Here is a 72089-nt window from a genome sequence, read left to right as displayed (position 1 = left end):
AAAATGAATCCAAGTTTTAGGGGACGAGATTGAGATTTTGTCTCCTAAAATAATTATTTTAGGATGAAATTAAAATTTCGTCCTTAAAAGTAACATTATGGGACAAATGTAAAATCTCATTCCTAAAAATGAATCCTATGTTTTAAGGGACAAAATTAAAATTTTGTCTCTTAAAATAATCATTCCAGGACGGAATTAAAATTTCATCTCCTAAAATAATCATTTTAGAATGAAATTAAAATTTCGTCCCTAAAAGTAACATTCTAAATCGAAAATAAAATTTTGTCACTAAAATTATCATTTTGGGATGAAATTTAAATTGTTTCTAAAAATGAATTCTAAGTTTTAAGGGTCAAAATTAAAATTTTGTCTCCTAAAATATTTTTTCTGACTAAATTAAAATTTCATTGATAAAAATAACATTTTGGGATGAAATTAAAAATTTGTCTCTAAAAATAGAATTTTGGGACGAAATTAAAATAGTCTTTAAATTGAATATTTGTTGTAGTGCTTGTGGAGATTGTTGTTTAAGATTTTTCATTCCTTGCCACCAATTATGCTCTTTAAGGTATAATACATCTTAGTACTACATGGATATAAGGAATAGGTTAAGGCATAAGCCTCTTCTAAAATTTTCCTCTTTAACTCTTTATGATTTGGCACACAAATTTTGTTTTCCATCATTAGTATCTCGTAATCCTTTATCGTAAAATCAGCTCACAATCCACTACTAACTTCATTCTTCAACTTCATCAGATAAGGGTTTAAATGTTGCATTTTATAGATTCAATCAATTAAGAAGGGTTAAACTTGAAGGGTGGCTAATAACATTCGTAAATCACTCATAACCAACTTAGTCCTCATAATTCAGTCAATGGGGAATAAGGTTTCACCTTCATATAAACTACAACACCTAAAGACTTCGTACTAAGTGAATTTGCGACAATATTGACCTTGCTTGGATGGTAATCGATTGTGTAATCACAATCTTTAATAAGTTCAATCTATTTCCTTTGTTGAAGGTTCAACGCCTTATATGTGAATAAATATTTCAAGCTCTAATTATTTGTATAGATTTGATAAGTTACCTCGTATAACTAATGTCTCAAGATTTTTAATACACAAACCACAATTGCAAATTCTAAATCATGAGTTAGGTAGTTCATCTCATGCTTTTTAAGTTGTCTAGGCATAAGTTATCACCTTCCTATGTTTTATCAATACACAACTCAAACCTTGTTTGGATGCATCACTATATATCACAACCCTATCTGTACCCATGGGTAAGGCAAATATAAGGGTTGAAGTCAATCTAGTTTTCAACGCTTGAAATCTTCGCTCACATTCATCATCCCATTTAAACTTTACATCTTTCTGAGTTAGCCTAATTAACTGTGCTACTATTCTAGAAAATCCTTGAACAAATTTTTGATAATACCCAACAAGACCAATAACAATGACCATTAGAAAATTAGAATCCAAAAATACAAATAGTTTGCAACATTTCTTTTCCTTTTTCGTTAATACAATAATTCGACTATGTGACTTTTCCATTAGTATTGTACATATGAATGAGAATAATCTCATAACCTCTATGGACACGTGACTCAAAAATTGTCTTTGGCATCTTTCTTCAAATCTAAGTGTACTCATTTATTTGTCATGTTTAACAAATATATAAAATATAATGTACAATTTTCACAAAACAATTTTAATATATTATATGTATTTTTCAGGGAAGAAAAGACAAAAATATGTGATATTTGTCTATGCCATATCAAGACTCATTCTTTGCTTCTATACACAAATCAATACTGTTACTTCCATATGCAATCGAAAAAATTTAATTTAAATTATATATACATTAAATCAACAATATTTGATGATTGAACATCAGTTTCCAAACCATGTTTTGATACCACATGTAAATCATAGTAATTATATTCAAGAAGAAACAATTAAACATCAAACTATCCTACCCCTAAATCTTAAATTTTATATGTTTCACATTGTTTGAAGATAGAAACAACATACCTTGAGCCATATTATTTTGAAATGTACAAAACATAAAGGGAATTGATGAAGAATTTGAAGGTTGTTGATTTCTCTACTTAACCTCTTGTTTTGATGATGGATAAAAACACTTAAGTTTTTCTATATGTTAGACTATGTTGTTGTGTGTAAGGGTTAGAAAGTGGACCAAACTCTTATTTATAAGGTTAATTGTAACTTCCATAAAAAGTTACACCAATATAAAAGGTCACATTTTTTCATAATAAAAAATCAAATCCTTTTACTATAAGTCACATTTTTTCATATTAGCCAATAAAATTTAGATATTAAAAATCTTATTAAAATTTTATTATTTTATGAAATTAATTCAATTATATTTAATAAAATAATTTTTTAATGTGGTTTTAGCCATAAATCATACACTATACCTCGTCTAATATTGCCTCTGTGCAGATGTAAGAAAATTCTTAGAGAAAGAAAAGAAAGTCTTACGGCATTATGTCACTTACCCATATTCTTTATATGAATTATAATTTTGTGCTACTAAGTTGTCTATCAAGAATTTTTTAAAGAAATATCTGAATATAGAGTCACAAATGTAGTTTTATTTTATCACGAAAACTATTATTTTACTTTCTAAACTAAAAGTGATTGTCTACATAATAAATTATTTCTATAATAAGACAAACATTTTTTCCTTATTCCTTTGAAAAAAAAAAGGATTCACAATCCATTATAAGCATCTTGAATGTTCTTATACAAGAGGATAAATTAAGTGCTCAAACCCAACTGATCAAGATATTACTTTTTTTTTAATAAAGCAACCAAATTATAGAGAAAGAAATGAAATTATGATAAAATTCTATAGCCGAACCTGCATATATTACTTCATACTTCCTTTCTTCCTCAACATGTACCTAGGTGTTGCTTTGAATAATCTAGATGTTCTCGCGGTTTTCTCCCAAATGTTTATAAAATGGTGGCTATGTCTTTAAGTAGGTTGCAAAGTTTTCCTTAAACATCCTTAATGAAAGAAACTCTAATCTTTTTTTGTTAAAAAAATTCTTTCACTAAAAAAGTAGGATTTTAGTAAGAAAAAAATAACAAAAGGATATATATAATCGTTATAAGTACTATTTTCATGATTTTAACAATCAAATATTTATACTTTAGTTAAAACTAAACAAATTTAGACTTTTGATAATGAATTTTATAATTTTTAAATTTCTTAATAAAAACTTATAAGCTTCTCATTATTCGTCTTAACGGTGTGTGAAAAACCGTCCAAACTTAATCAAATCATTCGACAAAAATAGCTTAGTTTAGTTTGGGTTGACGAACAATTCAATTTGGTTGGGAAAATTTAAAAAAATGTTTTATAGTTTATGGTTAAGTGTGGGTGAAAATGAAATTGGACCAATTAATCTTAAGCCCGAATAAGACAAAACTCAAGATTGACTTGAAACTAAAAGAGCCAACTTGAGATCAATTAATCTTAAGCCCGAATAAGACACAACTCACATGTTTGAAGTTATTATCACTGAATATGAAACAAAAGCAATGGCTATTGTACATTCGGGCTGAAGGCATAACAACCCTAGCTTAGATCAAATTTCAAAGTAGAAGGGAGAAAATAGAATGCTGAAACTTTTATGAAGCAATCTCATACCATTGCTTTTATTTATTATTATTGCAAACGTAAACTCTCACATTTTTATTTATTACAATAAAAGTCATTGTGAGAAAGTACTAGATGAGACACAAGTCAACTAAATTATTTAGTATCTAGAAACTCTTAGTCTCGCAAATGTCTCATCGTTCAATATCCTCCTTCTCAGTTGAGGCAGTGCCTGCGCACGGGGTGGAAGACGATCTTATTGACAATCAGCCCACTCTTCCACTGGGAATTGTGTTCAAACATTGAGATTTCCAAATCCCCTGTCATATTGCAAGATGTAATGAACTCACCAACTCGGACCTCTGTCCATTTGTTTTTTGGCAACTTACTCAGATCCTCTTTGCGTTCAATAGTCTCATGGTAATTGGGAATGGCGAGTTTAAAGTTCACCGGATGATTTGCAAATCCATATTCTCCGTCCTTCATCATTAACACAAAGGAAACTTGGTAAACTATCCCTGGAGTGAGGTTTTCGGCAGGGAATTTCTTGCTCACGTCAAGCCAACAGACCTTCAATAATTCAGCCACCTCAACTTGAACACATGTACAACTGTTAAAATATAATTGATTTCATTAATTAATCTTCATTTAACTAAAATAAAGCAGATAGCCAATATTTATATATAAGATATATAAATACCCTTGTGTGTCTGGCTTGTAAGTCCAATTCCAGTAACGTGTATCGTCTCCCCAAGTGATTGACAGACCCCTTGCATGAATGTCGAAGGCGTTAGCACTTAAAAGCCTGTCAACCCAAAACTTCTGCAAAACATTAATTAATTGATTATTAGTACTGAAATTAAATGGTTAAAAAATATAATAATTATAATATTGAAGATGTAACTTGCCAGTTTGTTTTGGTTCAAGAAGATTCCAGCCTGGAGCTGTTCAATGAGATTGTCGGAGGAGGCGTCAATCTGGGAGCCTCCCTCTTTCAGAATGGCATGGAGGTTGTGTGGAAGCTGAACTTTAGCTGAAGCCATCTCCTGATCACTCTTCTATTCAAAATTTCTAGTAACTGTTACTGATGATGTTCGTTGGCCATGCAGACCTAGAATTTATAGGTTGAGATGATCAAATTAATTACCTTTTTTTTTCTGTTTTTTTGATGAGAATCTGATCGCTTTATTTTTTTCAAAAGGATAATTGAGATTCTCTTATCTCCTACCTCCAGATAACAAGGGCTATACACTGTCCAATATTGCCTCTCCATGTAAATTTCTAGAACATTATGTCACTTACCCAGAATATTTATATGAATTATAATTCTGTGCTACTAAGCTGTCAATCTGGAATTTTGGAATGAAATATCCGAATCCAGACTCACAAAAGTAGTTTTATTTTATCACCAAAACTATTATTTTATTGTCTATATCATAAATTATTCTATAATAAGACAAACATTATATCTTTATTCCTTCTGAAAGAAGGATTGACAATCCATTATGAGCATTTCGAATGTTCTTATCCAAGAGGATAAACTGAGTTCTCAAACCAAGCTGATTAAGATATTGGTTTTTTGTTAATAGAATTGATTAAATACAAAAACTAGAGGATAACAAAACTAGTAGAGTATTAAAACTTTTAGTTACTTGATTTGGGTTTGAGTTTTTGTCACACTTGTGTAACCCTAGAAGAATTACTTACCATCAACGAAATTGTAGGAATGGTTGAATTGCAAAAATTGAATATAAAATTAGAGGACTAACCCATCATAAAAACTTGCAACCTTCTTCATTTTAGGCTTATGTAACTTCAGTTGCTTTCTTAGCTTTTACACTAAGATCATACACGCATTTTGTTTGAATTTTTTTCTCTGATGATTTCCTTGCAAAGATTTAATTACAAGGTGCTAAGTTCATTGAATTAGATTAAATTGTTCAAACCATCCGGATCTAAAACTGGTTTTGATTCACTTGAAAACTATTTTTGTAATTAAATTACATTAAATTAGTTTAAACCGTTCAAACCATTAGATATAAAACCGGGTTTGACTTAGTTAATATAAAAAAATAATTTTTTTAAGTTAATTATGAAAATTTAAATCTAGAACCTTATTTATCACATTTGAATTTGCACAATATCAAACAAAACTTATTTTAATGTTAAATAAATCTAATTATATAATTACTGATAAATTATATAAAATATTTTAAATATTATTTTTAAACAATTAACTAGTCAATTGATTCAATCATCAGTTGAACTAAACCACTCCCTCTACCTAATTGATATCCGATTTGATTCTAAAGACACTGTCTTCTAGAAAGTTCAACTCCAAACTTACATATTTATTGATTATAATATTTTTTCACTAATTTTGTAAAAATATCTATACCAAATTCACCACATTAAGAAAGAAAAAAATATGACAATATGTCACTAACCCAGATTCTTTATATAAATTATAATTTTGTGCTATTAAGCCGTCCATTTGGAATTTCAGAATGAAATATCCAATTTCAAAGTCACAAAAGTCGTTTTATTTTATCACAAAAACTATTATTTTATTGTCCAGACCAAAAGTGATTGTCCATATCATAAATTATTCTATAATAAGATGAACATTATTTCATTTTCTTCCCAAAAAAAAAAAAGATTCACAATCCATTATACGCATCTTGAATGTTCTTATCCAAGAGAATAAATGTAAAATGTGGCTTAAATGTGTTAGAGGGTAATTTAGTCATTATGGAGTGTTATGTGGTCTATTTGGTAATTTGGAGCAAAGGGGCAATATAGTCTTTTTATTGGGTGTTTAACCTAATTATATATGTTTCTTATTAGGGGTTAGCATATATGGAGCAAAGGGGCAATATATGTTTCTTATTAGGGGTTAGCACATATGTATGTGTATTTGGCAAACTCTCTTATTCTTCTCCTGTTCTTTGAAATTAGGGCTATGTTCTTGTGATTTAGTATATTATAATTCTTGAATAAAGCATTCTTAATAAAACCTAATCTAAAACTAACAATAAATAATGAAGTTATTTTGAAAGATGTTAAATTGAATTGCACAATAAGCAAAGAGAAAATCAAAACAAGAAAGTAATCACATTGGACACATAAATTTACATGATTCAACAATGTGTCTACATCCACGAAGTAGTTGTTTGTATTTTTATGCAGAAGGAATGATCATTCCTTTTATGGAACACTCTTTCTACTCTTTAATCTTAGTCATTCTCAAGTGAATTGCCTGTTCGTCTTTTAGTGCTATTTCCTACGATTCAAATGTTATAGACATGTTTGAAATAATCATTGAAACAACTTGTTTTGCTAAAGAACAACTATAAACCTTATGGTATAACCTACAATAATTTTGTGAAATGTTTTTGTTATGATCTATTACAACGCTTGAAACACCTATTCTTAGCTTCAAACGATCTTGTTTTGTATTACATCATTTAGAAAGTTTGTTCCTTGATCATGGAATGTTTGTTATATTGTTTTGGGGTCTTTAAGTGAGAAATAATCTTAGAATATAAGTCACATTATTACGAATCTCCACCTTAAATCGTATACTAATACTTTTGAAGAAAAAGGTATTAACGATTAAACCTCTTCTCTTTTCTCTTTGAAAGTCCAAGTAACTCTTACTAATGATTTTTGTTGCTTGTGCAAGCCTAGAATTAACTTCAAAGTAAAGTTAAATTTGGAAAGTTTAAGAATGGAAGTGGGCACACTCGTCATTGGAGGAACACTTGCCTGTGTGTGTTTGAAGATAGACATAGGGAGATGTCATGGTAAACAAGGACTATGAATGGCATGAAGAAAAAGGGCACCTATGCTCTAGAAGTAACATACTGTCCTTATAGCACAGAAGTGACATGCCTCTGAAGGGATAACTGTGTCTCATGTACAAGGAAAAATACAAACCCGTGTATCCCTATATGGGATGCCTGTGTATAAGGGCAAAGTAAAGAAAGAAAAGCAAAACTAGGCTAGAAGTTTATAGGTCCTCTCAAGAGACAATATAAAGGTTTTATGTACGTAATAGTGCCCAAGAGATGAGATATGTTAGGGCATTAGTTTATGATGCGAATGAAAGCTAATACAAGCCCGAGGTGACTTGAGACTCAAGATGCATGCATGCTAGACGTGATAGGGTCATTATAAGGGGGCACAGTGACTACATACTCCGTACACCACTTGTAAGGCATGTCCATAGTAATACACTATACCTACAATAGGGTACTACCTTGTAGTAGAGTCTAATTATGATGATGTTTGACAATCTAACAGTGGTATAAGTGAGTGGACTACACATTGAGTGCTCACATGGTTAAGGTGTCAAATTCTTATATTCAATCTAGTGCGATCGACCTGGTATCCAATTGTAGGATTGTTTCTAGATTATAGTGTTTTCACTTAGAAATGATACTGGTCACATGAGTTAGGAATTTGGAAATAGTTCTTTAGTGATTGAATGAGACATAGTTTAATCGGACATTTATGATATATAACCTAAACATTCCCAAGTTTAGTATTAGTTACAAATATGAGATGTAGGACCCATAATCATCTTAACGAGAGTTTAACGATGACTCTAGATGACAAAATACTATAGGTCGAGCCAAAGGAATTTTGGAAATTATGAAAAAGTTAGTAGTAGAGTCTTCTATTTATCGTGTTTTATCACTCACTCCCCTACTTTTATGTGTGCAAGTACAAACGATCGTGATGATGTGAAACAAGTGGTGGTCAATGGGCATGGACAATTGAGGGCATTTTTATCATTTACATTGATGTTCAATTCATGTAATTGAGTTTTATTTTGATGTATCTTGCTACACATTATGTGATGTTATGGATAATGCTTTTATGATTTGGACATCCTTTGACATGTTTCCACTTGATGATAATAATATGAAGGTATTTTGGTAATTTTAAAATTTTATATGTGGTTTTAATCATGTTATTAAATGAATGCATACTCAAGTAATTTAGGTAGTAATGTCTTCCTCTAGAGGGTAGTTATTCTAGAAATAGGTGTTACAATAGATTATGCCAAGCCAAATTAAATATAATTTCTCTCTAGTGGGTAAGTTATATTTTATATTATTATCTCGAAGTTTTTCTATTGTACAATCTCTTAACAAATCCAACACATGCATTATTATATCTTATCAACAATACCACTATGGTACTCAACAAGCTCAAAATGGACAAACAAGCGGATATCAACTTGAGTCGGATCTCTAACTTGAGATTAACTTGTTTGAGCTAGTAATATGGTTAGATGCGAATTGAGCTTGTTTAGTTCGAGCTTGAGTTCAATTCGAATTAACCCAAAACAAGCCTAACAAAAATGAACTCGAGCCTGAACTCAAGCTTTATCTATCAGTGTAAACAAGTTTGAGCCCAAGCCTGAGCTATATAGTCAAGCGACTTGCGAGCCGGTTGAGCCACCAAAGTATGACTTTTCAGTTTTCTTCTTCAGTCTTCTCTTTAAAGTTTGAAATCGTCAAAGTGAAAAATTGAATGTTGTGCCACCAAATGTCATTAAAACTTCAAACTGAATTGTGTTGTTTGACTGTGAAGTTTGAAAACTGAATTAAAGTAAGTCTTTTTCCTTTGCTCCTTCACGCACGCGTTTTTAGAATCTGACTCTTCAGTCTTCTAACCTTCTCTTCTTTTTTCAGCTTTTGCAATCTCATTAGTCTCCATTTCTATGTGTCCATTCCGTGTTCCAGACTTAGGCGTTCAATGGCATTAGTTCCAGTCAATGAAAACATTCGGTATTTCAACGTGTTCCAATCATGTAGCTGTTGCAGACCAAAATAAAGGAGAATAAATAAATCCAAGGTTTTGAAATTCTATTCAAATAGACGACGTCATTTAGTTGTAATAAAATGTAAAGCATGTCAATATATAATAGTAGCTAATTGTACAGTTGGGGATAATTGGAAAATACAATCAAGTTGCTCTCTGTTTTCCTCTCTGCCTATTCTTGATTCTCTCTAATTCCTCTCTTCTTTCTTGATTGTGAATTTCTTCCTTCTGGTTTTGCCTTCTTCTTTTATCATCTCTTCTTCAATTAGTTCAGTCCACATCAGTAGCATCTCTGTGTTTGGCATTCAAGCACCTCTGTTTGTCAAGCATTCGTATCAATGACGATGAAACATGGGCATATCAAGTTTGTTGTTTGTTATTTTTTTACTTGAATTTGTTAATTATTTGTTGGAATTTATTGAACCCTAATTTTGAAATTAGGGTTTATAATTTGGGGGTTTTTGCCTCTTTACCTTCATGTGTTAATTTGACTCCGTAAAATGGAGTAATACCTGGATAGAGGTAGCTTTTCTTTGTTAATTTGGTTCTAACAAATAGGTACCGTTTCTTTGATGCTAGACGAGCCAAGCTCATGAGCAGCTCGCTTGCAGGTGAACTCGAACTCGAGAAGCTATTTTTTTTGGCTTGCTGAGCCTAAGCTCAGGCTTAGGCTCAAGCTCCCTCATTAATTAACCAAACCAAGTTTAAATTTGGTTAAGTTCGAGCTTGACTCGACTTAAATCTAGCCCTAACTAGTGCAATGTTATCATGATGAACAAAATCACTTATAGGATAAATAATGTCTACAAGCTAATCTCAAGTCAAGTTAGATCTAGAGCCAACTCAAGATTGGCTCATTCTAAACTGAGCCAACACCCATCAGACCTACCTTTATCTAATAGGATGGTATGTATTTTGTCATATGTGATAGCAAATTAACAGTCTATAGTTTTGACAAGCTAAGATTTTAAAAGAAAAATAAGAAAGTATAGCATCTATAAAGAGAGACACTGGATTTCTTCCATAGATTATTTACAGAAGTCTCATACATTATTTTATTTATAATATGAATAATTTATATATATAATAATAATGCCAATAAATCATTATTATATATGTAATATAAAATATTTTCTTTTCAAAAAGAATAATTAATATTCTTGAGGGGACAAAAACATTTATCTTGAATGTATGTATCGATATCATGTTACCAAAATAAAGATTTCTGATAAATTTAAACTAATATTACTCTTTGGAAAATATTGTCATCATATGTCATGTATACAAATTCTAATATTTACATATTATTACATAATACATAATACTCTTCAGGGGAAAAAAGAAATAAAAATCTTGAATACATGCATTGATATCATGTTAAATAAAAAAGGACTTGTTCTAAAATTTATTCTGGAGCTTGTGTAAGTCAGGACTAAGGTTATTTTTTCTATGACTGACTTGAATTGAATGTTTTTCTTTGAATGAGAATCTGAATATAATTAATTTTTTTGGACAAGAATAAAAAGGAAAATAGTTAACATCAATTATAATTTTTGTTTAAAAGACTGAATAATTAAAGTTTATGATTGAGTAGACATATAATATGATCCATAATTATAAATTTAAGATACTTAACTAGTTATGATTTGAGTAGACATATAATATTTACTTTTGAGTAATTAAACCTTTTAGGAAAGGATCTAATAATTTTCTAATCAGCTAAGTCCCTCTCTTTGAAACCCTAACATAATAGTTTTATCAATTAAAAACGATCATATAAGGGGTCCAAGGGGAGGATTACCGATTCAAAGGATACTAGGAATCAAAGAACAAACAGTGACAAAAATACAATGCCTCATTTTTTTTCTCATTAATTGAAAAATTACATATCATGTCTATTTATAGGGAGATAGAAAAACAAAACAGTATCACATTTAATCTTGTTAATGTTCAATTACAAGATCTTTATCAGGAATTACCAGTCAAACATGCAATTGCTCAATCGAAAACAGAGAAATAAAACAACACAAGAGCAATACACTTGGTTTGAGTTTCAATCTTGAAACCCTACATTCAAGACCGAGGATAATCATTTGGTCAATCCACTAATTAAGCAAATGGCATTTACAAATTACAAAATACACCCAGTAATCTAATCAAGGAATAATATTACCAATTCTACATAGACCGACGACAAATCAGAGAACAAATGACCTCACAAGACCAGAGACGATGACCTAACATCAAGAAAATCGACTGTTTTCTCTGACTCATAGTAACTCACGCAAGATACAGAGAAACTGAGAGAGACTAGAACAAAATGAGGGCTGGGTGATTTGCCTTTTGCTATAATGCTTTCTGGAATGAAGAAGAGTTAATATAATTGGGGATTAAACCTGCCAAATTACCTTCTTGCCTTTTCATGCTCTAAAGATTAATTCACCCTTGCTAACTCTACAGAATTACGCTAATGCCCTAAGTTCTAGTTTAAGCCATATAATAACAAACTCCACTTTGGCTTCAACTTGATGCTTAACTCATGACATTGACAATTACCCTATGCAAGATTCAATAAACACTAGACACTAACTTTGAGAAAGTTTAAGGCTAACTTAAACTGTCACAGGAAAAACCTTGGTTATAACATTAGTTGGATTATTTTCAATCAATATCTTCTCCACCTTAACCTACCCACTAGCCATTACATCTCCGAAAAAATGTAGCCTCACATCAATGTGCTTCGTTCTCTCATGAAAAACACTATGCTTGGACAAGTAGATAGCTCTTTGGAATCACTGTACAGAACTAGAACTGCACTTGTCAACCCAAGCTCACTGGTTATGTCTTTATGTCACAAAGACTCTTTTACCACCTCGATCATCGAAAGTGCCACAATATCTTGTAAATTGCTCTTCCAACTAGCCACATTTCCACCAAATGTAAACACATAATCCGTCAAAGATCTTCTATCTAAATCTACAGCGAACTCAAAATCACAATAACCTTTGTCAAGAAATTGGTTAGTGTTATCAAGACAATACTTCAAACCAGTATCTGTAGTACCTTTCAAGTATTTTAAAAGCCATTTAGTCATATTCCAGTGTTCTTCGCATGATTTACTCATGAATCTATTTACTAAACTAATGGCATATGCAATATCAAGTTTAGTACCGATCATAGCATACAAAAGACTGCCAATCACATTAGAGTAACGAATTCTTGTCATGAAATCATATTCAGTAGTAGTCAAATCATCAACAACAGATTTCAACTTAAAATGGTCACCTAAAGAAACATTAATAGGTTTAGCATCTAACATTTGATATTTTTCTAACACCTTTTTAATATAAGCAATTTGAGACAATACAAGAATATTCTTTTCTCTATTTCTAGAAATATCCATTGCCAATATTCTTTTCATAGAACCTAAGTCCTTCATTTCAAACTCAATATTAAACATGTTTTTCAAGTTATTCAACTCATTCATACCTTTAGAAATTATCAACATGTCATCCACATATATAAGCAAATAAACAAAGCAGTCATTATCTATTTCCATAAAATAAACACAATTACCATATGAACTTCTTGAGAAACCATTTGACAACACAAAATCATCAAACCTTTTATACCATTGCTAGAGGGCTTGTTTCAAACCATGAAGTGATTTATACAACAAACAAAATTTATTTTCATTACCTCTTTCAACAAATCCCTCAAGTTGTTCCATATAAATTTGTTTATCAAGATTTCCATGCAAGAAGGCGGTAGTAACATCAATTTGCTCTAATTCTAAATCAAACAAAGCAATAACAAACAACATCAATCTAATGGATCAAGCTAGTGGATGTGAATCCACCATGCGTGGGTTCAATCCCTATCGTTCGCCCATAAATAAATGGACCTTTTGTTATGGAGACACAAGAAAAACCTAGAAAGAATTTTTTTTGCAAGTCATCTCGAGGCTTTCAAACTCATCCACGCAATTGGTATCTGATTGAAAGAGACCTCTACCTACTTTGGTGAAACCCTTGGATAAGTAAGATTGCTTGGCGCCAATCACTGAATAGCAATCTTGAGACGTTTTAGCATTCTCAAAGGTAGAAGATTAACAGCCGATCCCCCATCTATCATGATTAGATGAATGCTTCACAATAGGTGAGAAACTTTCATGATAATTAATACCTTTAACCTATGAAAAACCTTTAGCAACAACCCAACTTTAAATCTAGCCTTTTCAACACTAGAAATTTCTGGTTTTCTTCTAAACACCTATTTACACCCTATGATTTTCTTGTTATTAGGCCTATTGACAAAAGTTCAGACATGATTTTTATGTAGAGAATTAATTTCAGATTCCATTATTTTTAACCAATCAGATTTATTCTTACTCTTACAAGCCTGTGCATAATTAATAGGTTTATTTTCAATAGTATCTCCTATCAAGAATGCATAAGAAATCATATCAACTTAAGCAACTCTAGCAAGAGGTTTTATATTTCTTCTAACTCTATCTCTAGCCAATTGATAATCACGCAAATCATGTTCATTATCAGACAAAACAAGGACCCTTTCTAACTCTGGTGGTGATTCCCGACCCAAATCATGAATTTCATACTTTGAAGTACAAATTGAATCCAAAGCAGGTCAAGTTCACCACCTAACAACTCAGATTGTCTAGAGTTAGGCTCAAGTATCTCCAACTTAATTTGTACTATGACTGCCACTAGAAACAAATAAATCTTTATAGAATTTCAATTCATTAAAAACAACATTTCTATTGATAACACATTAATGTGCATTAATCAACCAGACTTTATACCCTTTAAAACCCATAGGATATCTTAGAAAAACAACTCTAAAGGCTTTAGAATTCAGTTTTCCTTTATTTGTGTGAATATAGGCTAGACAACCAAACAGTTTCAAGTGATTCAATTGTGGAGGTCTCTTAGACCAAAGTTTTTCAACTGTCTTAAAGTTTAAGGTAACACAAAGAGATCTATTAATAAGGTAATAGACAATCTGCCCAAAATCTCTTGTTGAGGCCTGAATCAACAAACATACATCTCACTTTATCTAGGATAGTTCTATTTATCCTCTTAGTAAACTTATTTTGCTAAAGGGTGTTAGTGCAAGTCTTATGTCTTAAGATCCCAACCCTTTTATAGAAATCAAAAAATTGATTATTACAAAACTCTAAGCCATTATCAATCCTTAATACTTTAATCTTTTTATTAGTCTTATTCTCAACCAACAGTTTCCATTCTTTAAAACATTAAAAAAACCTCATCTTTTTGTTTTAAAAAATAAATCCACACTTTTCCAGAGAAATCATCAACAAAATTTAGAAAATAGTGAGAATTAGAGAGAAAGTTTGGTACTTGTGGTGATCCCTAAAGATCAGAATAAATGTAATTCAACATAGCCTTTCATTTGTCAATTGCAACATAAATCCTAACCTATGTGCTTTCCCTAGGACATAGTTCTCACAAAAATCTAAACTACAAATCTTCTTAAAGTCTATCAATTTTTGCTTACATAACTCTAACAAACCAGTCATGCTCATGCGTTCTAACCTTTTATGCCACAGTGCTGTCTCATCAAAATTATCAAATGCATTCATTGAATCCCCCACAATCATACCCTCTAGTATATATAACCTATGGACAAGTTTACCCTTCATTACCACTAGAGAACCTCTCAAAACCTTAAAGACCCATTTTCTAATTTAATGGAATACTTACTGGAATCTAATAAGCCCAAAGAAATTAAATTTCTTCTAAAATTAGGAACTAACCTAACATTATCAAGGACTTTAACAGAACCATCTAGCATTCTAGATTTAATGCTGCCTATCCCAGTCATATCACATGACTCGTCATTACCCATCAAAATTTTTCCTCCATTAATATGCCTAATGTTAACAAACAAGCCTAATCTAGGTGTCATGTGAAAAGTGCAACCAGAATCCATTACCCATTCATTTTTAGACACTCTCTCAATCAACAATAACACCTCTGCACTATCATAACCATCCAGAATATTAGCAATTTCATGGTTATTACAATTATTTTTTAGTGTGTGTCTTTTTCTTTTTAGGACAGTTTCTTCCAAAATGACCTTCTTTATGACAATGCTAACATGTTCGTTTAGATTTAGACTTTGACCTAGATGATTTCTTATCTTTTGAAAAATTTTCTCTTTTCAAATCTGCACCTATCCTAAAGCCCTTCATTGATCAATTTTCTTTCAAATTTCATTTCTAAATCTTTGATTTTAAGGCACCTAAGACATCATCTAAAGGCAAAGAATCTCTTCCATATTTAATAACAGCCTTAACATCATTAAAGGAATCAAGCAAAGAATTCAAGATTATTATAGCTTAGTTTTCATTAGAAATCTTTTCCTCAATATTAGCCAAACTAACAATAATTTTCTTGAATTCATCCAAATTATCATCTAGAGATTTATTTGGATCCATCTTAAAACCAAACAATTGTTCTTTAAAATATGTTTTGTTAGTCAAAGATTTAGTCACATATATAGACTTTAGTTTTAACCAAATTTTAGCGGCAATATTTTCATCATCTACTTGTCTAAGCACATTGTCAAAAAGATGCAAAATCAAGAGATTGTAGGCAATTTCCATTACCTCAGCCTTATCAGCATCTAACATGGAATCAGGAAGTGAGCTCTCTCCACCGAAAGCCTTTGCACACTTCTGATGGGCCAACACCATGTGCATTTTCTTTCTCCACACGCCAAAGTCTCCGTTTCCATCAAAACATTAAATGTCAATCTTGGTTTGATCCATTTTGAATATTTTCCAAATGATATTTTGTTTTCTTTTTCTTGCAAAAATTTAACAACAAAGAAAGCCATACATACTCAAGAACCAAAGATTCACTAAGGTAATCAAAGATTTACCAAGAACAGGGAGCCAATAATTCGATAAATGCTCTGATAGCACTTGTTAACGTTCAATTACAAGATCTTTATCACGAATTACCAGTCAAACATGCAATTACTCAATTAAAAACTAAGAAATAAAGCGGCACAACTAAGGGTGGATTTGGGTCAGGCCGAGCCTAAACACCCTTTAGCTTGAGTTTAATTTGGATAGAAAATAGTCTGATTTGAATTTGGCTTAAGTTCGTCGAGCCAAAATTAAATCCAGCTTGAGTTTGATTTGGATGAAAAATGGCTCAACTCGGTTTGATTCAAGTTTGACTTGATTTCGTAGCTTAAATCGATGGTTTGAATTTGTAGCTCGGTTCAGTTCAAATGTATGACTCAAATTTGTGGCTCAGGTTTGTGGTTTATTGACAAAACGATATTGTTTTACCCAAATAATATTTAAAATTGCATATTCAAGCTATAGATTCAAGCCGGATCGAGCCACGAATTCAAACTAAATCAAGTCACGAATTTGAATTACTGATTCGAGCTATGAAATCTAGCTAAACCGAATCGAACACCCCTTGGCTTGAGTTTGGCTTTAATTAAAAAATGAGATAAATCTTCTTACTCGAGTTCGGTCCGAATTTTAATAAAACAAATTTGAGCTGAACTAAATCAAGTTGAATCAACTTTCAAGATTGAGTCAGCTCGAATCATATTTGGGCCTAAACACGAGCAATATACTTAGTTTGGGTTTTAATTTTGAAACTGTACATCCAAAACAGAGGATAATCCTCTAGTCAGTCGATTAATTAAGCAAATAGTATTTACAAGATACAAAATACACCCAAGAACCGGGAACAGTCGACCTCACCAGACCATAGACGACAAGCTGAGACCGAGAAAACTGACTGTTTTTTCTAACGTACAGTAACTCATGCAAGACACAGAGAAGTCGAGAGAGAGAAGAGCAAAATAAGGGTTGGGTAATTTGCCTTCCGCAATAATGCGTTCTGGAATGAAGAAGATTTAATATAATTAAGGATTAAACCTGCCAAATTACCTTCCTGCCCTTTCATGCCCCAAAGACTATTTCACCCTTACTAACTTTGTAGAATTATGCTAATGCCCTTTATTCAAGTTTAAGCCATATAATAACAGACCTGTTACTACAACCATTGATGGCCTTTGGATCTGAGGCAGGAGCTCACAAGCTTCTTCTCGTTTTTCAGAGATAAGCAAGCCCAGGAGAGAGAAAAAATATTTGCCATTGAAAGAAGTCGAGAATGTTCCATTGTTGTAAAACATTACCACATGAAGACAGAAACTGCATCGCTCTTTGGATGAAATAAAAAAGGCTTTCCCATATAACCAAACTCACCGATTTGGGCTTCAAAAAGAAAACAAGCCAATTCCTAACATCCTCCTCAAACCAGACATGTAATGACTGGTTTGCAACAAAAAGCGGCCCAATTCCTCATTGTAAAGAAAAGATAAACAAAGACGGACTACAGTACTCAGCTTCTGAAAAGGTACTCAACAACATTCATCTTCAGTTAGACCTCTCCAAAAAAAAACATAATAATAATAATACAGACTGATAGGCACCTGATGGCAGCAACTTGTCAATCACCTCTCAACAGTCCCAGTTGCACTTCTTCCTGCAGAACCACTACAACACCAACTCCTCTCCACCACAACACAAGGCAACCAACGACCAACTCCTCTCCACCACACACAAGGCAACCAACGACCACAACTCAAGTTACAACAGCAAGTAAACCAAAAATAAAAGAATGAAAGATTCAGAGATAGAATAGAAATATGGAAATGTACTCATTTCATTCATAGACGTTGTAACTGTTGCATGAGATCAATATAACAAATTTACTATTTCTGGAATTGTGCTCCTGATACTCATGACAAAAATGCATAAACAGGCTAACAATTATGCTGCTGAACCACACAGACCACAGGAGCTATTTCTAATTCAGGAAACTCACACTCTCACTCCTTAAAAAAATGCTAAACACACAACAAATGTCAACCCTTTATGCAGAACTTTTGGGAGGTCCTGCTGTCTCCCCCTTTCCCACTTCTTTTTCTGAAAACTCAATGCCCTTCCTGTACTTGTCCCCTTTCATTTTGTACTCACTAACTGTCTCCAGGTTAAAGTCTGCTGTGTGGCACTCTTAATTTTTTCCTGTGGACCATCACTGTGAGAAGCTGCCATTTGCCCCAATTTGCTGTTGTCATCTGTCTTTCTTCCATCAACTCTTCTTTTCCTGTGGGAAATATATATATTAGTCCTAACATTTTCTCTCCCGTCAAGTGGCACTTTGTCCTCAAGGTTAAATTGGGGAAGAGGTTATGGAAAGATGTAAATAATTCCCAAGAGTTTTTGCATTCTGGAAGGTTTTCCTGGCCGACCAGGATCTGCAAATCACCCTGCTGTAAATAACGGTGCTGCAGGATTTGAGATGGTTGCATTTCAAGTTCTGCATTTTCTGATAAGCAAGCTGGCAGGGGCTGCGAAACCACTGTAGGCCCCACTCTCTTTTTCAGTTACCATACGTGAAATACAGGATGAATCTTTGCTGTTGTGAGCAATGCCAAGCGATATGCTACCGAGGCTATTTTTTCCAGAATTTCAAAAGGGCTCTAATATCTGGGGCTAAGCTTTTCATTAGTTGGTTCGCCAAGGATTTGAAGTGATATGGTTGCAATTTCAGAAATGTTAGGAGATAAACCCAAAAAGAAAGAAGAAGAAGAAGAAAAAGTTGCAAAGCACAATCAAACACACATCACAAAAGCATAAAATAAAAGAGACATGAGTTTTATGTGGTTCGGGAAATTCCCTATGTGCACGGAGTGCACCAACACTTCTTCCACTATCTAATTGATGATTACAAACTCAAGCCTCAACCTCTCTCACTCTCAATCACGAATCTCTCTCTCACCTTCCTAAATTTGCCAATCCAAGTCTAAAGCCCTTGGAGATCCCTTGATACATCACACACACCTTTATGAGATGTTTAGCATGTGTATTTATAGTATAGAAGTAATCCATAACTTATTTAGACTCAAAAACCTAAAAGAATATGGATTCAGAAAATCCATATAAACTTTACCACAGGACCTTGTTGAGGCGCGTGAGAGCCCGTTACAGCTCCGTTTGCGGCGATTTTTGAGGCATTGGATTCATATCGAAATAAGCTTTTCAATGATACCTAATTGAGTAAAACAGACTTTGTTTGACCTACTTACATGTCAAAGTTTGACACCGTTTTGAATCCAACTTCTTTGAGGAATCTAAATTCTTTCAGATGTCTAAATTCTATCAAGAATCCAAATTCTTTCAAGAGTCCAAATTCTTTCAGGAATCCAAATTCTTTCAGGCTTCATAATTCTAACAAACTCCCACTTGAAGACCGAAACATATGCAATCATCAACTCTTCTAACTAGTGAAAACGATGCACTCAACTTCCTTTGCTTTAACCTTGAAGACCAACTAAAGCTGAACACAACTCCAGTTTCTCAATAGTCATTGGCTTAGTTAACATGTCAGCTGGATTCTTACTCCCAATAATCTTCACAAGTGTCAACATACCTTTATCCAACAAAGTACGAATAAAGTGATATCTCAAACCTATATGCTTGGTCCTTGAATGAAATGTTGAATTATTGGCTAAGTGTATCGTACTTTGGCTATCACTATGCAACACATTCAACACTTGTTTAAATCCTAATTCTGCTAACAAACCTTGTAACCACATCAGTTATTTGCTTGCCTCTGTAACAACCACCTATTTTGCCTCAGTCATAGACAACGTCACAATCTTCTGTAACTGAGAAACCCGATTAATGGCTGTCACACCTAAAGTAAAAACATACCTTGTAGTGCTCCTTCTATGATATACCTCTCTAGCAAAGTTAGCATCAACATATCTTTGTAGCTTTAAATTACCCCTTTTGAAGCAAAAACATTTTTCTATTGTACCTTGTAGATACCTCAAAATCCATTTAACAACCTCCCAATGTTGCTTGCCTGGATTAGACATAAATCTACTAATTTCTCTTACTATATGAATAATATTTGGTCTCTTGCAAACCATAGCAAACATTAAGCTTCCAACTGTACATGTATATGGAACTTTATCCTTGTAAGCCTTTTCTTCATCTGTCTTTGGACATTGATCCTTGGAAAGTCTAAAGTGACTAGCCATAGGAATTTTGACTAGTTTAGCATCACTCATGCTAAAACGCTAAAGAACCTTGCAAATGTACTCTCCCTGAGACAATTGTAATATTTCTCTCTTTTTATCTCTGTTAATTCTCATTCCAAGAATCTGCTTTGTTACCCCCAAATCCTTTATCTCAAATTCACTAGACAGTTGCTTCTTTAACTTTTTTATTTCTTCCAAATCTGTTCCTGCTACTAGCATGTCATCAATATAGAGTAACAAGATAATGTAACCGACACCAACCTTCTTGAAGTAACAACAATGGTCAACATTGCATCTCAAGTAACCTTTCTTTTGCATAAAGCCATCAAATTTTTTATACCATTGACGAAGACCTTGCTTGAGGCCATACAAGCTTTTAGTCAACCTACATACCAGAGTTTATTTTCCTTTTTCTATGAAACCTTCTTATTGCATCATGTATTTGTCATCCTCAAGATCACCATGTAGAAAAGCAGTCTTTTCATCTAATTGCTCTAGATGTAAATCTTCTGCTACCATAATGCTCAAGACTGATCGAATTGTGCTCAACTTCACAACAGGGGAAAATATCTCTATGTAGTCAATGCCTTCTTTTTGTTGAAAACCTTTGACCACCAATCTAGCCTTGTACCTCTTGAAGCCATCATGTTCTTCCTTAATATTAAAGACCTATTTATTCTGGAGTGCCTTCTTACCTTCTAGTAACTATGTCAACTCCCATGTATGGTTCGAATTCAAAAACTTCATCTTATCCTTCATCGCTAGCTCTTACTTGCTAGAAGTATCTACTTGACATACCTCAGTATAGCATTTAGGCTCCCCAACATCAGTTAGTAAAAGATAGTTTAGGTCATATGGTAACTCTATCAACTCCCATGTATGGCTCGAATTTAGAGACTTCATCTCATCCTTCATTTACTTGACATGTCTCAACATAGCATTCAGGCTCCCCAACATCAGTCAGTAATAGATAGTTCAGGTCATACTTCCTATTTGGTATTCGACGTTTTTAGGATTTTCATAGTGCATTTATTGGATCTTTTGACTTATCAGGGTATAAATTTGTCTCTCTTTTCTAGTGGTTTTGAGTCTACACCTCTAGACATCGAACTTTAAGTAGTGATTGGTTCTTTTTCTATAGTCTCCTTGGATTTTGATTCTGTACCTAATTAGGATTCTTATAAATAGGCACATCATCATGATTAAAATAGTTAGGTTCGGATGCCCACCCACTAGAAGACTCTATAGATTTCCTATCTTTATACATAACTTTCTCGTTGAAGATAACGTCCCTACTTCTAATCAACTTCCTACTATTTTCATCCTAAAGCTTGTACCCAAATTCATCATCCCCATAGCCAATAAAAATACATTTAATAGATTTTGGGTCAAGTTTGTCTCTAGCATTATCACTAACATAAAACATATGCTACACAACCAAAAACTCTAGTATGAGAAAGTTTTACCTCCTGACCAGTCCAAATTTCTTCAGGTAGTTTGAAATCTAAGGGAGTTGATGGACTAGATTGATCAAATAAACTGTTGTATTGACTATTTCTGCCCAGAATTGTTTTGGCAAACCAACGTGTAGCCTCATGCTTCTGGCTCTATCAGTCAATGTTCGGTTCATACATTTTGTAACACTATTATGTTGTAGAGTACAAGCACAGTCCTCTCAGGACGAATCCTACTCTCAAAGCAGAACTTTTTGAACTTAGAATCTTTATACTCACCACTATTATTTGATCGCAACTTCTTGATCTTCAAACTAGTTTCATTCTTAACCATTGCCTTCCACTTCTGGAAGGCATCAAATACCTCAAATTTCTGCCTAAAAAAATAAACCCAAACCTTCTTTGAGTGATCATCTATGAAATTGACGAAGTTGTATTTTCCACCAAACTGGGAGAACTAACTCTAATTTCATTGCCTTCGAAGTTCTCCCAGTTTTCTTAAGGCTCACCCTTTTTTGCTTTCCAAAAACGTAACTTTCACTTATGTCTAGGTCAATCAATTTCAAATCCGGCAACTTGCTATTTGAATCCATAACTTGCAATCCCTTGGCACTTATATGCCCAAGCCTCTAATGCCATAGGTTTGGTTCATCTCCAGTTTCAATTGCAGTAAGTAAACCACATCCATCTACAGTTGTGTAAAGAGTTCCATTCTTCTTTCCTCTAGCAATAGTTATAACTCCCTTCGAAAGCTTCCAAACATCTCCTAAAAAGGTTGCCACAAAACCGTTTGTAGCCAGCTATCTAATTGAAATCAGATTTTTCTTAAAATTAGGTATATGTCTCATATTATCCAGATTTCAAATAGATTTATTCAGGCTGATATTCACCTTTCCTTTACCCACAATGTCGTATGCCTTTTCATCACCAAGATAAACCTTACCCACATTGCTTGCTACATATTCTTCAAATAATTCCTTTCTAGAGGTAGCATGAAATGATGCTCCTGAATTCATGTAACATCCCTCCTTAGAAATACTACCCACTGAAAGAGAAATGTTATGAATTAATATCTGGAGAGTCTATTTTTTTTCTTTTAAAATACTTTAAAATAAACGCATCACTAAAAGTGTTTAGAAAGTATTCCAAGAAAACTGAAAATCTAGAAGCGAACAAAAGATGTATATACTCATATGAAAACTCATCTGAAAGCGTATGAAAAAAGGGAGTAATCATATATAACTGTACAATCATCTTAAAAAGGCCAAAAGTCGACAAGAACATGCCACTGTATGCATGTAATATAAACCAGAGATAACATGCTCCAATCAAATCTATCTTCACTGACTTGACCCTACCTCGTAGCTATCTCAATCACCTGTACTTGCCATCAAGAAAGAAAAGGAAGTGAGAGATAAGAACACTCAGTAAAAGAAAAGAATTAAGTAAACTATCTCATTTCCTGTTCTAACTCACTCTCAGGACTCAATCTCACTCATAACCCCCATAAGAACTCGAGGGGATAATCTAATTAATGTTTTACCATTTGAGTCATACTTTGTCCCATCTGATGTCTATTTGATACTTTCTGAAAGTTGACTATAGGGATTTGACACTTTTCTAAGCTCGAGCTCTCTTCCTTTCTTGCACTACACCATTTCTGAATCTGAATTGAGCTCTACTAATGGTATTCTCTACTACGAGTAGACCCTACTGTGGGTTTATATCCTACTACGAATGTGTCCTACTACGAACGCACCCTATTACAGGCGATGTAGTATAAAGTGCCCCCTCATAGTTCATAGCAAGCATGCGTGCCTTATATCTTACTAATCTTACTTCCATCTAAATCTATTCATAACTCACTAGACCATACTCTTGGGACGACCCCTGAATCTTGAGCCCCCAAATTCTTTTTTCTTGCTTTTCTTTTTCTCTCCTTTTTTTCCTTTCCTTTCCTTTCCTTTCCTTTATTTCTTTCTTTCTTTCCTTTTTATCCTTTTCTTTCTTTCCCAGAATCTATGAAATGTTGTTCATTTGGTAGGGCAGCCTTCTTTTTCATACAATTTAACAGTCAAAACAGTCTCTAATTCATATAAACTATATATTGTTGAAAAGAGTATTCAAAAATATTTCCAACAAGCTATAATAGCACTCATAATTCATTAGATAAGACAGACAAAACGTGAGATGAAATCAGTGGTAAAAATTGTCTTCACTGTTTATTTAGTAAAGCAGTCCTTTTGGTTCATGCAATATTTAATAGTCCAAATGATCTCTAATTCAGACAAGTTATATATCATTGGAAAGCGGATTCAAAGAGCTTTCCAACAAGCTATAATAGCACTTATGATTCATTGGATAAGACAGCCAAAACGTGGGATGAAGTCAGTGGCAAAAAACTGCCTTCATTGTTTATTTAGTAAGACGGTTTTTTTGTTCAAGCACTTTAACAGTCCAAACAGTCTCTAATTCATAAAATCTATATATCATTAAAAGAGGATTCAAAGAGCTTTCCAATAAGCTATAATAGCACCCATGATTCATCAGATAAGGCAGCCAAAACGTGGGATGAAATCAATGGTAAAACTATAAATATTAACCAACTCTCTGCCAACAACAAAATCACACACATAGATATCCCAAATGGCAAAACAATATTCCTCAACTTCAAATCATCATTTATAACATAGATCCAAGGAACCGAAAGCCTAAAACATGCAGCATATCAAGGATGACACCTCTTACCTTGCTTCAAGCCAATTTTTGCAAGTTGGTTTCCCCTTCCTTGTCTTGCTTCCTTTATCACCAAAATCACCTTAAATCAATACCAAAACACACTAACATATTCATATAACATGTATCAAATATATATATAAACATAGGCAAAGGGGAAAGAAAGAGATATTTTGGTTACCAAGGCTTCCAAAGTGTTTCCTTGTTTCCTTTTCTTATTTTGTCTTCCAAAACCCTTTCAAGTTCTTCCTTTATCTTCACAAAACAAAAGCAATTAGCATGGAGAATGGTGGCTGCTGGAATGGACAGAAAGATGATGGAAAAGTCTTGAAGTTTTTTTTGTTTTGTGTATATATATATTATATATATATAAACACATATACATTTGAACATATATATTTAAAACTAGAAATGTCTCAAAGCAAGGCTAAAAGACATAAATGCCCTTGAAACGCACTTGAGGGTATTACAGTTCAATATCCATGACTTAGTATTAGCCTCCAAAGAGCAAATTAAAGTATCATCTGAGCTTTCTAAAACACAATTTGCACTAGTCTGACCATCATTTTCTTTCTTTAGAGCTTTACATCATTTTCTTTCTTACCATCTTGCAAATTGTTTTTATGGTTCTTGTATTTAGACCTACCACACTTTGAGTTGGATTTACTATGCTGCTTACCTCTAATGTTTCTTCTTCCTCTACTCTCCATATTTGAGGTTGAATTTGAATTAAAAAATCCATCTTCACACCTACAAATCTCTTTAGTCATGATCATATCCACAACTTCTAAAAACGTCAATTTTTCTTTCCTAAATGCATCGCTGATTAACTAGACTATACCCTTCCAATTTTTAGGTAACTGATCGAGGATGAGCAAGGCTTGTACTTTATCATCAAACTTGATCTTTATAGATGTTAGTTGATCTGTAATCTTATTAAACACATTCAGGTGCTCATTGAAGTTTTCATTTTCTGACATTCAGAGAGAAAAGAGTTTTTTTATTAGATATACCTTGTTTGCTACAAAAGGTTGTTCATAGAGATTTGATAAGGCTTTCATGAGAGATGTCGTCGTGTTTTGATTTTCCATATTAAAGGCTATTGATCTTGATAGACTTAATCGAATCGTGCCTAAGGCTTTACGATGTAACACTTTCGAATCTTCATCTTTCACGTCTGTTGGCTTTTCTTTGAGTGGCAAGTACAAATCCTTCTATTATAAGTAATCCTCCATCTGTATCTTTCAGAAACTGAAATTTAACCCTTCGAACTTCTTAACCGTATAATGGTCCTTCTTTGAACCTATGATCTTCTACCCAAACTAACAAAACCAACCACTAACAAACTAGACTCTGATACCAGTTGTTAGGAGATAAACCCAGAAAGAAAGAAGAAGAAGAAGAAAAAGTCACAAAGCACAATCAAACACACATCACAAAAGCATAAAATAAAAGAGACACAAGAGTTTTATGTGGTTCAAGAAATTCCTTACATCCACGGAGTGCACCAACACTTCTTTCACTATCAAATTGATGATTACAAACTCAAGCCTCAACCTCTCTTACTCTCAATCATGAATCTCTCTCTTATATATCTCTTTCACCTTTCTAAACTTATCAATCCAAGTTTAAAGCCCTTGAAGATCCCTTGATACATCACACACAACTTTATGAGATGTTTAACTTGTGTATTTATAGTATAAAAGTAATCCATAACTGACTTGGACTCAAAAACCAAAAAGAACATGGATTTAGAAAATCCGTGTAAACCTAACCATAGGGCCTTGTTAAGGCACGTAAGAGCACGTTACAGCTCTGTTTGTGGTAATTTTTGAGGCATTGGATTCTTATCGAAATAAGCTTTCCAAAAACTTCATTTGACCTACTTACATGTCAAAGTTTGACACTATTTTGAATCCAACTTCTTTCAGGAATCTAAATTCTTTCAGGTGTCTAAATTATTTTAGGAATTCAAATTCTTTCAAGAATCCAAATTATTTTAGGAGTCCAAATTTTTTCAGGAATCTAAAGTCTTTCAGGCTTCATAATTCTAACAAGAAATACATGATTGCCTATTGTTTACTATGTACTGTGCCTCCCTCCTTCCTTTGTTAGCTTGTTTCTTCATTTTATCCTGCATCCTACATAAGTTCTCCTTTAACTCATCCAACATCTCATTTCTTTCACGTATCATAACATCAACTGCTTCCAATTTTGACTCTTCTTCTACCTAACAAAGTAAAATTAAATGGTTTCACCCATATAAAGCTTTAAAGAGGGTTATCCTGATGGAACTGTTGAAGGTGGTATTGAACCAATATTCTTTCCACAATAGCCATTTTAGCCATTGTCATGGCTACCTAAAACAAAAACAATGCAAATAAGTCTCTAAGTTACGGTTCACCACTTTAATTTGGCCATCCATTTGTGGATGGTAGGCCAAACTAAATTGAAGAGAGGTGTCTGTTGCTCTGAAAATTTCAACCTAGAATTTACTCAAAAATAAGTTATCTCAATTTGAAACTATTGACCTTGGAAACCCATGTAACCTGACCATTTCTCGTATGAATTTTTTTGCCATATCTACTATCATGAAAAAGTGGCATAACACTAGGAAGTGTCCATATTTGGTAAGGTGATCAATTACCATAAGGATTGTATTAGCATTTTGTGTCTTTGGAAAGCCTATAATGAAGTCAAGAGAGATATGCTCCTACACCTAAGTGGGCACAGCTCATGGTTGAAGTAGTCTAGCTAGCAATATGGCTTCGTATTTCATGTGCTAGCAAATTTCACACTTAGCAACAAATCGTCTCACATAGGTCTTCATACCATTCCAATACAACACTATAGCTAATCACTTATATATTCGAAAAAAATCGGAGTGACCTCTATAAGAGGAAAAGTGAAACTCTATTAGAAAAATAGAAATGAGAGGAGAGCTTTTGGAGAGTACTAACCTGCCCTTGTACATCAATTTCCCCTCACGCAGATGGTAGCCTTCATGGGAGTCAAGACTGCACAACAAGTCTTGCATTATGCTTCAGAGTTATTCATTTTTGGCTATCTCTTTCTCAATTCCATATAATTCCATGGTTTGTGTAGTAGAGATTACCTTCAATTCTTCTTCAAAATTGGGATGTTATGACAATGCATCCATTGCTCTATTTTCCCCTTCTGGTTTATATTAGATTTCAAAATCAAATCCTAACATTTTCATCACCCATCAAGAATCATAGGCTACACTGATCTGTTTGGACCTTAAAATGCCTCTTGAGTAAGTAATAGTGCCATTGGAAGACCATTACAATGGCTATCAATTCTCTTTTATATACAGGTTTGCAACTGTTCTAGGGTGATAATGCCTTACTAATGAAGGCTATGGGTTTCCCTCCTTGTGTTAAAATTTATACCAATCCCATTTCAAATGCATCCATTTCGATTATGAATTCTTTCAAAAAATCAAGTAGTGCTAAGAACGACACCATTGACATTGCTTTTTTCAAATCCTCAAAAGTTTGGTTGGCTTCTTCATTCCACATAAAATTATCCTTTTTCAGTAGTCGAGTCTATGGCTCAACAATTTTTTTGTATCCCTAAATAAACCTTTTATAATATCTTGTGAGACTTAGGAATCCTTTTTGGTCTCGTATGTCTCTAGGTATGGGCTACTCTCTCATTGCTTGCACTTTCTTAGGATCTTCATTTACACCCTCTGTTGAAACAATGTACCCCAAATTGTCAATCATCCTCTGTCCAAATGTATATTTCTTCAAATTTACCACTACTTTGTGATCCTTTAATAGTTCAAGCACTACCCCTAGGTCCGTCTTATGGTCCCTAAATTGCTTGTTATATATTAAGATTTTGTTGAAGAAAACGAGCACAAAACGCATAAAAAACGATATGAATAACTCGTTCATTACCCCTTGAAAAGTCAACAATGCATTCAAAAGGCTGAAGGGCATTACTAGAGTTTGTAATTCTCATTATGTGTTTGAAAGGTTGTCTTCTTTATATCTTCATCTTAGACCTGAATTTGGTGGCAGCTGAATTTTAAATCTAGCTTGTTGAATACAATGACACTAACCAATTCATGTAATAACTTATAAATTGTTAGAATGGATCATTTATCAGGTACAATCACCTTGTTCAAAATGCGATAGTTTATGCAAAATCTCTAACCCCCATCTTTCATCCTCATTAAAAGCATCAGACTTAAAAATAGGCTAACACTGGTTTAATTAACTTGATAGAAAACATTTCTTGGATGATTTGTTCTATCTCATTTTTTTTAAAAATGAATGTAGCAGTAAGGTCTAATGTTAGGGACTTGGGCATTCAACAATAGTTTGATGGCGTGGTCTTGTTTCCTTCTCGATGGTTGACTTTTAGGCTCTTGAAAAAACCTTTGTATTCTTCCAATAATCCTTGCAACCATGGTTCCCAACTTAGTGTATCCTCATCCCCTATTTTTGTACTCAACCCATTACTCTTCTACCCTTTCCTTTATAGAATTCACTACTACTTTTAATGAAGTTTCCAGCCTAGGTAAAGATGTATCAACTCTCAGTTTCATGTGTTGTTCGTTCCACTCAAATTTCATTGTTTGGAACTTTCACTTCACCTTTAACTCTTCAAGCTTGCAAAGCTAATCAATGCCTAATATTATGTTGCCACTTTCTAATTCAAAAGGGAAAATATTTTAGACCAATTTCATCCCTTGACATTCGATTTCAACCCCATCACATCTTTTTATTCCTTTAACCTTATGTTCATCCCCCAACATGATTGCAAATTATGTTGGTGATACAGGTAACTTGAACTCCTTCACCAACTATTGGGATATGAAATTGTGGGTAGCCTCACTATAAAAAAAAAAATCACCATTCTTTGGCCTCTAATATTTTCAACAAACTTCATAGTTTTTAAACTATCTAAACCTACAATAGAACTACTATTCAGTATAAACTCAAGCTCTTTGTCTTCCATAGCTACTTCCTCCTCTCCCATAATTTCCACCTCATCCTCTTTCGATACAACCAATATGTGTGTTAGCAAAAACAACACCAATAACCCAAATAGAACTTTTTATCGTACCTAAAGTAAAGCCCTTTCTTTAGCTTTGATCAAAACTCTTCATTGAAAAGCCTTCAATAACCCCTTTTGCATAGTGATTGGTTGACAAAAGCTACTAAGCTATTACACCATTTGGTTGGATTGTCTTTTGCACTCATAGGTGGGAATAGTTTGGTCATATATGAATTTTAGGGATTAATTTGGGGTTGCCTCAGACTAGTTTGTTAGGTGGTTTGAGTGTTGGAAGTGGCTTAGTTGGCCTGGAGGTTAGGTTATGGGTTAGAGTTACTATGTTAGGTGTTATGTTAGGCATGAATAAGAGTAGGCCAAATGAGTGGGCTTGTCTGAGAGAAATAAGAGGTGAATAGGAATGGACCAGATAAGTGGGCTTGTCTGAGTGAAATAAGAGATTAGTGGGTTAATGGATTGGGCTTGGTTAATGGGTAAAGTTGGGTAACTCCCAAGTTAGGTGTTTATCATCTAGTTTTTCTCTTTAATTTCTTGCATGTGCCTCATTAGCTCTTTCAATGACTATAGCTAAAAAGGTTTCACCTCCACCGTCACTTTTCTTCTCAACCCATTCATAAAGGTAGACAACAACACCTCCTTGGAAGCATCCTCCAACGATGTCGAGAGAGACTCAAACAAACTCTAGTACTCCTTTACCAAACCCCTTGGCAACAAGTTTGGCTTTTAACTTTTGCAAGGTGCCATCAGCTTCTAATTTAATTTTAAAAACCCATTTATGATCTACCACATGCATACTATTAATTAGTCATGGGCTATAAAGTCCAAGTGTTATTTTTCAACAAGGCATATATTCCTATGTTATGGCTTGAACCCCTAAAGGATCTTGTAGGGAAGCCTTGATAGATTTTGGTTCTAAATGGATGTTAATAGATAGAACAAAGAAAATTCTAGGAGGTGGACACTTTGAGTAGGTTTTTTAGCTTAATCATGTGGGACTGCTTGTCTATTAATGTTCTAGGTTAAATAAAAGGTAGAGAAGATGAGGCATTAATTTATGCTTTGTCAATTACAGGTAATGCAACCTTTAAGTTAATAGTGGAGTGAAGTGTTAGTGTGGCAAGTTTAGTGATGAGATTGTTTACAATGTTAAAGTCGAGCATGGTGGATTAAGATAAATATCTATTCTTATCTCTAGAAATTAAAATTTTAAATTATTTTTTTCTTATAAAAAAATTACTCTCTATGATAAAACATTGAGCTCTCTTAGTCTAACCCATTTTTTAGTACATTGAGAAAATTTGTGAATGATTATTCTATAAGACAACATGGTTGATGCATGCATTGAAGAATAAATGTCCATGTCACTATAGTTTAGCTTCCATGATAATGAAGAACCTTTCCATCATTCTGAGAAAATAGAAGGGCACAATATTAAATAATGGTTTAGCTTGGCCTTGGTAAATGCAAGGGAAGGTTGTTAAGTGGTCTAACATGAGTTAGGAAAGGGGTTAGGTATCAACATATAAATATAAGGGAAAGTTCAAAACCCAATTTAATAACAAGAGTCCACCAAGGTGATTGGTAGATGTGAAGATTCAACTAGTAGATTGTTGAAGATTGTTGGACTATTTCCGACCATTATTTAATAACATATAAATATAGTTTATCTTACAACTTTTAATAATGTAACTAGATATTAATATATAAGAGGGGTTAAAGGACTATTTTCCACCTAAGTTTTAGTCCAATCTCAAAAGCATACCCGTAACAATTAAAAAACTCAAACACCCACCCATAGGCTAACTTTTGTTAAAATTTTCTGTTAAAGATAAGGGTAAAATTATTATTTTCTCACTAAACCTAAAAACCCTAAATATTTATATCATTTTTGCCTCATAGTTTGAAAAACTAACAATTTCCCCTTAGGATTAAGTTTTTAAAAGTTACAATTTCCCTTTAGGGTTTGAAAATCATTTTCGGCCAACTAATCTAGTGAATGATAATGGTTGAAATGACAACAGGGTGACGTATAGACAAGAAAGTGTCATCCATCGTACAGATGATGAAGGATGATGTTTCATCATCCACACATCTAGAAGAGTCGTCTAGGTCGACAATGAAGTGTTGTCCTTTGTTGTCTTGATAATGGACAATGCTTCGTCGTCCAAGTGTTGTCTTTATAAATTTAGCATAAATCTTTGTTTATGAAATATTAATATGATAAAAATTCTTTATAAACTTATCAATACACTTAAATGAGTGTGCCACAAGATATTTTGAGAGGACAAAATAGAATCATAGTAACCTTCTATTAAAATTTATATATAATAATTCTATTGAATTGTACATAGAAAGGGAAAGTGAGTGTGCCACAAAATATTTTAAGAGGACAAAATAATCTTTTTATCTTATAATTTTCTTCATTTATATTTAAAGTTTCTCTTGTATTGGGTTTTCCACATAAAAATTTAATTCCTATGTTGAGTATTTGTACACTTTAATGTTTGTTTTATTTGCTTTTCGGTACAAGTATCCATATATTCAAGAATTTTTCTTTTTTATCCTAAAGAATATTGTTCATTATTTATTAATATGTAAATATTCGAATTCACAGTCTCAACTTCTACATGTCTAGTTTAAATTTATCGGGAATCTTTCTTTTGATGACATGATATCCTTGCACATATTAAAGATAGATATTTCTGTCCTCTCAAAAATATTAATTATTCTTTCTTGGTACGTAAATATTTTATATTTTATATATGATAATGATAATTAGCAATATCATTACAAAAATTATTCATATTGATATCAACTTGACTTATTTTAAAAGCTCATGTTGCAGGTAAGGGTTCAACATTATTAATATTTGGTCCTACTAGAATATATTCTATATATTTCTTTTCTTATATTAGAATATATGCTGATATTTAGTTTCCTGTTAAATATTAATGTGTATTGATTGTATGTTAATTAAGACTGATTTTATTTCCTTTTATAAGATTTAACACGTATATATTCATGTACAATTCTTTCATTGTGATTTATACAAAAATTATTCTTTTCAACTCTTTGCATGGTATGAGAGCCCCCAACCTTTCAGTTTAAGAACGGTCATTTCCACCCTTGAAATTAGGGCTTCATTAGTTTTTTAATTGCAACCACCACCCATAATTTTGATAACTCACAATTTCAACCCCATAAGAGGATATTTTTCCAACCTATTATCTCTTTGGCGTTGCCCTCTTTTTCTCTGGCCTTCTGTACCGATGGGAGGATATTTCTCAGTTAAATAGTATCTTAGGCATTGTCCTCTTCTTTTTCTGCCATCTTCTTTTTCTTTTTTAATCATCTTTGTGGTCTTACCGCCTCTATAGGTGGTGTTGTGTGTGGAGTATCATTGTTGTTGGTTATCAACTTCCTGTTTTCAACTTTTGATCATTGTCGTCGGCCTTTGTGGACTCTTCCTTAGCGGTCTATTCTAGTCACATGCCTATCGTGGCTTCCAATCATTATCTTTGGCCTTCGTGGACTCTTCCTTAAGGGTTTATTCTAGTTACATGCTCGTCGTGAAGCATTAGTGTCACCTGAGAAATCTCATTTCCAACACTGCAATGAATGAGCCTATTTTCTGAAGCTAAGTTATGTCTTGTTCAAAGGATTTTTTTCTGACGACTAAAGACCATTGTCAGATCTCTAGCGATCCCCTGTGGTGGTTGATTTTCGCACCTATGAGTTGTGATTTCTTTATGCATTGTGATTTTTTTTTTTTGGGTTGATTATTTGGTGGATATTGAATTTTTTGTTTCATATATATTGGATTTTGTTTGCTTATTTATTGGATTTGGTGTATTTGGTTGCATCTTTACTGGATTGGGCTTACTTATTTGTGTTAGATTTGGTTTTTGCTGGATATTAGATTGGGATTGGATAATTATTTGGATTTTGGTGGATATCGGACTGGGCTTGGATTTTTTGTGATGGGTCATTGGTTGATTATTTTGTTACTAATTATTGGATTGGTTACACTTAGCCTCATAGATAGGACTTAGACTCACATGTATTGTTAGTTATTATTGGAGTTTTATTCTCATGGAAAAAATAGATATTTCAATCCTCATTAATACCATCTTTAATGGTATAAATTATGTTATTTAGGCTTAAGAAATGTTTGACTTTTTTAAAGACCGAAAACTATGACAATATGTTATTGATGATATATTTCAATCACCTAAAAGAAAAGACATGGAGACATCCAATTTTATTACATTGCTTGAATAATAGGATAACAAAAACTTTCAAATTATTCCCTGGTTTTGTAATACTTGTGTTCCAATAATCAAACTTTAATTTGGTTATCTTGAGATTGCTAAAGAAATATGGAATTTGCTTGTTAAACACTACTCCACCACCAATGCCATTTATCAATTTTAACTTTATGATAACCTCTATCACATGCATAAAAAAAACTAGGTCAATCCATCAATGAATTTCTCTTAGATTGTCTAAACCAAAATGGCGTAACCCTTATGATGTTGTACTCTATGTAAAGGAAAGAGATGAATTTCGAGTCTACTAGTTTACTATAGAATTGAATGATGAGTTTAAATTAGTGAGATCCACTTTGTTACATAAGGATGCCTTTCCAGATCTTGACATAGTGGTTGCAAAATTATGTGCTAAGGAAACGTGTCTTGCTACCTTAAAGTCTCGATAATCTTTATTGTGCACTTATATTGCTTTGGCTACTCCTACCTCATCTTCATCTCAACACAAAGTGTTTTGTCACTATTGTCATGAATTAGGGCATGTATTTTTTACTTCTTTAAGTTACAATCAAAGAAAGGCATTGGACGACATAATCATACCAATTATAAGTCCAGTAAGGCTTCAAATTCCAATGTCATTATTGTTGCCACTAAAGGTTCATCTTCTAGTAACTCTTTTACCATAAATAAGCTTCTTAGTAAGGTAAACTTTGATACTCTAAAACAAGTCTTAGTTAAATCTTTCATTGCTATCTCAACTTCTTCTGTCTTATCTGTCACCCCGAATACATCTTCATTGTGGTACTGTGACTTTGCCAATATATGATTGCCAATTTTTTTTTTTAAATCTAACAAGATTATGTCCTATTCTCTTTTATTTGTACTACTGATAACTTTGGTTTATCTATTTCTCACGTTGGTGATATCTCTACTCTTACTTTATTATTATCTAATGCCTTTCTTGTTCCTAAACTCTCACTAAATCTTATTTCTATTAAACAATTATGTGATCTTGGTCTTGAAGTACATTTCTCTTGTCATGGTTGTTCTATACAAAATCCATAGACAAGACAGATCTTTGGGACCAAGCATAAAGTTGGTTGTCTATTTGAGCTAACATCTATTTAACTACTTTCCCATATTACATCTAATGTCCCAAAGTATGTTGTTCTTGTGTCTTCTTCTACTTGGCATTCCTGTCTTGGTCATGTTTCTTCCTTTTAATTAAAATCTTTATGTTCTAGTGGAATTTAAGGGAACGTTAAAAATAATCATTTTGTTTGTGTTTCTTGTGAACTTGGCAAAAATCATGTTTTACCTTTCAATAATAGCACTTTTATTTCTTTTGCTATTTTTGATCTTGTACAAACTAATATTTGGGGACCTTCTTCCAAACCTACCATAGGAGGTGCTACTTATTTTGTGATTTTTGTTTATGACTTTTCTTGATTCATTTGGATATATATTATGAAAAATCACTCTCAACTGCTTGAATTTATACAACTTTTGTTACTCTTGTCAAAACTTAATTTTCTAGTGTCATTAAAATTCTATAAACCAAATAATGTTATGAAATATAGAGATGTTAAAATTTTTAATAGTTTGTTGCAATGTGGTCTTATTGTTCATAAGTTGTCCTCGTACATCCTAACAAAATGGTCGAGCAAAATGCAAACATGAACATATTTTGGATATTGTCTATGCTTTTTTATTCTCTGCATCATGTCTTGAACAATTTTGAGGCAAAACAACTTTTTCAGTTGTCTACACAATCAACTGCATTCCCACTACAGTGACAAATAACCAAAACCCTTATGAACAGTTGTATGGTAAAACTCCTTATTACAATATTCTTAGAGCTTTTAGTTCTACTTGTTTTGTTCTCCTGCAACCATATGAATGATCAAAACTAGAACCTAGTTCTAGATTATATTGCTTTTTGGGTTATGGTATTGAACATAAGGGGGATGAGTTTAGGTTTATACTATACCTTAAGTGGGAATAAGTCTTTTGGCCTTAATATAAATATACACCTAACTACAAAGGCATCATGCACCTCATCCCTTGTGTTGGATATGATGATCTGAATTCAAGTTAACAAACGTTCCAAATTACAAAACGAGTATTTCAATATCTTATAGGTATTCCATTGTGGTGAAGACATATGCCATCTAAAATATCAATTTTGGACAGAACAAGTAACAACTAGAACGATGACCATGATTTAGACTTTTGGAATGGTGGTTTCTTCTAGTATGGATGTTCCATCAAATCGAATTACCATGGTTGCAGTTATAAATATGTACTATTTACATATTTTTGTTTAGCCTAGAGACTTATTCCCACCCAAGGAATAGTGAAATCTTAACTCATACCCACAGCTTTCAAAAACATAAAAACCCACCCATCATCAAACTTCTGTTAGAATGAAGGGTAGAACTATTATTTTATTGATAATATTAAAAAAATTACAATTTTATCCAATTTCCCCCTTTAATTTTGAAAACTAATAATTTTTCAATAATTTTATATTTTTCAATTTTAAAAAGTGACTATTTACCCCCCAACTCTACGATTTCCTCTCTTTAAGTCTTTTTGCTATAACAACCGTCCACCCTAATTTTTTAAAAATTTTATGACACCCCTAATGGTTTGTAAATCCTATTTCGACGACGCAGCTCCTCCATATCAACCGTTTATTGCCTGAAGATGTTACAACAGAGATCCTGACTAATTTCAACTTTAAGAATTGGAGGTAAAATATATATATTGAGCTTGCATTACATATTGAAGATTCATCTTTTCAGGTTGATGAACTACCAAAGCTAGAGACAAAGCCGAATTGAATAAAAAGATATTTGTTTTGAGTGTGAGAAATCCAACAAGCTAAGGTTGTTTGCCATGAAAAGATTCGTTGTTGGTTACCTCAATAGAATAAAGAAATAATGACCATCTTTTATAGAATAATTTATGATATAGACAATCACTTTAAGTCATGAAATTAATTAAAAAACCAGTTTTTTTTTTTTATATAAAGTATAACTACTTTTGTGACTCTACATTCGGATATTTTATTCTCTCACTTCTGGTATATTTGATTTGGATATTCTTACAAAATTAGTGAATATTTATAAATAAATAAATATGTTAAATTTATTTTTGATGGACTTATGTTATGTACAAGCACAAACCCACCTTCACAAGAAATTAGTCCGCAATAATTTAATATCGCTACTTTAAAAAAAAAAAAATCAAAATCACGCGTTTGGTACATAAGGAAAGTAGAGACAAATACGTCTATTATCTCCCGAAAATTAGAAACCCTTATATTTTTCACAAAAGAATAAGATTTAAACACCTGCCAGAAGGATTATGAGTTGAGAATTTTCATCCATATATGTATATAGAGGCAATAATATTGGACGGACGGTGTATAGATGATGCTATCTAGAGAGGCGTAGGAGATAAGAGATGCTCAATTATCCTTTTGAATTATTAAAGCGAAACAAGATTCTCATGAAAAAGAAAAAATGTATTTAATTTGATCATCTCCTCCTATAAATTCTAGGTCTGCATGGCCAACCACCATCATCAGTAAGAGTTGCTTGAAATATTAAAGAGAAGAGTGATCAGGAGATGGCTACGGCTCAAGTTCAGCTCCCACACGACCTCCAGGCCGTTCTGAAAGGAGGAGACCCGCAGATTCACGCCTCCTTCGACTGTCTGAACGAACAGCGCAAGGGTAGAAAAGTAATACGAGCAAGGGAGCTCACAATCTTTCAGGGAGATGATCCAAGTTGCTGGAAATGGATTTTCATGCCAGACACTAAGTAATTATATATTATATATAAAAATATTGGTTTTCCACCCTATTTCTAGTTAAATTAAGAATAATTAATAAAATAAATTAAGTTTTTGCAGTGGTGCTCGGGTTGAGATGGCTGAATAATTGGAAATCGATGTTCTTGACGTGTGCAAGAAATGCCCTGTTCAACAGCTCACTCCATCGAAGTATCACCTTGTTTACTTTGTGTTAATGATGGAGGATACAGCATTTGGATTTGAAGGTCATCCAGTGACCTTTAAGCTGCTCGTTCCCGGCCAAAAGCCTACTGAACGCAAACAGGATTTGAGTAAGTTGCCAAGAAAAACATGGGCAGTGGTCCCAGTTGGTACGTTCTATGGAGATCCCGGAATGGCTGGGGAATTGAAAATCTCTATGTCTGAACACGGTGACCAGTCGAAGGGTGGGCTGATTGTCAATAAGCTCGTCATTCTGCCACTGGAGGAGTAGTGAGAATGACGATAATCAACGCTGAGACGCTTGTGAAACTAGAAGTTTCTAACTAGATACTAAATAAAATTGTCTCGTGTTAATCCTACTTGTAGCTTCTCTTCTATTGTAATAAATAAAATGTGAGAGATAATAAAACTAAGTTTAATAAAATCAAGATAATGCAACTTCGTCTCATGGATGCTGAAAAAAGCAGGAATTTTACTCAACTTAGGAAGAAAAGAAGCCAAAATTTTTATTTCAATAAGCTGCATAATCTTCATTTCCAGTTTAATTACTTGCCTAGACAAATACATAGCTTAAAGCCTCTATATATGTGGTTACAAATGCCTTCCTTCCAATACATGAACCCAATCCTAAACTTTTATTTAATTATTTAATTATTCAGTTTTATTAAACCAAACATATAATTCAAGATTTATATATAAATGCTCCAGAATGAATTTTAGCATAAATCTTTATTTATGTAACATGAAATCTATGCATATATTCAAGATTTTTTCCATTCTTTTTTTAAATCCTGAAGCATATTATTTGTTGTTTAATAGTAAGTAAATATTTGACTTTGCATGCAAGATAACCATGATCAACAACGTTATTTCCCAAATCACCAGGAACTCACAGCCTCAACTTCTGTGTGCTTCAGTTTAAATTTATCAAGAATTTTTCTTTTGGTGACATGATATGCATGCATATATTCCAGATAGATGTTTTTGTGCCCTCAAGATTAACATTAATAATTCTTTCTCGAAAAGTAACTATTTTATGTTCTGGTGACATGAGTTGTATTTTGTTCGACAGGAAGATTGGTCCAGTTTCATTCTCACGCAAATTGATTCGTGAATCATAAAGTATTTTTTAACTTTTGAAACCGAACTTAACTGTTCCTCGACCCAAACTAAACCAAAGCCCTATTTTCGAATATTTGACTTGGTTTGGACCTTTTTTACATACCCTAAGACCAATAATAATGAGTTTGTAAGTCTTTAGTAAGAAATTAAAAAAATTCATCATTACAAGTATTTATTTATTTAGTTTTCATAAGAGTTTAAATAATTGATTGTTAAAATTATGAAAACAATGTTTATAATGGTAAGATATATATCCCTTCTCCTCGCTAAACCTTGTATTTTGAATTTTTTAAACCGAAAAGATTAAAGGACATTTAAGGAATACTTCAAGACCTACTTAAAGACTTGGCAACTCTTTATAAACATTGGGAAAATTTGCAACTGGACATTCAAAGGAGGACCCAAGTACCTGTCAAGCACCCATTCAAGACTAGTAGTTGTGACTTACAGGACATCATGACTTCTAAAGTGATTCGATAGGCACACGACTCGGGCATGCGGCACATTAAATACTCAATACCTAACACTATCTAGCGTATTGCCAAATCTTGGTCATCCACGTGAAATTTATATATGAAAAAAAGAAGAGTTTTCACAAACGTTATTTACACCTCTGAAACTGAAGGACAATTGTTATGCAATCGATAGTCCTCCTCGAAAATATGACCCTAAACAATGACCAGGGGATAGTGATTAAGCAATACCACAAGTTATAGGTCACAGGACTAGGTTTTAAGAAAAATAATTTACCTTTCAGAAGCCTCAAAACAGGGTACAATTAAAGACCACTCTGGCCACAACTTTAGCAACAATACTCGAATTGGTGTAGTAGTTCATAATATTGAAGAATCAACCTCCTGAAAAATCAGCTGCGATCATCTTGACAGTGCACCATTGTAATACTCTTTAATTAGTTTAGTAACAGTCTTGTGAACATAGGCATACTGATCATCAACCTAAATTACATTCAAAATCCTATATCTTTTTTTTTTTCTTTTTGATTTTTCCATTTACTTAGATAAACACTATAGCAAACCATCCTTAGTTTTTTGTTGTTTCAATCACTACTACAGATAAGGTTGGTTTCAAGCCGAATTGACCTCAAGCTTGGCTCGATTTACATGAAACTGAGCTCAAGCTCAAATCAACTTTTTAAATTAGCTCGTTACTAAAACGACATCGTTTTAATGCATATTATTCAAAACGATGTCGTTTTGTATCAAATTTTATAAGCTCGTGAACTTGATGAGTCAAATACTCTAAAGCTTAAGCTCGAAAATATTAAAATTTTATACTTGAGTTTGAGCTTGTTTAAGCTCGAATCCAGCCGTCACTGCAGAAGCTTATTTTGTGAAATGCTCAAAGTTGCACACATTGATTAGTGCGGAAATCACATCAACAAGTGTAGTTAGAGATAAAAATTTGATATTCTATCTTTAAATAAAATTAAATATGATTGGTGTAATTTCCCATGAACAAGAATTAATAAGTTGATCCCATCAATTAGGGTCTAATTTATTCTTACATAACATAAAAACCCCATAATTTTATTCTAAACTAAAAGCCAAGTGAAAGAGTTCCTTTAACATATCTCAAAATGGTTACATGCTTGCCATTGAAGTTGAGTTGCTAGCCAAAGTCAAATAAAGTCAAAGTTATTGTTATTATTACTATTTCTTGGTTCAGCTGAGAAAATGAAGAATTGTATTTCCGATATGTGTATTACTAGAAGGTTTTAGGCTTTTGTACAACGACTAGATTTATACTATACCTTAAGTGGGAATAAGTCTTTGGGCCTTAATATAAAGATACACCTAACTACAAAGGCATCATGCACCTTATCCCTTGTGTTGGACATGATGATCCGAATTCAAGTTAACAAACGTTCCAAATTACAGAAAGAGCATTTCGATATCTGGTAGGTGTGCCATTGTGGTGAAGACATATGTCATCTAAAATATCAATTTTGGACAGAATAAGTAACAACTAGAAGGACGACCATGATTTAGACTTTTGGAATGGTGGTTTCTTCTAGTATGGATGTTCCAACAAACTGAATGACCATGGTTGCAGTTATAAATATGTACAATTCACATATTTTTGTTTGGCCTAGAGACTTATTCCCACCCAAGGAATAGTGAAATCTTAACTCATACCCATAACTTTAAAAAACTTAAACACCCATCCATCACCAAACTTCTGTTAAAATGCAGAGTATAACTATTATTTTTTGATAATTTAAAAAAAAAAATTATAATTTTATCTCATTTCCTCCTTTAATTTTAATAACTAACAATTTTTCAATAATTTTATATTTTTCAATTTTAAAAAGCGATTATTTACCCCCCAACTCTACGATTTCCTCTCTTTAAGTCTTTTTGCTATAACAACTGTCCACCCTAATTTTTTTAAAAATTTTATTTCACCCCTAATGGTCTGTAAATCCTATTTCAACGATGCAGCTCCTCCATATCAACTGTCTATTGCCTGAAGATGTTACAACAGAGATCCTCACTAATTTAAACTTTAAGAATTGGAGGTTAAATATACATATTGAGCTTGCATTACATATTGAAGATTCGTCTTTTCAGGTTGATGAACTGCCAAAGCTAGTGATAAAGCTGAATTGAATAAAAAGATATTTGTTTTGAGTGTGAGAAATCCGACAAGCTAAGGTTGTTTTCCATGAAAAGATTCATTGTTGGTTACCTGAATAGAATAAAGAAATAATGTCCACCTTTTATAGAATAATTTATGATATAGGCAATCACTTTAAGTCTAGAAATTTAAAAAAAACAGTTTTTTTTTTTTTTTTTTTATAAAGTATAACTACTTTTGTGACTCTACATTCGGATATTTTATTCCAAATAGACAGCTCAATAGCATAGAATTATAATTTGTAGAAAGAATCTGGATTAGTGACATAATGGCATAATAATAACTTTCTTTTCTTCTCTCACTTCTGGTGTATTTGATTTGGATACTCTTACAAAATTAGTGAATATTTATAAATCAATAAATATGTTAAATTTATTTTTGATGGACTTATGTTATGTACAAGCACAAATCCATCCTTCACAAGAAATTAATCCGCAATAATTTAATATCGCTACTTCAAAAAAAAAAAAATCACGCGTTTGGTACACAAGGAAAGTAGAGACAAATACGGCTATTATCTCCCGAGAATTAGAAACCCTTATATTTTTCACAAAAGAATAAGATTTATGCATCTGCCAGAAGGATTACGAGTTGAGAATTTTCATCCATATATGTATATAGAGGCAATAAGATTTATGCACCATTGTAATACTCTTTAATTAGTTTAGTAACAGTCTTGTGAACATAGGCATACTGATCATCAACCTAAATTACATTCAAAATCCTATATCTTTTTTTTTTTCTTTTTGCTTTTTCCATTTACTTAGATAAACACTATAGCAAACCATCCTTAATTTTTTCTTGTTTCAATCACTACTACGGATAGGGTTAGATTCAAGCCGAATCGAGCTCAAGGTCGGCTTGATTTACATGAAACTGAGCTCAAGCTCAAATCAACTTTTTAATTTAGCTCGTTACTAAAAGGACATCGTTTTAATGCATATTATTTAAAACGATGTCGTTTTATATCAAATTTTATAAGCTCTTGAACTTGATGAGTCAAATACCCTAAAACTTGAGTTTGAAAATATTTAACTTTTAGAATTGAGCTCAAGCTTGTTTGAGCTTGAATTCAGCCCTCACTGCAGAAGCTTATTTTGTGAAATGCTCAAAGTTGCAGACATTGATTAGTGCGTAAATCACATCAACAATTAAATTAATAAAATAAATTATGTTTTTGCAGTGGTGCTCGGATTGAGGTGGCTGAATCACTCCAAATCGATGTTCTTGACGCCTCCAAGAAATACCCTGTTCAACAGCTCACTCCACCGAAGTATCACCTTTTTTACTTTCTGTTAATGATGGAGGATCTTTATTTATGCGACATGAAATCTATGCATATATTCTAGAGTTTTCCACCTTTTTTTTTTTTAATCCGGAAGAATATTTTTTATTGTTTAATAATAAGTAAATATTTGACTTTCCATACACGATAACCATGATCAACAACGTTATTTCCCAAATGAGCAGGAACTCACAGTCTCAACTTCTGTTTGCTTCAGTTTAAATTTATCAAGAATTTTTCTTTTGGTGACATGATATGCATGCATATATTCTAGATAGATGTTTTTGTGCGCTCAAGATTAACATTAATAATTCTTTCTCGAAAAGTAACTATTTAGTGTTTTGGTGACATGAGTTGTATTTTGATCGGCATGAAGATTGGTCTAGTTTCATTCTCACCCAAATTTATTCGTGTATCATAAAATATTTTTCAATTTTTCAAACCGAATTTAACTGTTTTATAACCCAAACTAAACCAAAGCGCTTTTTTCGAATGTTTGACCTGGTTTGGAGCTTTTTTACACACCCTAAAATCAAAATAACGAGTTTGTAAGTCTTTTGTAAGAAATTAAAAAAATTCATCATTACAAGTATATATTTATTTAGTTTTAGCAAGAGTATAAATAATTGATCGTTAAAATTATAATAACAATATTTATAGTGACAAGATATTTATCCCTTCTCCTCACTAAACCCTGTATTTTGAATTTTTTGAACTAAGAAGATTAAAGGACATTTAAGGAATACTTCATGACCTACATAAAGCTTGGCAACTCTTTATAAACATTTGGGAAAAGATGTGACTGGACATTCAAGGGACGACCCAAGTACCTGTCAAGCACCCATTCAAGACTAATAGATGTGACTCACAAGACATCTGACTTCTAAAATGATTCCATTGGCATACGACTCGGGCATGCGGCACATTAAATACTCAATACCTAACACCATCTAGCTTATTGCAAAATCTTGATCTTCCACGTGAAATTTATAAATGCAAAAGAGAAGAGTTTTTGCAAACGTTATTTACACCTCTAAAACTAAAGGGCAATTGTTATGCAGTCAATAGTCCTCCCCAAGGTCAACTCCAAAATATGACCTGAAACAATGACCAGCGGATAGTGGCTAAGCAATACCCCAAGTCGCAGGTCAGAGGACCAGGTCTTAAGAAAAATAATTCACCTTTCAGAAGTCTCAAAACAGGATACCATTAAAGACCACTCATACCACAACTTTACTAATAATATTCAAATTGGTGTAGTAGTTCATAATCTTAAAGAATCAACCTCCTGAAAAATCAGCTACGATCATCTTGACATAGCACCATTGTAATACTCTTTAATTAGTTTAGTAACAATCTTGTGAACATAGGCATACTGATCATCAACCTAAATTACGTGCAAAATCCTATATCTTTTTTTTCCCTTTTGCTTTTTCCATTTACTTAGACAAACACTATAGCAAACCATCCTTAGTTTTTTCTTGTTTCAATCACTACTATAGATAGGGTTGGATTCAAGCCGAATCGAGCTCAAGCTCGGCTCGATTTACATGAAACTGAGCTCAAGCTCAAATCAACTTTTTAATTTAGCTCGTTACTAAAAGGACATCGTTTTAATGCATATTATTTAAAACGATGTCGTTTTATATCAAATTTTATAAACTCTTGAACTTGATGAGTCAAATACCCTAAAGCTTGAGTTCGGAAATATTTAACTTTTGGACTTGAGCTCGAGCTTGTTTGAGCGCGAATCCAGCCCTCACTGCAGAAGCTTATTTTGTGAAATGCTCAAAGTTGCAGACATTGATTAGTGCGTAAATCACATCAACAATTAAATTAATAAAATAAATTATGTTTTTGCTGTGGTGCTCGGGTTGAGGTGGCTGAATCACTCCAAATCGATGTTGTTGACGCCTGCAAGAAATACCCTGTTCAACAGCTCACTCCACCGAAGTATCACCTTTTTTACTTTCTGTTAATGATGGAGGATCTTTATTTATGCAACATGAAATCTATGCATATATTCTAGATTTTTTCCACTTTATTTTTTTTAATCCTGAAGAATATTATTTATTGTTTAATAATAAGTAAATATTTGACTTTGCATACACGATAACCTTGATCAACAACGTTATTTCCCAAATGAGCAGGAACTCACAGTCTCAACTTCTGTTTGCTTCAGTTTAAATTTATCAAGAATTTTTCTTTTGGTGACATGATATGCATGCATATATTCTAGATAGATGTTTTTGTGCGCTCAAGATTAACATTAATAATTCTTTCTCGAAAAGTAACTAGTTAGTGTTTTGGTGACATGAGTTGTATTTTGATCGGCATGAAGATTGGTCTAGTTTCATTCTCACCCAAATTTATTCGTGTATCATAAAATATTTTTCAATTTTTCAAACCGAACTTAACTGTTCTATAACCCAAACTAAACCAAAGTGCTTTTTTCGAATATTTGACCTGGTTTGGAGCTTTTTTACACACCCTAAAACTAATAATAACGAGTTTGTAAGTCTTTTGTAAAAAATTAAAAAAATTCATCATTACAAGTATATATTTATTTAGTTTTAGCAAGAGTATAAATAATTAATCGTTAAAATTATAATAACAATATTTATAGTGGCAAGATATTTATCCCTTCTCCTCGCTAAACCCTGTATTTTGAATATTTTGAACTAAAAAGATTAAAGGACATTTAAGGAATACTTCATGACCTACATAAAGCTTGGCAACTCTTTATAAACATTTGGGAAAAGATGTGACTGGACATTCAAGGGACGACCCAAGTACCTGTCAAGCACCCATTCAAGACTAATAGATGTGACTCACAAGACATCTGACTTCTAAAATGATTCCATTGGCATACGATTCGGGCATGCGGCACATTAAATACTCAATACCTAACACCATCTAGCTTATTGCAAAATCTTGATCTTCCACGTGAAATTTATAAATGCAAAAGAGAAGAGTTTTTGCAAACGTTATTTACACCTCTAAAACTAAAGGGCAATTGTTATGCAGTCAATAGTCCTCCCCAAGGTCAACTCCAAAATATGACCTGAAACAATGACCAGCGGATAGTGGCTAAGCAATACCCCAAGTCGCAGGTCAGAGGACCAGGTCTTAAGAAAAATAATTCACCTTTCAGAAGTCTCAAAACAGGATACCATTAAAGACCACTCATACCACAACTTTACTAATAATATTCAAATTGGTGTAGTAGTTCATAATATTAAAGAATCAACCTCCTGAAAAATCAGCTACGATCATCTTGACATAGCACCATTGTAATACTCTTTAATTAGTTTAGCAACAATCTTGTGAACATAGGCATACTGATCATCAACCTAAATTACGTACAAAATTCTATATCTTTTTTTTTCCTTTTGCTTTTTCCATTTGCTTAGACCAGCACTATAGCAAACCAACCTTTGTTTTTCCTTGTTTCTATCACTACTACAGATAGGGTTGGATTCAAGCCGAATTGAGCTCAAGCGCGACTCGATTTGCATGAAATTGAGCTCAAACTCAAATCAACTTTTTAACTTAGTTGTTACTAAAACGACGTCGTTTTAATGCATATTATTAAAAACGATATTGTTTTGTATCAAATTTTATAAGCTCGTGAACTTGACGAGTCAAATACCCTAAAGCTTGTGTTAAAAAATATTTAACTTTTAGACTTGAGCTCGAATCCAGCCCTCACAGCAGAAGCTTATTTTGTGAAATGCTCAAAGTTGCACCCTTTGATTAGTGCGAAAATCTCATCAACAAGTAAATTAATAAAATAAATTATGTTTTTGTAGTGGTGCTCGGGTTGAGGTGGCTGAATCATTGCTAATCGATGTTCTTGACGCCTGCAAGAAATACCCTGTTCAACAGCTCACTCCATCGAAGTATCACCTTTTTTACTTTGTGTTAATGATGGAGGGTCTTTATTTAAGTAAATGAAATCTATGCATACATTCTAGATTTTTTCCCCTTTTTTTTTTTTTTCAATCCAGAAGAATATTATTTATTGTTTAATAATAAGTAAATATTTGACTTTGCATACAAGATAACCATGATCAACAACGTTATTTCCCAAATTACCAGGAACTCACAGTCTCAACTTTTGTGTGCTTCAGTTTAAATTTATCAGAAATTTTTCTTTTGGTGATATGATATGCGTGCATATATTCAGGATAGATGTTTTTGTGCCCTCACGATTAACATTAATAATTACTTCTCGAAAAGTAACTATTTTATGTTTTGGTGACATGAGTTGTATTTTGATCGACATGAAGATTGGTCTAGTTTCATTCTCACCCAAATTGATTCGTGAATCATAAAATATTTTTAAATTTTTCAAACCGAACTTAACTGTTCTTCAACCCAAACTAAACCAAAGCACTATTTTCGAATGTTTGACCTAATTTTGAGCTTTTTTACACACCCTAAGACCAATAATAACGAGTTTGTAAGTCTTTAGTAAGAAATTAAGAACATTCATCATTACAAGTATATATTTATTTAGTTTTAGCAAGAGTATAAATAATTGATCACTAAAATTATAAAAACAATATTTATGATGGTAAGATATTTATCCCTTCTCCTCGCTAAACCCTGCATTTTGAACTTTTTGAGCTGAAAAGATTAAAGGACATTTAAGGAATACTTCAAGACCTACATAAAGACTTGGCAACTCTTTTTAAACATTTGGGAAAATATGTGACTAGACATTCAAGGAAGGACCCCAAGTACCTGTCAAGCACCCATTCTAGACTAATAGATGTGACTCACAAGACATCATGACTTCTAAAATGATTCGATAGGCACACGACTCGGCATGCGGCACATTGAATACTCAATACCTAACACTATCTAGCTTATTGCAAAATCTTGATTATCCACGTGAAATTTATAAATGCAAAAGAGAAGAGTTTTCGCAAACATTATTTACACCCCTGAAATTGAAGGGCAATTGTTGTGCAGTCAATAGTCCTCCCCGAGGTCAACTCCAAAATATGACCCGAAACAATGACTAGCGGATAGTAACAAGCAATACCACAAGTCATAGGTCAGAGGACCAGGTCTTAAGAAAAATAATTTACCTTTCAGAAGTCTCAAACAGGGTACAATTAGAGACCACTCATACCACAACTTTAGTATTAATATTCATATTGGTGTAGTAGTTCATAATATTAAAGAATCAACCTCCTAAAAAATCAGCTACATTCATCTTGACAGTGCACCATTGTAATACTCTTTAATTAGTTTAGTAACAATCTTGCGAACGTAGGCATACTGATCATCAACCTAAATTACGTACAAAATCCTATATCTTTTTTTTTTCCTTTTGCTTTTTCCATTTGCTTAGACAAAACACTATAGCAAACCATCCTTAGTTTTTCTTGTTTCAATCACTACTATGGATAAGGTTGGATTCAAGCCGAATTGAGCTTAAGCTCGGCTCGATTTACATGAAACTGAGCTCAAGGTCAAATCAACTTTTTAACTTAGCTCTCTGCTAAAAAGACATCATTTTAATGAATATTTTTTAAAACGATATTGTTTTGTATCAAATTTTATAAGTTCGTGAACTTGATGAGTCAAATACCCTAAAGCTTGAGCTCGAAAATATTAAACTTTCAAACTTGAACTCGAGCTTGTTTGAGCTCGAATCCAACCGTAAGTATAGAAGCTTATTTTGTGAAATACTCGAAGTTGAACACATTGGTTAGTGCGTAAATCACATCAACAAGTATAGATAAAGATAACAATCTGATATTTTTTCTTTAGCTAAAATTAAACGTGACTGGTTTAATTTCTCATGAACAAGAATTAATAAGTTGATCCGTTCAATTAGGGTCTAATTTATTGTTACATAAAAAAAAAACCCTACAATTTTATTCTAAACTAAAAGCCAAGTGAAAGAGTTCCTTTATCATATCTCAAAATTGTTACATGCTTGCCATTGAAGTTGAGCTGCTATTAAAGTAAAATAAAGTGAAAGTTATTGTTATTATTACTATTTTTTGGTTCACCTGAGAAAATGAAGAATTGTATTTCTGATATGTGTATTACTAGAAGGTTTTAGGCTTTTGTACAACGACTAGACTATATCAAAAGGACTCCCGGCTCAATCATCAAGCCCAAATTATTTTCCATAATCAAACCTTATAATCAATTTACCTTAATTGACTAAGTAAATTATATTAATTATTACATTAATAAGTAATGTTTTTAGGTTACTTCGTACTTAGGATGGGTTAACAAATCATTAATTAGTTATTTATTTTTATTTCTTATAAAGAAACCTCCATAACTCAAGGAGAATTTATTGATTAATATAAGGCTGAAAGACTTATTCCCACCCAAGGTGTAACGTAAATCCAAACTCATACCCGTTAACTTTAAAAAACCCAAAGCCCCACTTATTGGTGAGATTTTCAGTTTTTTAAAGTTAAGGGGGATAAGTTTAGGATTATACTATACCTTAGGTGAGAATAAGTCTTTGGGCCTTAATATAAATATACACCTAACTACAAAAGCATCATACACCTTATCCCTTGTGTTGGATATGATGATCCGAATTCAAGTTAATAAACGTTCCAAATTACAAAACAAGTATTTCAATATCTGATAGGTGTTCCATTGTGGTGAAGACATATGCCATCTAAAATATCAATTTTGGACCGAATAAGTAACAACTAGAAAGATGACCATGATTTAGACTTTTGGAATGGTGGTTTCTTCTAGTATGGATGTTCCATCAAATCGAATGACCATGGTTGCAATTATAAATATGTACTATTCACATATTTTGGTTTGGCCTAGAGACTTATTTCCACCTAAGGAATAGTAAAATCTTAAACTCATACCCGCAACTTTCAAAAACTTAAACATCCACCCATTACCAAACTTCTGTTAGAATGAAGGATAGAACTATTATTTTACTGATAATATTAAAAAAAATTATAATTTTATCTCATTTTCCCTTTTAATTTTGAAAACTAACAATTTCTCAATAATTTTATATTTTTCAGTTTTAAAATGTGACTATTTACCCGGCAACTCTAAGGTTTCCTCTCTTTAAGCTTTTTTGTTATAACAATTGTCCACCCTAGTTTTCTAAAAATTTCATTTCACCCCTAATGGTCTGTAAATCCTATTTCGACGATGCAACTCCTCCATATCAACAGTCCGTTGCCTGAAGATTTTACAATAGAGATCCTGACTAATTTCAACTTTAAGAATTGGAGGTAAAATATATATTGAGCTTGCATTACATATTTAAGATGCATCTTTTCAGTTTGATGAACTACCAAAGCGAGAGATAAAGCTGAATTGAATAAAAAGATATTTGTTTTGAGTGTGAGTGATCCGACAAGCTAAGGTTCTTGCCATTAAAAGATTTGTTGTTGGTTATCTCAACAGAATAAAGAAATAATGTCCAACTTTTATCGAATAATTTATGAGATAGACAATCACTTTAAGTCTAGAAATAGAAAAAAAGCAGTTTTTTTTTTTTTTTTATAAAGTATAACTACTTTTGTGACTCTACATCCGGATATTTTATTCCAAATAGACAGCTCAATAGCATAGAATTATAATTTGTAGAAAGAATCTGGATTGGTGACATAATGGCATAATAATAACTTTCTTTTCTTCTCTCACTTCTGGTATATTTGATTTGGATATTCTTACAAAATTAGTGAATATTTATAAATCAATAAATATGTTAAATTTATTTTTGATGGACTTATGTTATGTACAAGCCCAAATCCATCCTTCACAAGAAATTAATCCGTAATAATTTAATATCGCTACATTAAAAAAAAAAAAAAAATCAAAATCAGGCGTTTGGTACAGAAGGAAAGTAGAGACAAATACGGCCATTATCTCCCGAAAATTAGAAACCCTTATATTTTTCACAAAAGAATAAGATTTATGCATCTGCCAGAAGGATTATGACTTAAGAATTTTCATCCATATATGTATATAGAGGCAATAATATTGGACGGACGGTGTATAGATGATGCTATCTAGAGAGGCGTAGGAGATAAGAGATGCTCAATTATCCTTTTGAATTATTAAAGCGAAACAAGATTCTCATGAAAAAGAAAAAATGTATTTAATTTGATCATCTCCTCCTATAAATTCTAGGTCTGCATGGCCAACCACCATCATCAGTAAGAGTTGCTTGAAATATTAAAGAGAAGAGTGATCAGGAGATGGCTACGGCTCAAGTTCAGCTCCCACACGACCTCCAGGCCGTTCTAAAAGGAGGAGACCCGCAGATTCACGCCTCCTTCGACAGTCTGAACGAACAGCGCAAGGGTAGAGTCGTAATACGTGCAAGGCAGCAATCTTTCAGGGAGAAGATCCAAGTTGCTGGAAATGGATTTTGATGCCAGACACTAAGTAATTATATATTATATATAAAAATATTGGTTTTCCACCTTATTTTTAGTTAAATGAAGAATAATTAATAAAGTAAATTATGCTTTTGCAGTGGTGCTCGGGTTGAGGTGGCTGAATCATTGGAAATCGATGTTCTTGACGTGTGCAAGAAATTCCCTGTTCAACAGCTCACTCCATCGAAGTATCACCTTGTTTACTTTGTGTTAAGGATGGAGGATACAGCATTTGGATTTGAAGGTCATCCAGTGACCTTTAAACTCCTCGTTCCCGGCCAAAAACCTATTGAACGCAAACAGGATTTGAGTAAGTTGCCAAGAAAAACATGGGCAGTGGTCCCAGTTGGTACGTTCTATGGAGATCCCGGAATGGCTGGGGAATTGAAAATCTCAATGTCTGAACACGGTGCCCAGTCGAAGGGTGGGCTGATTGTCAATAAGCTCGTCATCCTGCCACTGGAGGAGGAGTAAGAATTACGAGAATCAACGACGAGACGTTTGTGAAACTAAAAGTTTCTAACTAGATACTAAATAAAATCGTCTCGTGTTAATCCTACTTGTAGCTTCTCTTCTATTGTAATAAATAAAATGTGAGAGATAATAAAACTAAGTTTAATAAAATCAAGATAATGCAACTTCGTATCATGGATGCTGAAAAAAGCAGGAATGTTTCTCAACTTAGGAAGAATAGAAGCATTTTTCTTTTGGTGATCATGATTAAATTTATCAACAACGTTATTTCCCAAATGACCATGATCAACAACGTTATTTCCCAAATGACCAGGAACTCACAGTCTATACTTCTGTGTGCTTCAGTTTAAATTTATCAAGAATTTTTCTTTTGGTGACATGATATGCATGCATATATTCGAGATAGATGCTTTTGTGCCCTCAAGATTAACATTAATAATTCTTTCTCGAAAAGTAACTATTTAGTGTTTTGGAGACATGAGTTGTACTTTGATCGACATGAAGATTGGTCTAGTTTCATTCTCACCCAAATTGATTCTTGAATCATAAAATATTTTTCAATTTTTCAAACCGAACTTTTGTAATAATATTCAAATTGGTGTAGTAGTTCTTAATATTAAAGAATCAACCTCCTGAAAAATCAGCTACAATCATCTTGACAGTGCACCATTGTAATACTCTTTAATTAGTTTAGTAACAATCTTGTGAACATAGGCGTACTGATCATCAACCTAAATTTCATACAAAATCCTATATCTTTTTTTGCCCTTTTGCTTTTTCCATTTACTTAGACAAACACTACCGCAAACCATCCTTAGTTTTTAATTGTTTCAATCACTACTACAGATAGGGTTGGATTCAAGTCAAGTCGAGCTCAAGCTCGGTTCGATTTACATGAAACTGAGCTCAAACTCAAATCAACTTTTTAACTTAGCTCGTTACTAAAACGACATAGTTTTAATACATATTATTTAAAACGATGTCGTTTTTTATCAAATATTATAAGCTCGTGAACTTGATGAGTCAAATACCCTAAAACTTAAGTTCAAAAATATTAAACTTTTAAACTTGAGCTCGAGCTTGTTTGAGCTCGAATCCAGCCCTCACTGCAAAAGCTTATTTTGTGAAATGCTCAAAGTTGCAGACATTGATTAGTGCGGAAATCACATCAACAATTAAATTAATAAAATAAATTATGTTTTTGCAGTGGTGCTCGGGTTGAGGTGGCTGAATCATTGCAAATCGATGTTCTTGACGCGTGCAAGAAATACCCTGTTCAACAGCTCACTCCAGCGAATTATCACCTTTTTTACTTTGTGTTAATGATGCAGGATCTTTATTTATGTAACATGCAATCTATGCATATATTCTAGATTTTTTCCCCTTTTTTTTTAATCCAGAAGAATATTATTTATTGTTTAATAATAAGTAAATATTTGACTTTGCATACACGATAACCATGATCAACAACGTTATTTCCCAAATAACCAGGAACTCACAGTCTCAACTTCTGTGTGCTTCAGTTTAAAATTATCAAGAATTTTTCTTTTGGTGACATGATATGCATGCATATATTCAAGATAGATGCTTTTGTGCCCTCAAGATTAACATTAATAATTCTTTCTCGAAAAGTAACTATTTAGTGTTTTGGTGACATGAGTTGTATTTTCATCGACATGAAGATTGGTCTAGTTTCACTCTCACCCAAATTGATTCGTGAATCATAAAATATTTTTCAAACTGAACTTTTGTAATAATATTCAAATTGGTGTAGTAGTTCATAGTATTAAAGAATCAGCCTCCTGAAAAATCAGCTACAATCATCTTGACAGTGCACCATTGTAATACTCTTTAATTAGTTTAGTAACAATCTTGTGAACATCATGACTTCTAAAATGATTCGATAGGCATATGACTCGGGCCTTTTTTACACACCCTAAGACCAATAATAACCTTTTTGTAAGTCTTTAGTAAGAAATTAAAAAAATTCATCATTACAAGTATATATTTTTTTAGTTTTAATAAGAGTATAAATATTTGATCGATAAAATTATAAAAACAATATTTATAATGGCAAGATATTTATCCCTTCTCCTCCCTAAACCCTGTATTTTGAATTTTTTGAACCGAAAAGATTAAAGGACATTTAAGGAATACTTTAAGACCTACATAAAGACTTGGCAACTCCTTATAAACATTTGGGAAAAGATGTGACTGGACATTCAAGGGAGGACCCAAGTACCTGTCAAGCACCCATTCAAGACTAATAGATGTGACTCACAAGACATCATGACTTCTAAAATGATTCGATAGGCATACGACTCGGGCATGCGGCACATTAAATACTCAATACCTAACACTATCTAGCTTATTGCAAAATCTTGATCATCCACTTGAAATTTATAGATGCAAAAGAGAAGAGTTTTTGCAAACGTTATTTACACCTCTGAAACTGAAGGGCAATTGTTATGCAGTCAATAGTCCTCCCCGAGGTCAACTCCAAAATATGACCCGAAACAATGACTAACGGATAGTGACTAAGCAATACTACAAGTCGTAGATCAGAGGACCAGGCCTTAAGAAAAGTAATTTACCTTTCAGAAGTCTCAAAACAGGGTACAATTAAAGACCACTCATACCACAACTTTTGTAATAATATTCAAATTGGTGTAGTAGTTCATAATATTAAAGAATCAACCTCCTGAAAAATCAGCTACAATCATCTTGACAGTGCACCATTGTAATACTCCACAAGATAGTTTAGTAACAATCTTGTGAACATAGGCATACTGATCATCAACCTAAATTACATACAAAATCCGATATCTTTTTTTTTCCTTTTGCTTTTTCCATTTACTTGGATAAACACTATAGCAAACCATCCTTAGTTTTTTCTCGTTTCAATCACTACTACGGTTAGGATTGGATTCAAATTGAGCCAAGGTCAAGCTCGGTTCGATTTACATGAAACTGAGCTCAAGCTTAACTCGATTTACATGAAACTGAGCTCAAGCTCAACTCGATTTACATGAAACTAAGCTCAAGCTCAAATCAACTTTTTAACTTAGCTCATTACTAAAACGACATCATTTTAATACATATTATTCAAAACAATATCGTTTTGTATCAAATTTTATAAGCTCGTGAACTTGATGAGTCAAATACTCTAAAGCTTGAACTTGAAAATATTAAACTTTTAGACTTGAACTCGAGCTTGTTTGAGCTTAAATCCAGCCCTCACCGCAGAAGCTTATTTTGTGAAATACTCAAAGTTGCACACATTGGTTAGTGCGGAAATCACATCAACAAGTATAGATAGAGATAACAATCTGATATTCTTTATTTAAATAAAATTAAACGTGACCGGTGTAATTTCTCATGAACAAGATTTAATAAGTTGATCCGTTCAATTAGGGTCTAATTTATTCTGACATAACAAAAAAGCCCCACAGTTTTATGCTAAACTAAAAGCCAAGTGAAAGAGTTCCTTTAACATATCTCAAAATGGTTACATGCTTGCCGTTGAAGTTGAGTTGCTAACTAAAGTCAAATAAAGTCAAACTTATTGTTATTATTACTATTTTTTGGTTCACCTAAGAAAATGAAGAATTGTATTTCTGATATGTGTATTACTAGAAGGTTTTAGGCTTTTGTACAATGACTAGACTATATCAAAAGGACTCCCGGCTCAATCATCAAGCCCAAATTATTTTCTATAATCAAACCCTATAATCAATTAACCTTAATTGACTAAGTAAATGATATTAATTATTACATTAGTAAGTAATGTTTTTACGTTACTGCGTACTTCGGATGGGTTAACAAACCATTAATTAGTTATTAATTTTTATTTATTATAAAGAAACTTCCATGACTCAAGGAGAATTTATTGATTAATATAAGGCTGAAAGACTTATTCCCACCCAAGGTATAATGTAAATCCAAACTTATACCCGTTAACTTTAAAAAACCCAAAGCCCCACTGATAGGTAAGATTTTGGGTTTTTAAAGTTAAGGGGGATGAGTTTAGGTTTATACTATACCTTAAGTGGGAATAAGTCTTTTAGCTTTAATATAAATATACACCTAACTACAAAGGCATCATGCACCTTATCCCTTGTGTTGGATATGATGATCCGAATTCAAGTTAACAAACATTCCAAATTACAAAACAAGTATTTCAATATCTTATAGGTATTCCATTGTGGTGAAGACATATGCCATCTAAAATATCAATTTTGGACAGAACAAGTAACAACTGGAAGGATGACCATGATTTAGACTTTTGGAATGGTGGTTTCTTCTAGTATGGATGTTCCATCAAATCGAATGACCATGGTTGCAGTTATAAATATGTACTATTTACATATTTTTGTTTGGCCTAGAGACTTATTCCCACCCAAGGAATAGTGAAATCTTAACTCATACCCATAGCTTTAAAAAACTTAAACACTCATCCATCACCAAACTTCTGTTAAAATGAAGAGTATAACTATTATTTTCTGATAATTTAAAAAAAAATTCTAATTTTATCCCATTTCCCCTTTTAATTTTGATAACTAACAATTTTTCAATAATTTTATATTTTTCAATTTTAAAAAGCGATTATTTACCCCCCAACTCTACGATTTCCTCTCTTTAAGTCTTTTTGCTATAACAACCGTCCACCCTAATTTTTTAAAAATTTTATTTCACCCCTAATGGTCTGTAAATCCTATTTCAACGATGCAGCTCCTCTATATCAACTGTCTATTGCCTGAAGATGTTACAACAGAGATCCTCACTAATTTAAACTTTAAGAATTGGAGGTTAAATATACATATTGAGCTTGCATTACATATTGAAGATTCGTCTTTTCAGGTTGATGAACTGCCAAAGCAAGTGATAAAGCTGAATTGAATAAAAAGATATTTGTTTTGAGTGTGAGAAATCCGACAAGCTAAGGTTGTTTTCCATGAAAAGATTCATTGTTGGTTACCTGAATAGAATAAAGAAATAATGTCCACCTTTTATAGAATAATTTATGATATAGGCAATCACTTTAAGTCTAGAAATTAAAAAAAAACAGTTTTTTTTTTTTTTTAATAAAGTATAACTACTTTTGTGACTCTACATTCGGATATTTTATTCCAAATAGACAGCTCAATAGCATAGAATTATAATTTGTAGAAAGAATCTGGATTAGTGACATAATGGCATAATAATAACTTTCTTTTCTTCTCTCACTTCTGGTGTATTTGATTTGGATACTCTTACTAAATTAGTGAATATTTATAAATCAATAAATATGTTAATTTATTTTTGATGGACTTATGTTATGTACAAGCACAAATCCATCCTTCACAAGAAATTAATCCGCAATAATTTAATATCGCTACTTCAAAAAAAAAAAAATCACGCGTTTGGTACACAAAGGAAAGTAGACACAAATACGGCTATTATCTCCGGAGAATTAGAAACCCTTATATTTTTCACAAAAGAATAAGATTTATGCATCTGCCAGAAGGATTACGAGTTGAGAATTTTCATCCATATATGTATATAGAGGCAATAATATTGGACGGACGGTGTATAGATGATGCTATCTAGAGGTACGTAGGAGATCAGAGCTGCTAAATTATCCTTTTGAATTATTAAAGCGAAACAAGATTCTCATGAAAAAGAAAAAATGTATTTAATTTGATCATCTCCTCCTATAAATTCTAGGTCTGCATGGCCAACCACCATCATCAGTAAGAGTTGCTTGAAATATTGAAGAGAAGAGTGATCAGGAGATGGCTACAGCTCAAGTTCGGCTCCCACACGACCTGCAGGCCATTCTGAAAGGAGGAGACCCGCAGATTCAGGCCTCCTTCGACAGTCTGAACGAACAGCGCAAGGGTAGAATCGTAATACGTGCAAGGCAGCTCACAATATTTCAGGGAGATGATCCAAGTTGCTGGAAATGGATTTTCATGCCAGACACTAAGTAATTATATATTATATATAAAAATACTGGTTTTCCACCTTAGTTTTAGTTAAATGAAGAATAATTAATAAAATAAATTTTGTTTTTGCAGTGGTGCTCGGGTTGAGGTGGCTGAATCATTGGAAATCGATGTTCTTGACGTGTGCAAGAAATACCCTGCTCAACAGCTCACTTCATCGAAGTATTACCTTGTTTACTTTGTGTTAATGATGGAGGATACAGCATTTGGATTTGAAGGTCATCCAGTGACCTTTAAACTCCTCGTTCCCGGCCAAAAACCTATTGAACGCAAACAGGATTTGAGTAAGTTGCCAAGAAAAACATGGGCAGTGGTCCCAGCTGGTTTGTTCTATGGAGATCCCGGAATGGCTGGGGAATTGAAAATCTCAATGTCTGAACACGGTGACCAGTCGAAGGGTGGGCTGATTGTCAATAAGCTCGTCATTCTGCCACTGGAGGAGTAGTGAGAATGGCGATAATCAACGACAAGACTTTTGTGAAACTAAAAGTTTCTAACTAGATACTAAATAAAATCGTCTCGTGTTAATCCTACTTGTAGCTTCTCTTCTATTGTAATAAATAAAATGTGAGAGATAATAAAACTAAGTTTAGTAAAATCAAGATAATGCAACTTCGTAATCATGGATGCTGAAAAAAGCAGGAATTTTTCTCAACTTAGGAAGAATAGAAGCCAAAATTTTTATTTCAAAAAGCTGCATAATCTTCATTTCCAGTTTAATTACATGCATAGATAAATACATAGCTTAAAGCCTCTATATATGTGATTACAAATGCCTTCCTTCCAATACATGAACTTTTATTTAATTATTTAATTATTCAGTTTTATTAAACCAAACATATAATTCAAGATTTATATATGCATGCTCCAGAATGAATTTTAGCATAAATCTTTCTTTATGTAACATGAAATCTATGCATATATTCAAGATTTTTTCCATTTTTTTTTTTAAATCCTGAAGCATATTATTTGTTGTTTAATAATAAGTAAATATTTGACTTTGCATGCAAGACAACCATGATCAACAACGTTATTTCCCAAATGACTAGGAACTCACAGCCTCAACTTCTGTGTGCTTCAGCTTAAATTTATCAAGAATTTTTCTTTTGGTGACATGATATGCATGCATATATTCAAGATAGATGCTTTTGTGCCCTCAAGATTAACATTAATAATTCTTTCTCGAAAAGTAACTATTTAGTGTTTTGGTGGCATGAGTTGTATTTTGATCAACATGAAGATTGGTCTAGTTTCATTCTCACCCAAATTGATTCGTGAATCATAAAATATTTTTCAAACCGAACTTTTGTAATAATATTCAAATGGGTGTAGTAGTTCATAATATTAAAGAATCAGCCCCCTGAAAAATCAGCTACAATCATCTTGACAGTGCACCATTGTAATACTCTTTAATTAGTTTAGTAACAATCTTGTGAACATACGCATACTGATCATCAACCTAAATTACATGCAAAATCCTATATCTTTTTTTTCCCTTTTGCTTTTTCCGTTTACTTAGACAAACACTATAGGAAACCATCCTTAGTTTTTTCTTGTTTCAATTACTACTACAGATAGGGTTGGATTCAAACCGAATCGAGCTCAAGCTTGGCTTGATTTACATAAAACTAAGCTCAAGCTCAAATCAACTTTTTAATTTAACTCGTTACTAAAACGACATCGTTTTAATGCATAGTATTTAAAACGATGTCGTTTTGTATCAAATTTTATAAGCTCGTGAACTTGATGAGTCAAATACTCTAAAGCTTGAGTTCGGAAATATTTCACTTTTAGAATTGAGGTCGAGCTTGTTTGAGCTCGAATCCAGCCCTCACTGCAGAAGCTTATTTTGTGAAATGCTCAAAGTTGCAGACATTGATTACTGCGGAAATTACATCAACAATTAAATTAATAAAATAAATTATGTTTTTGCAGTGGTTCTCGGATTGAGGTGGCTGAATCACTCCAAATCGATGTTCTTGACGCCTGCAAGAAATACCCTGTTCAACAGCTCACTCCACCGAAGTATCACCTTTTTTACTTTCTGTTAATGATGGAGGATCTTTATTTATGCAACATGAAATCTATGCATATATTCTAGAATTTTTCCATTTTTTTTTTTAATCCTGAAGAATATTATTTATTGTTTAATAATAAGTAAATATTTGACTTTCCATACACGATAACCATGATCAATAACGTTATTTCCCAAATGAGCAGGAACTCACAGTCTCAACTTCTGTTTGCTTCAGTTTAAATTTATCAAGAATTTTTCTTTTGGTGACATGATATGCATGCATATATTCTAGATAGATGTTTTTGTTCGCTCAAGATTAACATTAATAATTCTTTCTCGAAAAGTAACTATTTAGTGTTTTGGTGACATGAGTTGTATTTTGATCGGCATGAAGATTGGTCTAGTTTCATTCTCACCCAAATTTATTCGTGTATCATAAAATATTTTTCAATTTTTCAAACCGAACTTAACTGTTCTATAACCCAAACTAAACCAAAGCACTTTTTTCGAATGTTTGACCTGGTTTGGAGCTTTTTTACACACCCTAAAACCAATTATAACGAGTTTGTAAGTCTTTTGAAAGAAATTAAAAAAATTCATCATTACAAGTATATATTTATTTAGTTTTAGCAAGAGTATAAATAATTGATCGTTAAAATTATAATAACAATATTTATAGTGGCAAGATATTTATCCCTTCTCCTTGCTAAACCCTGTATTTTGAATTTTTTGAACTAAAAAGATTAAAGGACATTTAAGGAATACTTCATGACCTGCATAAAGGCTTGGCAACTCTTTATAAACATTTGGGAAAAGATGTGACTGGACATTCAAGGGACGACCCAAGTACCTGTCAAGCACCCATTCAAGACTAATAGATGTGACTCACAAGACATCATGACTTCTAAAATGATTCCATAGGCATACGACTCAGGCATGCGGCACATTAAATACTCAATACCTAACACCATCTAGCTTATTGCAAAATCTTGATCATCCACATGAAATTTATAAATGCAAAAGAAAAGAGTTTTCGCAAACGTTATTTACACCTCTGAAACTGAAGGGCAATTGTTATGCAGTCAATAGTCCTCCCCAAGGTCAACTCCAAAATATGACCTGAAACAATGACTAGCGGATAGTGACTAAGCAATACCATGAGTCGCAGGTCAGAGGACCAGGTCTTAAGAAAAATAATTTACCTTTCAGAAGTCTGAAAACAGGATACCATTAAAGACCACTCATACCACAACTTTACTAATAATATTCAAATTGGTGTAGTAGTTCATAATATTAAAGAATCAACCTCCTGAAAAATCAGCTACGATCATCTTGACATAGCACCATCGTAATACTCTTTAATTAGTTTAGTAACAATCTTGTGAACATAGGCATACTGATCATCAACCTAAATTACGTGCAAAATCCTATATCTTTTTTTTCCCTTTTGCTTTTTCCATTTACTTAGACAAACACTATAGCAAACCATCCTTAGTTTTTTCTTGTTTCAATCACTACTACAGATAGGGTTGGATTCAAGCCAAGTCGAGCTCAAGCTCGGCTCGATTTACATGAAACTGTGCTCAAGCTCAAATCAACTTTTTAATTTAGCTCGTTACTAAAACGACATCGTTTTAATGCATATTATTTAAAACGATGTCGTTTTGTATCAAATTTTATAAGCTCCTGAACTTGATGAGTCAAATACCCTAAAGCTTGAGTTCGGAAATATTTAACTTTTAGACTTGAGCTCGAGCTTGTTTGAGCGCGAATCCAGCCCTCACTGCAGAAGCTTATTTTGTGAAATGCTCAAAGTTGCAGACATTGATTAGTGCGTAAATCACATCAACAATTAAATTAATAAAATAAATTATGTTTTTGCTGTGGTTCTCGGGTTGAGGTGGCTGAATCACTCCAAATCGATGTTCTTGACGCCTGCAAGAAATACCCTGTTCAACAGCTCACTCCACCGAAGTATCACCTTTTTTACTTTCTGTTAATGATGGGGGATCTTTATTTATGCAACATGAAATCTATGCATATATTCTAGATTTTTTCCACTTTATTTTTTTTAATCCTGAAGAATATTATTTATTGTTTAATAATAAGTAAATATTTGACTTTGCATACACGATAACCATGATCAACAACGTTATTTCCCAAATGAGCAGGAACTCACAGTCTCAACTTCTGTTTGCTTCAGTTTAAATTTATCAAGAATTTTTCTTTTGGTGACATGACATGCATGCATATATTCTAGATAGATGTTTTTGTGCGCTCAAGATTAACATTAATAATTCTTTCTCGAAAAGTAACTAGTTAGTGTTTTGGTGACATGAGTTGTATTTTGATCGGCATGAAGATTGGTCTAGTTTCACTTTCACCCAAATTTATTCGTGTATCATAAAATATTTTTCAATTTTTCAAACCGAATTTAACTGTTCTATAACCCAAACTAAACCAAAGTGCTTTTTTCGAATGTTTGACCTGGTTTGGAGCTTTTTTACACACCCTAAAACCAATAATAACGAGTTTGTAAGTCTTTTGAAAAAAATTAAAAAAATTCATCATTACAAGTATATATTTATTTAGTTTTAGCAAGAGTATAAATAATTAATCGTTAAAATTATAATAACAATATTTATAGTGGCAAAATATTTATCCCTTCTCCTCGCTAAACCCTGTATTTTGAATTTTTTGAACTAAAAAGATTAAAGGACATTTAAGGAATACTTCATGACCTACATAAAGGCTTGGCAACTCTTTATAAACATTTGGGAAAAGATGTGACTGGACATTCAAGGGACGACCCAAGTACCTGTCAAGCACCCATTCAAGACTAATAGATGTGACTCACAAGACATCATGACTTCTAAAATGATTCCATAGGCATACGACTCAGGCATGCGGCACATTAAATAATCAATACCTAACACCATCTAGCTTATTGCAAAATCTTGATCATCCACATGAAATTTATAAATGCAAAAGAGAAGAGTTTTCACAAACGTTATTTACACCTCTGAAACTGAAGGGCAATTGTTATGCAGTCAATAGTCCTCCCCAAGGTCAACTCCAAAATATGACCTGAAACAATGACTAGTGGATAGTGACTAAGCAATACCATGAGTCGCAGGTCAGAGGACCAGGTCTTAAGAAAAATAATTTACCTTTCAGAAGTCTCAAAACAGGATACCATTAAAGACCACTCATACCACAACTTTACTAATAATATTCAAATTGGTGTAGTAGTTCATAATATTAAAGAATCAACCTCCTGAAAAATCAGCTACGATCATCTTGACATAGCACCATCGTAATACTCTTTAATTAGTTTTGGAACAATCTTGTGAACATAGGCATACTGATCATCAACCTAAATTACGTACAAAATCCTATATCTTTTTTTTCCCTTTTGCTTTTTCCATTTGCTTAGACAAGCACTATAGCAAACCAACCTTTGTTTTTTCTTGTTTCTATCACTACTACAGATAGGGTTGGATTCAAGTCGAATCGAGCTCAAGCGCGGCTCGATTTGCATGAAACTGAGCTCAAACTCAAATCAACTTTTTAACTTAGTTGTTACTAAAACGACATCGTTTTAATGTATATTATTAAAAACGATGTTGTTTTGTATCAAATTTTATAAGCTCGTGAACTTGACGAGTCAAATACCCTAAAACTTGCGTTAAAAAATATTTAACTTTTAAACTTGAGCTCGAATCCAGCCCTCACTGCAGAAGCTTATTTTGTGAAATGCTCAAAGTTGCACACTTTGATTAGTGCGAAAATCTCATCAACAAGTAAATTAATAAAATAAATTATGTTTTTGTAGTGGTGCTCGGGTTGAGGTGGCTGAATCATTGCTAATCGATGTTCTTGACGCCTGCAAGAAATACCCTGTTCAACAGCTCACTCCATCGAAGTATCACCTTTTTTACTTTGTGTCAATGATGGAGGGTCTTTATTTAAGTAAATGAAATCTATGCATATATTCAAGATTTTTTCCCCTTTTTTATTTTCAATCCAGAAGAATATTATTTATTGTTTAATAATAAGTAAATATTTGACTTTGCATACACGATAACCATGATCAACAACGTTATTTCCCGAATGACCAGGAACTCACAGTCTCAACTTTTGTGTGCTTCAGTTTAAATTTATCAGAAATTTTTCTTTTGGTGACATGATATGCGTGCATATATTCAGGATAGATGTTTTTGTGCCCTCACGATTAACATTAATAATTACTTCTCGAAAAGTAACTATTTTATGTTTTGGTGACATGAGTTGTATTTTGATTGACATGAAGATTGGTCCAGTTTCATTCTCACCCAAATTGATTCGTGAATAATAACATATTTTTAAATTTTTCAAACCGAACTTAACTGTTCTTCAACCCAAACTAAACCAAAACGCTATTTTCGAATGTTTGACCTAGTTTGGAGCTTTTTTACACACCCTAAGACCAATAATAACGAGTTTGTAAGTCTTTAGTAAGAAATTAAGAACATTCATCATTACAAGTATATATTTATTTAGTTTTAGTAAGAGTATAAATAATTGATCACTAAAATTATAAAAACAATATTTATAATGGTAAGATATTTATCCTTTCTCCTCGCTAAACCCTGTATTTTGAATTTTTTGGGCTGAAAAGATTAAAGGACATTTAAGGAATACTTCAAGACCTACATAAAGACTTGGCAACTCTTTTTAAACATTTGGGAAAATATGTGACTGGACATTCAAGGGAGGACCCCAAGTACCTGTCAAGCACCCATTCAAGACTAATAGATGTGACTCACAAGACATCATGACTTCTAAAATGATTCGATAGGCACACGACTTGGCATGCGGCACATTAAATACTCAATACCTAACACTATCTAGCTTATTGCAAAATCTTGATCATCCACGTGAAATTTATAAATGCAAAAAAGAAGAGTTTTTGCAAACATTATTTACACCTCTGAAATTGAAGGGCAATTATTCTGCAGTCAATAGTCCTCCCCGAGGTCAACTCCAAAATATGACCCGAAACAATGACTAGCGGATAGTGACTAAGCAATACCACAAGTCATAGGTCAGAGGACCAGGTCTTAAGAAAAATAATTTACCTTTCAGAAGTCTCAAACAGGGTACAATTAAAGACCACTCATACCCCAACTTTAGTATTAATATTCATATTGGTGTAGTAGTTCATAATATTAAAGAATCAACCTCCTAAAAAATCAGATACAATCATCTTGACAGTGCACCATTGTAATACTCTTTAATTAGTTTAGTAACAATCTTGCGAACGTAGGCATACTGATCATCAACCTAAATTACGTACAAAATCCTATATCTTTTTTTTTCCTTTTGCTTTTTCCATTTGTTTAGACAAAACACTATAGCAAACCATCCTTAGTTTTTTCTTGTTTCAATCACCACTACGGATAGGGTTGGATTCAAGCCGAATCGAGCTCAAGCTCGGCTCGATTTACATGAAACTGTGCTCAAGCTCAAATCAACTTTTTAACTTAGCTCTCTGCTAAAAAGACATCATTTTAATAAATATTTTTTAAAACGATATCATTTTGTATCAAATTTTATAAGTTCGTGAACTTGATAAGTCAAATACCCTAAAGCTTGAGCTCGAAAATATTAAACTTTCAAACTTGAACTCGAGCTTGTTTGAGTATAGAAGCTTATTTTGTGAAATACTCGAAGTTGAACACATTGGTTAGTGCGTAAATCACATCAACAAGTATAGATAAAGATAACAATCTGATATTTTTTCTTTAGCTAAAATTAAACGTGACTGGTTTAATTTCTCATGAACAAGAATTAATGAGTTGATCCGTTCAATTAGGGTCTAATTTATTGTTACATAAAAAAAAAACCCTACAATTTTATTCTAAACTAAAAGCCAAGTGAAAGAGTTCCTTTATCATATCTCAAAATTGTTACATGCTTGCCATTGAAGTTCAGCTGCTATTAAAGTAAAATAAAGTGAAAGTTATTGTTATTATTACTATTTTTTGGTTCACCTGAGAAAATGAAGAATTGTATTTCTGATATGTGTATTACTAGAAGGTTTTAGGCTTTTGTACAACGACTAGACTATATCAAAAGGACTCCCGGCTCAATCATCAAGCCCAAATTATTTTCCATAATCAAACCTTATAATCAATTAACCTTAATTGACTAAGTAAATTATATTAATTATTAAATTAATAAGTAATGTTTTTAGGTTACTTCGTACTTAGGATGGGTTAACAAATCATTAATTAGTTATTTATTTTTATTTATTATAAAGAAACCTCCATGACCCAAGGAGAATTTATTGATTAATATAAGGCTGAAAGACTTATTCCCACCCAAGGTATAACGTAAATCCAAACTCATACCCGTTAACTTTAAAAAACCCAAAGCCCCACTCATTGGTGAGATTTTCGGTTTTTTAAAGTTAAGGGGGATGAGTTTAGGTTTATACTATACCTTAGGTGGGAATAAGTCTTTGGGCCTTAATATAAATATACACCTAACTACAAAAGCATCATACACCATATCCCTTGTGTTGGATATGATGATCCGAATTCAAGTTAACAAACGTTCCAAATTACAAAACGAGAATTTCAATATCTGATAGGTGTTCCATTGTGGTGAAGACATATGCCATCTAAAATATCAATTTTGGACAGAATAAGTAACAACTAGAAAGATGACCATGATTTAGACTTTTGGAATGGTGGTTTCTTCTAGTTTGGATGTTCCATCAAATCGAATGACCATGGTTGCAATTATAAATATGTACTATTCACATATTTTGGTTTGGCCTAGAGACTTATTTCCACCAAAGGAATAGTAAAATCTTAAACTCATACCCGTAACTTTCAAAAACTTAAACACCCACCCATCACCAAACTTCTGTTAAAATGAAGGATAGAACTATTATTTTACTGATAATATTAAAAAAATTATAATTTTATCCCATTTTCCCTTTTAATTTTGAAAACTAACAATTTCTCAATAATTTTATATTTTTCAGTTTTAAAATGTGACTATTTACCCGGCAACTCTAAGGTTTCCTCTCTTTAAGCTTTTTTGTTATAACAATTGTCCACCCTAGTTTTCTAAAAATTTTATTTCACCCCTAATGGTCTGTAAATCCTATTTCGACGATGCAACTCCTCCATATCAACAGTCCGTTGCCTGAAGATTTTACAATAGAGATCCTGACTAATTTCAACTTTAAGAATTGGAGGTAAAATATATATTGAGCTTGCATTACATATTTAAAATTCATCTTTTCAGTTTGATGAACTACCAAAGCGAGAGATAAAGCTGAATTGAATAAAAAGATATTTGTTTTGAGTGTGAGTGATCCGGCAAGCTAAGGTTCTTGCCATTAAAAGATTCGTTGTTGGTTATCTCAACAGAATAAAGAAATAATGTCCAACTTTTATAGAATAATTTATGAGATAGATAATCACTTTAAGTCTAGAAATAAAAAAAAAAACAGTTTTTTTTTTTTTTTATAAAGTATAACTACTTTTGTGACTCTACATCCGGATATTTTATTCCAAATAGACAGCTCAATAGCATAGAATTATAATTTGTAGAAAGAATCTGGATTAGTGACATAATGGCATAATAATAACTTTCTTTTCTTCTCTCACTTCTGGTATATTTGATTTGGATATTCTTACAAAATTAGTGAATATTTATAAATCAATAAATATGTTAAATTTATTTTTGATGGACTTATGTTATGTACAAGCACAAATCCATCCTTCACAAGAAATTAATCCGTAATAATTTAATATCGCTACATTAAAAAAAAAAAAAAATCAAAATCAGGCGTTTGGTACATAAGGAAAGTAGAGACAAATACGGCCATTATCTCCCGAAAATTAGAAACCCTTATATTTTTCACAAAAGAATAAGATTTATGCATCTGCCAGAAGGATTATGACTTGAGAATTTTCATCCATATATGTATATAGAGGCAATAATATTGGACGGACGGTGTATAGATGATGCTATCTAGAGAGGCGTAGGAGATAAGAGATGCTCAATTATCCTTTTGAATTATTAAAGCGAAACAAGATTCTCATGAAAAAGAAAAAATGTATTTAATTTGATCATCTCCTCCTATAAATTCTAGGTCTGCATGGCCAACCACCATCATCAGTAAGAGTTGCTTGAAATATTAAAGAGAAGAGTGATCAGGAGATGGCTACGGCTCAAGTTCAGCTCCCACACGACCTCCAGGCCGTTCTGAAAGGAGGAGACCCGCAGATTCACGCCTCCTTCGACTGTCTGAACGAACAGCGCAAGGGTAGAATCGTAATACGAGCAAGGGAGCTCACAATCTTTCAGGGAGATGATCCAAGTTGCTGGAAATGGATTCTCAAGCCAGACACTAAGTAGTTATATATTATATATAAAAATATTGGTTTTCCACCTTATTTTTAGTTAAATTATGAATAATTAATAAAATAAATTTTGTTTTTGCAGTGGTGCTCGGGTTGAGGTGGCTGAATCATTGGAAATCGATGTTCTTGACGTGTGCAAGAAATGCCCTGTTCAACAGTTCACTCCATCGAAGTATCACCTTGTTTACTTTGTGTTAATGATGGAGGATACAGCATTTGGATTTGAAGGTCATCCAGTGACCTTTAAACTCCTCGTTCCCGGTCAAAAACCTACTGAACGCACACAGGATTTGAGTAAGTTGCCAAGAAAAACATGGGCAGTGGTCCCAGTTGGTACGTTCTATGGAGATCCCGGAATGGCTGGGGAATTGAAAATCTCAATGTCTGAACACGGTGACCAGTCGAAGGGTGGGCTGATTGTCAATAAGCTCGTCATTCTGCCACTGGAGGAGTAGTGAGAATGACGATAATCAACGCTGAGACGTTTGTGAAACTAAAAGTTTCTAACTAGATACTAAATAAAATCGTCTCGTGTTAATCCTACTTGTAGCTTCTCTTCTATTGTAATAAATAATAAAACTAAGTTTAATAAAATCAAGATAATGCAACTTCGTATCATGGATGCTGAAAAAAGCAGGAATTTTACTCAACTTAGGAAGAATAGAAGCCAAAATTTTTATTTCAGTAAGCTGCATAATCTTCATTTCCAGTTTAATTACTTGCCTAGACAAATACATAGCTTAAAGCCTCTATATATGTGGTTACAAATGTCTTCCTTCCAATACACGAACCCAATCCTAAACTTTTATTTAATTATTTAATTATTCAGTTTTATTAAACCAAACATATAATTCAAGATTTATATATACATGCTCCAGAATGAATTTTAGCATAAATCTTTATTTATGTAACATGAAATCTATGCATTTATTCAAGATTTTTTCCATTTCCCTTTTTTAAATCCTGAAGCATATTATTTGTTGTTTAATAATAAGTAAAAATTTGACTTTGCATGCAAGATAACCATGATCAACAACTTTATTTCCCAAATGACCGGGAACTCACAGCCTCAACTTCTGTGTGCTTCAGTTTAAATTTATCAAGAATTTTTCTTTTGGTGACATGATATGCATGCATATATTCAAGATAGATGATTTTGTGCCCTGAAGATTAACATTAATAATTCTTCCTCCAAAAGTAACTATTTTATGTTTTGGTTCGATGAGTTGTAATTTGTTCGACATGAAGATTGGTCTAGTTTCATTCTCACCCAAACTGATTCGTGGATCATAAAATATTTTTTAATTCTTCAAACCGAACTTTAACTGTTCTTCAACCCAAACTAAACCAAAGCTCTATTTTCGAATGTTTGACCTGGTTTGGACCTTTTTTACACACCCTAAGACCAATAGTAACAAGTTTGTAAGTGTTTAGTAAGAAATTAAAAAAATTCATCATTACAAGTATATATTTATTTAGTTTTACCAAGAGTATAAATAATTAACCGCCAAAATTATAAAAACAATATTTATAATGGTTAGATATTTATCCCTTCTCCTCGCTAAACCCTGTATTTTGAATTTTTTGAACTGAAAAGATTAAGGAATACTTCAAGACCTACACAAAGACTTGGCAACTCTTTATAAACATTTCGGAAAATATGTGACTGGACATTCAAAGGAGGACCCAAGTACCTGTCAAGCACCCATTCAAGACTAATAGATGTGACTCACAAGACATCAGGACCTCTAAAGTGATTCGACAAGCACACGACTTGGGCATGCAGCACATTAAATACTCAATACCTAACATTGTCGAGCGTATTGCAAAAAATTGATCATCCATGTGAAATTTATATATGCAAAAGAGAAGAGTTTTTGCAAACGTTATTTACACCTCTGAAACTGAAGGGCAATTGTTATGCAGTCAATAGTCCTCCCGAGGTCAACTCCAAAATATGACCCTAAACAATGACTAGAGGATAGTGACTAAGCAATACCACAAGTCACAGGTCAGAGGACTAGGTGTTAAGAAAAATAATTTACCTTTCAGAAGCCTGAAAACAGGGTACAATTAAAGACCACTCATACCACAACTTTAGTAATAATATTCAAATTGGTGTAGTAGTTCATAATATTAAAGAATCAACCTCCTGAAAAATCAGCTACAATCATCTTGACGGTGCACCATTGTAATACTCTTTAATTAGTTTAGCAAAAATCTTGTGAACATAGGCATATTGATCATCAACCTAAATTACATTCAAAATCCTATATCTTTTTATTTTCCTTTTGCTTTTTCCATTTACTTAGATAAACACTATAGCAAACCATCCTTAGTTTTTTCTTGTTTTAATCACTACTACGGATAGGGTTGGATTCAAGCCGAGTCGAGCTAAAGCTCGACTCGATTTACATGAAACTGAGCTCAAGCTCTAATCAAAAGTAACTATTTTATGTTTTGGTGACATGAGAGTTGTATTTTGTTCGACATGAAGATTGGTCTAGTTTCATTCTCACCCAAATTAATTCGTGAATCATAAAGTATTTTTTAATTTTTCAAACTGAACTTAATTGTTCTTCAACCCAAACTAAACCAAAGCCCTATTTTCGAATGTTTGACCTGGTTTGGACCTTTTTCACACACCCTAAGACCTATATTGTGCTTGTAAATTTTCAGTAAGAAATTTAAAAAGTTCATTATTACAAGTATATATTTGTTTAGTAACAATCTTGTGAACATAATCATACTGATCATCAACCTAAATTACAATGAAAGTCCTATATCCTTTTCTTTTCTTTTGCTTTTCCATTTACTTAGATGAACACTATAGCAAACCAAGCTTAGTTTTTTCTTGTTTCAATCACTACTATAGATAGGAGTGGATTTGAGTTGAGACGAGCTCGAGCTTGACTCGATTTGCATGGATCCGAGCTCAAGCTAGAATCGAGTTTTTAACTTAACTCATTACTAAAACAACATCCTTTTAATGTATATTATTCAAAACGACGTTATTTTATATTAAATTTTATAAGCTCGTGAACTTAATGAGTCAAACACCCTATAGCTTCAGCTCGAAAATATTAAACTTTCAAATTTGAGCTCCAGTTTGTTTGAGCTCGAATCTAGCCCTAACTGTAGAAGCTTATATTGTGAAATGCTCAGAGTTGAATGTATTGATTAGTGCTAAAAAAAAAAGAACTCAACAATTAATGATAGAGATAACAATCTGATTTTTTTTCTTTAAATAAAATGAAACACGATTGGTGTAATTTCTCATGAACAAGAATTAATAAGTTGATCCATTCAATTAGGATCTAATTTATTCTTACATAACATGAAAACCCCACATTTTTATTCTAAACTAAAAGCCAAGTGAAAGAGTTACTTTAACATATCTTAAAATGGTTACATGCTTGCCATTGAAGTTGAGTTGCTAACTAAAGTCAAATAAAGTCTAAGTTATTGTTATTATTATTATTTTTTCGGTTGAGCTGAGAAAATAAAGAATTGTATTTCTGATATGTGTATTACTAGAAGGTTTTAGACTTTTATGCAAGGACTAGACTATGACAGAAAAAGGAATCAATCA

At 32.7% G+C, this 72089-nt stretch overlaps 3 protein-coding genes across 6 annotated transcripts; 2 read left to right on the top strand and 1 right to left on the bottom strand.

Annotated features, from left to right (window-relative positions):
• Nucleotides 1-3661: 3661 nt before the first annotated feature.
• Nucleotides 3662-4717, bottom strand: LOC123218364 (protein PHLOEM PROTEIN 2-LIKE A1-like). Of its 2 annotated transcripts, none has more exons than XM_044639806.1 (3): nt 4540-4717; nt 4332-4453; nt 3662-4244 (listed from the first exon to the last, which is right to left on the bottom strand). In XM_044639806.1, the coding sequence occupies exons 1-3, from the start codon at nt 4672-4674 to the stop codon at nt 3848-3850; spliced, it is 654 nt and encodes a 217-aa protein (XP_044495741.1). In that variant the 5' UTR covers nt 4675-4717; the 3' UTR covers nt 3662-3847. The 2 variants fall into 2 exon arrangements, with proteins under 2 accessions (XP_044495741.1, XP_044495742.1); XM_044639807.1 differs by having other exon boundaries at nt 3662-4241.
• Nucleotides 4718-37672: 32955 nt separating this feature from the next.
• LOC123218514 (protein PHLOEM PROTEIN 2-LIKE A1-like) lies at nt 37673-52217 on the top strand. The gene is made up of 2 exons (XM_044639985.1): nt 37673-37930; nt 51692-52217. Exons 1-2 carry the CDS (start codon nt 37737-37739, stop codon nt 52065-52067), a joined length of 570 nt encoding a protein of 189 aa, XP_044495920.1. The 5' UTR covers nt 37673-37736; the 3' UTR covers nt 52068-52217.
• A 5600-nt stretch (nt 52218-57817) lies between these two features.
• Nucleotides 57818-69071, top strand: LOC123218534 (protein PHLOEM PROTEIN 2-LIKE A1-like). Of its 3 annotated transcripts, none has more exons than XM_044640011.1 (2): nt 57818-58035; nt 58127-58646. In XM_044640011.1, the coding sequence occupies exons 1-2, from the start codon at nt 57842-57844 to the stop codon at nt 58497-58499; spliced, it is 567 nt and encodes a 188-aa protein (XP_044495946.1). In that variant the 5' UTR covers nt 57818-57841; the 3' UTR covers nt 58500-58646. The 3 variants fall into 3 exon arrangements, with proteins under 3 accessions (XP_044495946.1, XP_044495947.1, XP_044495945.1); XM_044640012.1 differs by lacking the exon at nt 58127-58646 and adding an exon at nt 68580-69071 and having other exon boundaries at nt 57824-58035; XM_044640010.1 differs by lacking the exons at nt 57818-58035; nt 58127-58646 and adding exons at nt 68231-68488; nt 68580-69040.
• The last annotated feature ends 3018 nt before the right edge of the window (nt 69072-72089 follow it).

Source organism: Mangifera indica, chromosome 6, assembly GCF_011075055.1.
Source record: "Mangifera indica cultivar Alphonso chromosome 6, CATAS_Mindica_2.1, whole genome shotgun sequence".
NCBI classification, from domain to species: Eukaryota; Viridiplantae; Streptophyta; class Magnoliopsida; order Sapindales; family Anacardiaceae; genus Mangifera; species Mangifera indica.
The sequence above is the reverse complement of the archived record's forward strand: the minus strand, read 5'-3'. Positions and strand labels throughout refer to the sequence as shown.

What these genes read in the sequence shown, in the direction of transcription:
- LOC123218364 (XM_044639806.1), bottom strand. Translation starts at nt 4,674, where the DNA reads ATGGCTTCAGCTAAAGTTCAGCTTCCACACAACCTCCATGCCATTCTG. An exon ending in TCTTGAACCAAAACAAACTG is followed by an intron (nt 4,454 to 4,539) that starts GCAAGTTACATC and finishes AATGTTTTGCAG; the next exon opens with AAGTTTTGGGTTGACAGGCT. An exon ending in TACAAGCCAGACACACAAGG is followed by an intron (nt 4,245 to 4,331) that starts GTATTTATATAT and finishes ATTATATTTTAA; the next exon opens with CAGTTGTACATGTGTTCAAG.
- LOC123218514 (XM_044639985.1), top strand. Translation starts at nt 37,737, where the DNA reads ATGGCTACGGCTCAAGTTCAGCTCCCACACGACCTCCAGGCCGTTCTG. An exon ending in ATTTTCATGCCAGACACTAA is followed by an intron (nt 37,931 to 51,691) that starts GTAATTATATAT and finishes ATGCTTTTGCAG; the next exon opens with TGGTGCTCGGGTTGAGGTGG.
- LOC123218534 (XM_044640012.1), top strand. Translation starts at nt 57,842, where the DNA reads ATGGCTACAGCTCAAGTTCGGCTCCCACACGACCTGCAGGCCATTCTG. An exon ending in ATTTTCATGCCAGACACTAA is followed by an intron (nt 58,036 to 68,579) that starts GTAATTATATAT and finishes TTGTTTTTGCAG; the next exon opens with TGGTGCTCGGGTTGAGGTGG.